This window comes from Lolium perenne, chromosome 3 (genome assembly GCF_019359855.2).
Source record: "Lolium perenne isolate Kyuss_39 chromosome 3, Kyuss_2.0, whole genome shotgun sequence".
NCBI lineage: Eukaryota > Viridiplantae > Streptophyta > Magnoliopsida > Poales > Poaceae > Lolium > Lolium perenne.
In genome coordinates this window covers 280334515-280406603 of record NC_067246.2, presented here as the reverse complement: position 1 = coordinate 280406603, position 72089 = coordinate 280334515, and the positions used below count along the sequence as shown (strand labels likewise).

Sequence of the window (72089 nt, the reverse complement as noted above, 5' to 3'; positions counted from 1 at the left end):
ATAATGAGAGCGATTTTTTGGCAAGTATTTTGGGCGACGTGAGAGACCTGTTTTTGATATCGTGATTACATTGATTATTTGATATCGTGATTACCTTGATTTGATATCATGATACGGTGTATTATTACCTTGATTTTGATTGATTATGTGCGGGGCGTACTAATTTGTCAAGCAACCAGCACAGGCATATTTTGGCACGATGCAAAGTTTGCCTTTCTGCAAACAATGACATGATGCATGCTCTGTTGAAATGCTCCCATGCAAAGAGGTTCTGGGTGGAGGCGAGATCGTGGCTGGATATTAAGATACCAGAGCTCCACTGTAGTTCTTGGATGAAGGACATTTTATGTGATCCGATTATTCTACATGGTGATCGGGCGAAGATTATTACCGTCATGTGGGCAATTTGGATATCACGCAATAATATTACCCATGACAGGTTAGTTTGGATCCGGTTCAGACTATGAATAGAACCCGAGATGATCTTGCTTTGCTTGAGGTTCAACTGAAGCAAGCTCGAGTCTTACCGGGCCATGGATGGCGTCCTCCTGAAGACGGTTGGATTAAGATTAATACCGATGCAGGTATTGCTGTTGATTTCATGAAGGGTGTAGCAGGGGGTGTTGTGAGAAACCCTGCTGGCTTCGTTGGTGCCCGGAGTAAACCATTGTCTGGGATCACTGATCCGCTGATTGCCGAGGCAATGGCACTGCGTGAAGGCGTTGTCTTCGCAAGGCTCCGAGGTTTTACGCGAGTGCTTATGGAAGTTGACTGCTTGGAGATCGTCAACCCATGGGACTCGCGCGCTGGTTCTCGCGCAGTTGTTGCGCCTATAATCCAAGAAATTGAAGGGCTTAGTTCTTTTTTTTTTAGTTCTTTTGTTATTTATCATGTAATAAGATCATCTAATACTCTGGCCATATATATATGTGCTAAGCATGCTTGCACTATAGAAGCTACGAGCTGTTGGATGGAACTGTCACCGCCTTTCCTCGTGTCCAGCCTTCAGGCGGATATCGCAGGTTCCACTGTTGGTTAATAAAGCCCAAAGTTTTCATGCAAAGTAACGTACCAACTTCATATAATAGTATAGATAATAGCACGTGTGAGGAAATTGCATGCATAGCAATGCTAAATGAACCTGGTCCACCACATGCATTTTGTGGCCCTTAGCTGCAAGAATTTTGGATGAAAACTCATTACTTTTCGTTTTTACTCGCTTTGATATTTGCTTGATATGATACCACTTCCTACACTCACTACATATGTTATTGTTATTTCATGTCGTTGACCACGGTACGCGTATGCATGCATCTTTACATACTTCTTGAATGGAACACTAGTGGAAAACAGGCCTTTTGATCCGGGTGGTTAGGGCCTTTTGTCGCGGGCGGCCAGCCGCGACAAGCAAGGCGCGATAAAAGGGTGGCCTTTTATCCCGGGTCACTTACGACCCGCGACATAAGGTCCACCACGTGGCAGCCGCGGGGCGCGCAGGGCACAGGCCCTTTTGTCGCGGGCGGTATTACCACCCGCGACAAAAGGCCTTCTACGTGGCGCGCGCACAACGCTTCTGCTTTAGGGTTTGAGGGGTGCAGCACCCCTCCCCCCCCCGCCACCGACCGCCTGTTATTTCATTTTTTTCGTTCGAAAATAAAAGTTGCATATATTTGTACGCTACTAGAAGTTGTACACATTCATTCATTATATATATATATAGATCGATCAAACAAATATTGGAAGCAGAAGTCGATTCCCCTTACACATATTCGTAGGTTCCCTACATATATACATGGAGCTCACGATCGACAAACGGTACTAACGACCGTCTATTTGGAGGTAGAACAACTATCTGGACTAAACAAGCCTTTGTTGTTTATTACTTCTCTAACCAAAAGTCCCGCCACTTCCTCCGCGATTCCTAGTGCGTGTTCCTTTGGTTGGAGTCTGTCCCGCATGAAGTCGACCTATATACGAAAATGAGATGAGTATGACTATATCAGTCTTGATAACGAAATATTGATGATAATAAATAAAGTTGTGAATGTTATTGCTTACGTCGAATTTATTTCTGTTCTGCTTCTCAGTGGTTAACATGCGAATGGACTCGCAAACGTAGTATCCACATAGATTCGTCCCTTGTGGCTGCTGGGGGCACGCTACAGGAGTAAATGTTAGCTTCTTTGCAAAGGTAATGTCCTTATGAACATTCTTCAAAGCTTGCCAAGCCCTGCCAGGCAAAAGAATGATTGAATGAGTGGATAATTAATTGATATCTCACGAAAGATAAAGCGGCGATGAACGAAATTACACTTGGAGCAACTTCGCAAGTCCCGGAACCCGTCCAGGCCTCTACTCGATGGGTCTCTTACTTCAACTATTCCCTTATCAAGGTTGAATGTCTAGTAGAATCCAGTGGAAGCTGCACATGTTATGCATATATACGTCAGGAATTACACTTAACATCGAGTAAGAAAAATTGAATGTGCATAAAAGATCATTAAGACTCTCACTCGTAGTTGTAAGGAAACAATATTGAATCACAGAAATATTGCTGCCCCAAAAACCTTAGTAGGTTTCCCCCCGTTTCTTCGCGTTTATGCTTCACCGTTTCAACATGTATTTTATCTGGGTCAACAAACCCAACATTGATAATATTATTACTTTTGCACTCACTGATCTTCGCCTGCAAAAGAGAACCCATAAGATATAATGAGTATATATATGCAATGAAAACGAACATGAACTGAATGAAAATGAACTTATATGTAGTTAACAACTTACAAGCAATAGCAACTCATGAGAGATTTGTCGAGGGCTTCTAGATTGAATAACTGCCAGAGTTCATTCATCTCAATATGGATCTCCTCGTTTCGGTAGTAATATTCCCATGGTATACTCGCCACGATGTACATTTTTTTCTCCTTGCATGCATCAAGGTACCACTGATGCAAATTCCGCATATGTGTTGGCAGTTTATGCAGCTGCTCTCTGCTGACCAAGTCGTCACCGTAGACAAATGTAGGAGCTATATCAGCAGTGGGTAGTGCAGCATCTGCGGCACCAAACAATTCGTCCACGGTAACTCCACATTGAGCCGCTAGAGTTGCAGCTTCTTCCATATTGACAGCACCACCATGTTCCTCGTACACCTTGGGAACATTAAACACTTTGAGTGGTGGGATCGATTGTTTGGGCTGAGCACCGAGGAGGGGAACTTCCTTTCTCTTTTTGCCTTTTGTCGTTTGCTTGGCCTTGAGGGGTGCACTTGTTGAACTTGACCTTTTCTCATCTGCACTTCTAGCTGATGATTTGCTCGTGCCAGCAATGTCCTTCTCCTTAGCCTTTTCATCCTTCTTTTGGTCAATAACCTTCGCAAGAGTGCGTGTATAGTCATCCTTCTTCTCGTGTAACTCATACTGCGATGGTGTGTTCAGAAAACTAGTAGCATATTCTATTTGCTTCTCTCGTGTATGGCTCGCGCTGGAGGTTTTGGCTTATGGAAATGATCATAGTTGTGTTTCGCAACAGCGGCCGCATTTTCCTCGACAGTAAGATCCCAAGGACGGGGGGGAGGAACCTTTGGTACTTTTGGGAGGGGCGACCTCTTGGGGACAGGACTCTTGAAACGCTTCCGGCTGGGTGCATTCCGAGTCTTAGTGGGCGGAGGCGGCGGCGCTGGAGATGGAGATGGAGTACCGATGTCGTGGTCGACGTCGTACCCACGGGGTGATGGTGTCGACATGTGATCAGTAGGAGGAGGTGATGGTGGCCTGCGATCACCTGGAGGAGGTGATGGTGACCTGCTGGGACGACCGGTACTAGGTGCTACCCAGCCTGGCAGCCTGATGTTCTTCTTTTCCCAGAGAATGATTTCTCCCAGCACCTCTCTGAGTGTAAGCCCCCATCACCTCCAGGGATATGGAGCTCCAATGTCTCCCACTGCGGGACAACTGAATCCACCCCGACACGAGCATAGCCAGCTGGAATCGGATTGCCATGCCATGTTGCCGGCTCACCTTCAGGTCCAAATGCCGGTAAGACATAGCCGACCGCCACCTTAACAGAAACCTTCCTGAACACCTCATGGAGATCACAAGGTGTTGTCTCCTTGATTCCATCCAAGGGGTCGCCAGGACCGGCATCTATCATCATCCGTGTAGGAGGGGCCTCCGAGTCGGCCACGCTGATGTCTCGTCGCTGAGATATTTCAGCGGTATTATCTGCGGGCGCTGTCCTTTTAGTTCATTTATCTCCCGCTGCTGCTGCTGAAGCTCCCGCTGCTGCTGGTCAAGTCGGCGTTGGAACTCGGCCATCCGGTCATTCTGCACCTCCAGCTGGCGTTGTTTAGCTCTCGCTCGGCTTCTATAAGTCTCCGCGTCGGCCGGAAACCCAAGCGACCACGGAACACTAGGGCCGAAGCCTCTTGTTCGTCCTCCCTTCTCAGGATTACCGAGGACAAGCGTCGACAAGTCTTTCTCTCTATCGGGAGCAAACTTTAGTTTTCCCGCCTTTATATCTGTCGTCACTTCAATCCATTTTTGCCTGGGTACCCTAACCCTGGTGTCACTTTCAACAATGTTCCCTGTCTTCATGTCATACTCACAGCCATGCGCGAGGAACCAATTTCGAGCCCTTATGTCCCATCCTTCTCGCGTGGGTTGGAGTGATCCCGTTCAGCTCCATCTCAGCCTCTTGTGCATCCCACTTAGGCATGGCTCTTCCGTAGCCCCTCGCCCCGTATGATGGTGATATTTCTTCTCGCTTGCATTCTTCTTGTTTTTCGCTGACAGGTTCACAGCCTCCTCTGATTCTTTGTACCTCACAAATTCTTCCCAGTTATGCTCCTGCTTCGCTAGGTAGTTCTCGAATACTGGAGGCTTCTTGTCTTTCTTATAATTTTTCCATAACCGGTTCTTATACGCCCGGAAAAGTTCGCCCATCTTCTTAAGAGCCCATTTCTTCACTAGCTCTCGCTGCTTAGCATTCTCAGACTCCGATCCCAAATCTGGCAAAGTGAAATGTGCCATGAGGTCTCTGAAAAGTGTGTCCTTGTACCTATCGGCAACCTGATTTTCGGACACATTCTTCGTCTTGTTCCATTCTCTGACAGTGATCGGGACACGATCTCTAACCACAACTCCGCACTGATTTTTGAACTTCACTCCGACATTCTCGGGTGCCACCGGTTGGCCTTCCGGTGATATAACTTCAATTGTGAAGTGGTCTTTCTTGGTCAACTTCTTTGCCGGGCCTCGTTTCTCTATCTTATCTTCGGAGGCCTAAGAGAATACATATAGAATTGCATTAATGCCTCTATACTAATGCCTCAATACATATGTACATATAGAATTCCATTAATACCTCGTCACCGGAGCCGTCGTCGGCTTCTCCGTCACCGGAGCCGTCGGCTTCTCCGTCACCGGAGCCGTCGGCTTCTCCATGACCGGAGCCGTCGGGTTCTCCATGACCGGAGCCGTCGGCTTCTCCATCACCGGAGCCGGCTCGGTCGGCTTCTGTACCATCGCGGATCATGTCCTCGAATATGTCTTCCTGTTCCAAGTCCCGTTCGAATTGATCCATTGTTTCTGCAAAAGAATTAAATCGATAAGTAAATGTTCAAACACAAACCAAACCCTAACCCTAATCAAACACAAACCAAACCCTAACCCTAATCGGCGACACGTGTTTGCGAGAGGGAGAGGGGTGTCGGCGACGCGTGTTTGCGAGAGGGAGAGGGTCTCGGCGGCGCGTGTTTGCGAGAGGGAGAGGGGTGTCGGCGCGTGTTTGCGAGATGGAGAGTGCGCGTGTTTGCGAGAGGGAGAGGGGTGTCGGCGCGTGTTTGCGAGCGGGAGAGGGCGCGTGTTTGCGAGAGGGGGAGGGTGTCGGCGACGGGTTTTTGCGAGGGGGGAGGGAGTCGACGTCAGTTGTTTGCGAGAGGGGTCTCGGCGGGTGTTTGCGAGAGGGGTGTGTTTGCGAGAGGGGTGTGTCGGCGGGTGTTTGCGAGAGGGGTGTGTCGGCGGCCGATCCGAATTTGAACTAACTAATCAAATTTAAACTACAAATTTGAACTAACTAATTACATTTAACAAAAATAAACTAACTAATTACAACAAAATACTTACAAAATTTAAACTACAAATTTGAACTAACTAATTACAACAAAAATAAACTAACTAATTACAACAAAATACTTACAAAAATGAACTAACTAATTACATACTAAAATGTCTATATACAAAAATGAACTAACTAATTACATACTAATTATCTAACTAATAACTAATTACTAAAATGTCTATATACAAAAATGAACTAACTAATTACATACTAATTATCTAACTAATAACTAATTACTAAAATGTCTATATACAAAAATAAACTAACTAATAACTAATTACAAAAATGAACTAACTAATTATACAAATTATCTAACTAAGAAAAAAAAAATTAAAAAAAAGAGGGCCGGCCGGGGGCGCCACGGCGCGCGCACATGGCCGGCGGCTTGTACCTGCGGAGGGGCGCGACGCGCGCGGCGGCGGGGCCGGCACGGGCACAGGGCGGCGGCGGGCGGGCGCGCGGCACGGCGGCAATCGACGGCGCGGCGGCAGCGCGGCGGCAATCGACGGCGGCAGAGGGCGCGGGCGGCAGAGGGCACGCGCGGCAGAGGGAGCTCGAGGAGGCCTACGGCGGCGACGGCGCGCGCAGAGGAGATCGACGGCGGCGACGGCGCGGCAGATCGACGGCGGCACGGCAAAATCCGGCAGCTGGCGGCGTGAATTTCGCTAAGTGTTGGCCTCCGTGTGTCGCGGGTGGGGCTCCGCCCGCGGGGTTAGGTATTTATACCTAACCCCTTTTGTCGCGGGTGGTGGCACGACCCGTGATAAAGGCCCCCCTTTATCACGGGTCGTGCCACCACCCGCGACAAAGGGGGTCCTTTTATCGCGGGCCGTGGCTCGACCCGCGACAAAAGGGGGTGGGAGGGGAGGCGGCCGATCCGCGTGAAGCGCATCCAACGGCTCCAGGCCGTTGGATTCAAACGGCCCGGAGCCGTTGGATGCGCTTCACGCGGATCAGGCCTGCAACAGTTTTTGTGTTTCGTTTTTTTCTGTTTTTTGTTTTTCTGTTTTTTTTTAATAAAAACTATTATTTCAATAACTTTTAAATGGTAACTCAAAAAGAAAAGTTTTATATATGAAAATTGATCAGAAAAATCCAATGAACATGAATATGATATCCATATAACTATTTGCATCTCGCATCATATCCACTCGTGTCGCGTCCCCGTGCCACGTGTCGCCACCTCTTCCACGTGCCTCGCCCCGCCGACGCCGGCGTGCGACGTGTAGCCACCGCTGCCACGTGCCTCACCCCGCCGACGCCGGCGTGCGACGTGTAGCCACCGCTAACACGTGCCATGCCCCGCGTGCGCTATATAGAGCGACGAGTGCGGGCGCAACCACACGTCGCCACCGCCTCCGCTCATTCATCTCCGGGATGCCTCCATGTCGTCGAGGGCGTCCGGTTTCCGTGGCGTTCGAGTGCATCCGAGCGGTAGGTTCACCGCCGAGATACGCGCCGGTGGCTTCCGCCTCACCTCGGCACGTACAACACGCCGGAGGAGGCGGCGCGCGCTACGACGCGGCGGCGTGGCGCTTTCGGCGGCCAGGGCACGACATCAACTTTCCGGATGTTGAATCGCTAGAGGAGGCGGAGTTCCTCGCGCCACCGCCGTGCCTCGTCACCGACGAGGACCGTCGCCGGCATCGCCAGTGCAGCGCAGATCGCCATCGCCGAGCGCGACGAGCAGTTGATGCGCCAGTGGAGGGCGCGGTCCCCCGACGCGTTCTTTGCTAACCTTAGGGCACAACGCAGGTCCAACAGGCGCAACCGTCGGGCCGTCGCCGCCTTCGAGCTCGAGAACTCGAATACAACTTGGACCGAACACGACCCTCGGTGGGATGACCTTTGGACGGAGACAACCTCCGACGACGAGTAGAGACTAGACTAGTAATTTATCTATTTTATTGTAATTTCAATAAAGTCGTTGTCGGTTCTATTAGTTTAAATTTAGTTTATAAAGTCGTTGTCGGTTGTTTTTGTTCAATAAAGTGGTTGACACGAAATTTATTACGATTGAACTGAAATTAAAGTACAGAGCTCAACTGAAAAATAAGATACATGGCTAGATTCGAATGTTGGAGCCATTCAATCATAGTCGTGCCTAGTCCTATACACGTCGCCACTGTAGTCATCAAAGTCGCCGACGTCATCGTCGCTAGCATCGGGGTCGCGGTTGTCGAACCTCGGCGGATGACCACGCGTGGGCTGGGATTGAGGGTAGCGCAGCGGGGGCCACGATAGGCCAGGACGCTCTGGAGAGTCCGGCCGCGCCACCACATCCGACGGCCGGCCTCGTTGAAGTTCGAAGGAGGCGGGCCGTCCTCCTCGTACTGGCAACCGCCCTCTCACGCCGATTGATGAAGAAGCTGTCCCAAGTCGGGCTGTAGTCGGGATGCCACTGGGGATTCCTCCGCTGCTCAGGCGTGAGCTCGAAATAGTAGTGGTTCGTGATGGCCATCTCGCGTGGCACACCTACAGGGATAGGAGGGACCGGTACGCCTCCGACGCTCAGCAACCAGCCGGTCGGGACGCGGTAGCCGGGCGGGCAGGGGTAGTTCGAGGCGCAAAGCGCCTCCGCCTCCCGGGGTGTTAGACATACGATGGAAGCCATGGGAGAGAGTGATGAGGTTTGCAGATATGAGAGTCCAAGCCTACATATATATAGTGGAAAATGGCGGGAATGCGGGAAGAAAATAGGCGGGAACGAAGTGGCGCGCGAAACTTTCATCCCGGGTGGAGGCTCAAACCGCGACAAAAGACTGGGGAGGCTTATCTAGGAGGGCCTTTTGTCACGGTTGGTGGCTGCAACCGCGACTAAAGATGTCGGCAGGATAATAAGGATGTGTCGGTAACCTTTTGTCACGGTTGGTGGCTGCAACCGCGACTAAAGCTGTCGGCAGGATAAGGATGTGTCGGTAACCTTTTGTCACGGTTGGTGGCTGCAACCGCGACTAAAGGTGTCGGCAGGATAAGGACGCGTGGGTGGACGCACTGCTCGATGAGATAAAGCATGTAGCGCACGACGGCCTGTCGAAGTAATAAGACAAAGTAGAAGCGGTGCCGTGCCTATAAAAGGAGCATCGATACGCCTTGCCAAGCAGATCAACAAGCCAAGCACAGTTTAATCTTCATTATTACATAAATGTAGAGATTGTCTTGGGAACTATATATGAAGAATACATTATTACATCGCCATCTAGTGTTGTGATCTTCTACGCCGTAGCCATGGAGAATCTTCATCATTTAGCAAGATGCTTGGGTCAATTTTCACCGTGAAGGGCGGAATTTCTTTAAACTTATTATAATCTTCTGACATGTCTGTCTTGTCATCCACTCCCACGATGTTTCTTTTCCCCGAAAGAACTATGTGGCGCTTTGGCTCCTCGATTGATGTATTCTTTTGTTGATTTCTTTTTCTTGATTTGCTAGACATGTCCTTCACGTAGAAAACTTGAGCCACCTCGCTGGCTAGGACAAAAGGCTCGTCCGTGCACGCAAGATTGTTGGGATCCACTGTTATCATACCGTACTTATCGTCAATATGTATAGCGCTGAGCTTCACCCATTTGCACCGAAACAAAGGGACCTTAAAAGTGGGACCATAGTCAAGTTCCCATATCTCCTCTATGTATCCATAATATGTGGTGGTCTGCCCATTCTCGTCTGTTGCATCGAAGCGGACACCGCTGTTTTGGTTGGTGCTCTTCTTATCTTGGTCGATCGTGTAAAATGTATTCCCATTTATCTCGTACCCTTGGAATGTACATATGTTTGAAGATGGTAACCTGGCCAACAAGTACAGCTGCTCCACCGCAGATGGGTCATTAATGAGATGTCTTTGCAACCAACTGCCGAAGGTATTCATGTGTTGACGTGTAATCAAGGACTCGGGCTGGCCCGGGTTTATTTCTCGTAAAACATTCTTATGTTTCTCGATGTACGGAGCCACCAAGCTGGAATTGTATAGAACTGTGTAGTGCGCTTGATTGAAAGAAATCTTGTCCCTCCACACCGTTGCTTTCCTTCCTAGTGTGCCTTTTCCAGTCAGCCTCCCCTCATACCGAGATTAATGAAAACCAATCGGCTTAAGGTCGAAGAAAGTCAACACAAAACTCAATGACCTCCTCAGTTCCGTAGCCCTTTGAGATACTTCCTTCCGGCCTAGCTCGGTTATGAACATATTTCTTTAAGACTCCCATGAACCTCTCGAAGGGGAACATATTGTGTAGAAATACAGGACCGAGAATTCTAATCTCTTCAACTAGGTGAACGAGGAGGTGCGTCATAATATTGAAGAAGGATGGTGGGAACAACAACTCGAAGCTGACAAGACATTGGACCACATCTTCCTGTAATCCTGACAAAGTTTCTGGATCCATTACCTTCTGAGAAATTGCGTTCAGGAATGCACATATCTTCACAATGGCTAGTCGAACATTTTCTGGTAGAAGTCCCCTCAATGCAATCGGAAGCAATTGTGTCATAAGCACGTGATAGTCATGGGACTTCAGGTTCTGGAATTTTTTCTCCTTCATATTTACTATCCCCTTTATATTCGACGAGAAACCAGACGGAACCTTGATACTGAATAGGGCTTCAAAAAGATCTCCTTCTCTTGTTTGGTAAGAGCATACTGGCAGGCCCTACAAACTGCCCTGGATGATTGCCGTTTCGTCCTTTATGAAGTTCCTGGTCCTCCCGTGCTTCGTTGTATCTTTTGTCTTTCCATACACGCCCGTAAAACCTAGAATATTCACACAAAGATTCTTGGTCAGGTGCATCACGTCGATTGCAGAGCGGACTTCCAGGACTTTCCAATATTCTAGCTCCCATAAAATAGATTTCTTCTTCCACCTGGGCGCGTGTCCGTCATCGTCTTTCGGAACAGGTCGACTGCCTGGACCCTTTCCAAAGATAACATTTAAATCCTTGACCATGTCAAATATATCAGCACCACTACGGGGACAAAGCTTCGGACGGCGGTCTGCCTCGCCATCGAAATGCTTGCCTTTTTTCCTTAAGGGATGCTTGCGCGGAAGGAAACGACGATTGAACGGGTACACAACTTTTCTGCTTTTTCCCAAATATTTACTTTCAGTCTCATCTAAACAGTGTGTGCATGCATTGTATCCTTTGTTTGTCTGTCCTGAAATGTTACTGAGAGCAGGCCAATCATTGATGGTTACGAATAGCAACGCTCGTAGGTCAAATTCTTGCTCCGTGTGCTCATCCCACACACGTACACCTGGTTTGGCCCACAACTCCAAAAGTTCATCGACTAATGGCCTTAGGTACACATCAATGTCGTTGCCCGGTTGCTTTGGGCCTTGGATAAGCACTGGCATCATAATGAACTTCCGCTTCATGCACAACCAAGGAGGAAGGTTGTAGATACATAGAGTCACGGGCCAGGTGCTGGATCGCAGCTCTGCTCCCCAAAAGGATTCATGCCATCTCGTACTTAGACCAAAGTATAAGTTCCTTGCCTCACCTGCAAAATCCGGAAACTCTCTCCCGATGTTTCTCCACTGCCGACCATCAGCGGGGTGCCTCAACATCGCGTCTTTCTTACGTTCTTCCATGTGCCATCGCAACAACTTGGCATGCTCTTTGTTTCTGAACAAACGTTTCAACCGTGGTATTATTGGAGCATACCACATCACCTTCGCAGAACCCTCTTCCCGGGTGGCTCGCCCTCAACATCACCAGGGTCATCTTTTCTGATCTTATACCGCAATGCACCACATATCGGGCATTTATTCAAATTCTCGTACTTCTCACCGCGGTAGAGGATACAGTCATTAATGCATGCATGTATCTTCTGCACATCTAATCCTAGAGGGCAGACAAGCTTCTTTGCTTCATATGTACTGACGGGCAATTCATTATTTCTTGGAAACAGCTTCTTTAATATTATCATCAATTTCTCAAATCCCGAGTCAGTCACACCGACCTCTGCCTTCCATTTCAGCAATTCCAATATGCTACCCAGCTTTCTATGCCCATCTTCACAACCTGGGTACAACAATTTGTGGTGGTCCTCTAACATCTTGTCGAACCGCAACCTCTCCTTATCCGTGTCACAGTCTCTTCTTGCATCGTAAATGGCCCGACGAAGATCATCATCAACAGGATCATCTCGATGCCTGTTCTTCACCTCCTTCTTCTTCATTGTCGTCCATTGCGGTATCAAAGCATTCAGAGAACATAGATCGATAATACTTCTCATCATTATCTTCTTCCTCATCGCCGTCTTCCATCATAACCCCTTCTTCTCCGTGCTTGGTCCAAACATTATAACTGGACATGAACCCAAACCGAAGCAGGTGGCTCTTAATATCTCTTGAGCAAGAGTAATCCTTCTCGTTCTTACATTTTAGACATGGACAGCACATAAAACCTTGCTTCGACTTGTTGGCCTCGGCCACAAGCAAGAAAGAATTCACGCCCTCTCTGAAAGCGGGAGCACATCGGTTACCGTACATCCATGGATGACTCATCTGCATCATAAGCACAATTATATATGTATCAGATGCAATCACCTTGCTAAAATTAGTATTGTACGGACTATGCATATATATATAGTCAAGAAAATAGTTGCTAACCTTTTTGGATCAAAAAGAGGAGAAATCTTATCAAATAAACCAAGTGGCATCCCTCTCACAAGCATTCCATCAAACACCTCTTGTGCACATGTAGAAAAAATGAGCTAGCATACACCTCCACCTTCACCACCAAGGAAAAAATGAGGTGGGGGGTGGCTGGCTGCTTCTATATATAGGGCGGGGACATTTTGTCGCGGGCCGTATTACGACCCGCGACAAAAGGGGTGGCCACGTCGCTCCTACCCCTTTTGTCGCGGGTCGTAATACGGCCCGCGACAAAAGGCCGCGACAAAAGCCTCCGCGCGCTCCACATGGTTTCGGGGCGACGTGGCCAGGCCATTTGTCGCGGGTGCAGGCGCGCCCGCGACAAAAGGCTCCCACGGAAGCCCTGTTTTCCACTAGTGGAAGGCAGGCTCTATGTCGCCATGCATCAAGGCAACGATGCAATAGACAACCAATTTTTTGGGTAACGACGTGTATCATCGGGGACTTTCTTTTGTGCCCAAGGACAACAACTACATAACATTTCATGTTTCTCTCGGGAACCTTAACAACTACTCCCTCCGTTTCTTTTGCTTAGGGCGTATAATTTTTTTGCAGTTTTCGTCAAAGCATAAGAGCATCTCCAGCCGCGTCCTCCAAAGCATCCCCAAAAGGCACCGGATCGAGCGTTTGGGGGACGTGTTTCGTTCGTGCAGCGTTTGGTGGACGTCGCTCCCCAGCCGCGTCCCCCAAACGCCCACCCCAAATAAATATAATTGCACGAATATAAAGGTTTTCATTCAAATTTGATTATATATTACAAAGTTTGAATGAACACAGCTAGATTTCATCTAAACCCTAGCCTACTGGCCGCCCGGCGGTGCGTTCGACGGCCCTGCCCCGTCGTCGCCTCCCCTCCGCCGCAGCTCCTGCTGCTCGCGCCGCCTCTCCATGCATAGGGCGGAGGCCAGAAGCCGCTGCTCCAGCAGCGCGTCGTCGCCTGCCCTCCCCTGCTGCGCCGCCTAGAGGGAGAGCTCGACGGCGCGGCGAATCTGCGCATCTTCGCGGGCACGGGCGTCGTCCTGGAGCTTCTTTTCCGACTCGAAGGACTCGACGAACGCTCGTTGCTGATCCGCTATCTCGTCTGGGTGCGGCCCGTCGTCGTCGGACCACTCGAAGTCGTCGTCGTCGTTGTCCTCCTACTCCACCTTGTCCTCCTCCTCCTCCTCCATTTGTGCCTCCAGTTGCACCGCCAACGGGTCGGCCTCCGCCGTCAACACATCCACCCACGCCCCCAGGCCGCCTCTGGTGCCGCCAGCGCCACCTCCCGCTGCTGACGCTCCTCCGCCGCCTGCCGCTGCTGACGCTCCACCGCCTCCCACCGCCGCTGCTCGATCGCCTCCCGCCGTTCACGTGCATCGAGCTCCCCTCCATGTGCTGGCGTTGCCGCTCTGCACACCACCGCTCGGCTATCTCCTCCGTCCGGCGCCACCACGCCTCTTCCGCCATGGCGGCGTCGAACGCCGCAATGGTGTCCGCCAGTGCCGCCTCCTCCCACATCGTGTTCACCTCAGCTTCGGGGTCTCCCGCTGCCGACTCCCGCTGTAGATGCTCCCGCTGCTCGATTGCCTCTCATCGATGCAGCCGCTCTGCACGCCACCGCTACGCCAGACGCCGCCACGACTCTTCCTCTACGGCAGTGTCGATGTCGAATTGCGGTGCTTCCGGTGGTGGAGGTGCTGGCGGGCACGGTGGTGGAGGGAACTGGCCGGCGTCGGGGCGGTTCATCATTGCGCAGTGGTGTTCGAGCGACGAGGGTTGTGCTTGCGCGGAGAAAGGGGTGTCGGCGGCTGTGGTGGCTGCCATTGAGCCGGGGGAGGGGGGCTTTTATAGACGCCGTCGGGAAGATAGCGCGGGAAGAGGCCAGAAGCGGCGGGAAGAAAGTGCGGGAACGCGCGGTGACGTGCGAACACCGACAACGCGTGGAGGTTGCGCATCACCAACGAGACATCTCACCTGCCCCTCCGTCGCCATTAAGGCAAAGCTGCAACGCTTCGTTCGTGTGTCACTGCGCCAATAACTTCCGTCGTGAGGCAGACGACGGTTAGGTTCAAACTTGAATGTGCCGCTGACGCGCCGGTCCCGCCACGCCTCGCTTTTCGTTGTGTCCGGCGTGACCCAAGCGTCCCCTGTGTAGCGGGGACAGGCTCGGGGCGCGGGACAGCGTATTGGGCCGCGCCGGACAAAAAAAGAATTTAGGGCACGCGGCTGGGAACGCTTTTATTGTCCGGCGCAGCCCAAATCCCTTTGGGGACGCTTTGGGGGATGCGGCTGGAGATGCTCTAAGGCGCGGGTGTAGAAGTAGTCTCATACTTGCCAACTTGCCCTTCCGTACTTTACTCCTTCGCATGCAACTAAGAGCATCTCCAGTCGCGTCCCCCAAACCGTCCCCCAAAGCGATTTGGGGCGCGCCGGACAAAAAAAACGTTCCCAGCCGCGCGCCCCAAAGGCCTTTTTTGTCCGGCGCGGCCCGATACGGTGTCCGGCATCCCGAGCCCGTCCCTGTCAGCGGCTCGGACGCTCAACCGCCACATACGTAGCGACGGTGCAGTTGCCAGGAAGCGGAACCGTCGCATTGGCAACCGCGTCGACGGCGCGCCAACCCCGCCGGAATGGAGCGCCGACTCCTCAGAAGAGCAACCGCTGCTCTCTTCGACTTCTGCGCCGCCGTTCATCCGCGCTCAATAAGACCCGTACGTACGCCGTACGTACGCCACCATTCATCCAAGCCTCCATCCGACACCTCCAGCGATGATGAGCTACATCTCCCAGCTCCCGTCCGACACCTCCAGCGAGGGAAAGCCTGCTGGCTGGCGCCATTGGTGGGAGAGAGCCAGGACGCCGAGCAGCGGCGACGATTCCCCGCCGCCAGTTGACAGCGAGGAGGAATGGCTGGGCTGGGACGAGGACGCGGAGGAAGAAGAGAGCGAGGACGCGGCGGCGGCGGTGGCCCGTGCGAAGGCGAAGGCGGCCAAGGCCAAGGCGGCCAAGGCCAAGGCCGCCAAGGCCAAGGCCGCCAAGGCCGCCAAGGCCAAGGCCAAGGCAAAGGCAAAGGCAAAGGCAAAGGCGCAGCCGACGTTCACCGCCGACGACGAGGAGGACTCCGACGCGTCGGGCGCCGACACCGCCTCTTCGGAAGAGGTGGCGAGCAGGAAGCGCCACCGCGATGATGACGACGAGGCGGGGCCATCAGCGAAGAAGAAGAAGTAGATAGTTTATATGTATTTAATTATATTTTTCCGAAGTTTTACATATAATTTGTTTATGTTCAACCGATTTGAATATTAGTAAATAGTTTTTTCTAGCAAAAAAAGTAATTTTAATGTTTGGGGCGGCGTTTGGGGGACGCGGCTGGGGAGCGACGTCCCCCAAACGCGGCACGAACAAAACACGTCCCCCAAACGCTCGATCCGGCGCGCTTTGGGGGACGGTTTGGGGGACGCGACTGGAGATGCTCTAAATCACCCTGCATGCAGGCTTCCATTTCAAAGCAGTGTGCATGCAACTTCAATTGGCTGTGTGCCAGCACGCGGCATTAATTCCAGCAAAATGAGGAGGGCTGGTGTGGGTAGTTAATTCTAAAGTTTTCTCCGGCTATAAACGGCAAGGGAGAAAAATAAGGAGGGAGGTAGAGATTTATGAGGGGTACATTTGGAAACAAATCATCGCGCGTTAACCACCTTAATCGCCGTGCAGAATTTTTTACGCCTTATTCCATGGGAAGGAGGGAGTGCATAACATTTTTGGGTGAAAGTGGCTATTAGATGTGATTCCATGTGGCATTTTAAGGTCTAGTGCGTCACTATTGCATGCGTGAAATCCATGCATCGTCTCGGTGTCGTGGCAGCATGCTAAGGTTCCCGATTGTCTCAAGGTTCCATAGTCATCCCACCCATTTCCGCATGGCTATGGCTCGAGATCGAAGTTTTGGGACCTTTCCCGCCCTCTTTCAACTTTTGGCATCTTTACCGCCTGTTTTTCATTCCGCCAAATCTCCCATCCAATTTTCGGCACGCATATTTCCTGGGTTTTCCCGCCAAACTTTTTCATCGGTAGATTTCATTGGTCTTTGGGAGGCCCACCATTTTTCTGATAGGTTTAATTTGTCGATAGATCTAACTTCCCGAGTGCTTCCGACGCCACCAAAATCACCTAGATCGGAGCATAGAATCTACGATTCTTGGAAAACGTTGTTGACAATACGAAAATTTGGTAGTGGGGCTAACCAAAATTAGGTGTGCTAGCCGTGGCGAAATCCAGCGAGAAAAATATCGGAACAAAAGTTTTTGTTCTGAAAGATATTTACAAGAAAAACGAGCGGGAAACTCCTGAAATAAATAAAAAAACGGTGTGCTATAACAAGACGTGAACCTTGCACCTTGCATTTTAGATGCCCTTAGAGAATCACATTTTTCTTAGGCGGTGTACCCGGTTACGAAGAATAATGGTAGGTCACTGGATGATCGAAAATCTGAGCGATGGCTTTTCATTCAGGTGATCCCTAGGTAGGTCCTGCCATCCAATAGTCGTGAAAAGAGGTTATTGATAGTTTGTCTAATAGAAAGAAATACAAGTAGGAAGTGTTGAGAAATCCAGTAAGGAGAGATGAGATATTGCAACGCCCACATATCACAATTTGATCTAGGGCTTCGTCCCCTCGCCGGCGACGCCGTTGGTCCGCTCCGCCTCCGGTGGCCTTGGCGTCTTGGAGGTGTGACGGACAACGGCCTCTCACCGGCGGAGAGTTTTTGTTCTTTGTTAGGTTGTTTTCAGTGTCTTCTTTGGGATGGTGAGGCGGCGGCTACATCCTAAAATCAGAATAAGATCCTTCTCGCCCTATCCTCTCTCCGGTGCGTCTTGCATCGGCGGAGGGCGCGTCGAGTCGTGTGCCCGGTGGATCTCGTAGGATCCGGTCGGTTTTCGTGTTCGTTTGAGTGGTTTCGGGTCAGTCTCTTCCGATCTACGGTTGTCATTTTTGGCAATGGTTGTTGCTCTGGTGCGCTAGTCCTATGGGTCTTAGCACGACGACTTCCCGTTTGTCTACTACAACAAGCTCTACTACGACAAGCTTTGCCTGACTCCGGTGATGCAAGGGCGAGAACAGCGGCGCGCCTTCGGCTCGCTCGCTCATGTCTGTAGTCGTCGCTAGGTGGTTCAAAGGTCTACTTGTAATTATTATTACTTTAGATCTGCTTGCACTAGTATTGATGGTTATTAATAGATTGGCGAAATTTAGCAAAAAAAAAGGTGTAGAGTTTATCTTTTGATTGATGATAGAGCGTCGTTGCATCGATTCATTCTCCCTTAAACGGTAACAAAACGATTGTGCTTATCTGTATGGGCTTCGAGTATATGTGTAGCATGGTCCTTGTGGCCGGACACGTACGTACCGTTACTCGAATCAGCTAATGGATCCCTAGTTTTCGTAGCATTTGGGCGGGAGAGAACTAGTGCCGTACATGCCGGCTCCCCTTGGACAGTAGTAGCGAGCTACGAGATCGAGTTAGAAGCTAGCCTTACATTGGCTCACGTACGTGCATGTGCAGGTCGATCTGACCGCTACTTCATGCTCTGAGGCTGCTCATAGTGGGGAGTAACTTAGACAAGTAACATATACCATGTTACTAGTCTAGGTTACTACCTTCATAGTGGGTAGTAACTTATATGTGGTGTCATGCATTGTGTCATTTATTATGTTGTAGACTCATTTTGCCTTGGGGTGTGTGATGTTATGGTAACATAGCTAGTTACCACCCCACTCTCTTTCTTCATTTATTCGCATGCCATGTCACCAAAATGCCTTGAGATATGTGATGTTACTAGCTATGTTACTCCCACTATGAGCAGTCTGACGACTAACCTGATCAGTTCTGAATCATTTGGGGAAATTAAAGGTAGCAGTTAATTAGTAATGTTCTTAGAAAATTTTGGCATTACTTGCCTTCTTTTTTGGACGATCACAATTCAAACATTAAACAGCAAGTCTAACCAAATAGACTTTATCGACTCCCAAGTTTGAAATTAATGAACAGCAAATCTGTTCAAAAGTTTCACAAGACCTATTCTCTTCTTTGGACCTTTGGTCCACACAACAATTAGATACATTATACTAACAGCACACACAACACAGCAAATGTGACATCTACATCTAAAATTAAACTCGGACTTGGCAGTTCAATTTAACACGAATGCAAGTTAGCAACGAAAATGTGCACAGGGGAAAGAACAGTTACTACAACTTCGAGTCCGCTCCGAAATTCATCCAACCAGTATTACAAAAGAAGCAGCCAGAAGCACCGGGGGCCGAAGCAGCAGGCCAGTGAGGGAGTTCGTTGTATACCAGGCAGCAATGTCTTACTCAAAGGCAGGCCAATATGTTCGGACCCTCCCCTGCTGCAGCAAACCAAAACGGCAGGACCTGTAGCATCATATAAAACTTGACATTATTATCAACACGTGTTAAGTACTACCTATATTACCATCGGTTGCAAATAAACCATCTTGCTTGATATGCTATATAAGATAGAGCAAGTTCCCAAAGAACCACATGCACAGATGGAGATCTAGTCCTGATCAGCCCCAAAAATTACAACCAGCAACATTATACACAAAACCCTCTTAAATACCAAAAACTGAGAAAGAGGGGGTTGGATCCTGTGTGGGTGGGTTGGATTGCGCATTCAGATTCAGATTCGCCAGCGTTGGAGTGACTTTGGCTCATGCGCGCGATCGCGAGTAAAGCATCCTGGTCCTGGTTCCCGGCCTAGTAGGAGCGGATTGAACTGACTGAGAGCGTGCCGTGCTTCAAAATCGGTCCATCCACGTTTTCGGCCAGCTCGCCAACTCGATCGCTGGATTTTGGAGTCTCAATGTCAATGACGCGAGAGTGAAAAGGCAAGCCACGCCTAGCTGCTCGATACCAGACACTATAAAGAACACGCGCAAGATGCAACACACATCGCCGGGCCGGACGAACTCTGCATGGACTCAGACGTGGCTCTTGATGGCGTCGCTGTAACCCGTGCGGTCGTCGTAGAACTTGGACCACAGCATGACACCACCGTACTTGGGAGAGCCCTTGATCAGCGGCAGAACACGCGAGGTGAGCTCGCGGGCGGGCACGAACCCCGTCCCCGCAGCGTCTTTGGAAGCCGGTAGTCCAAGGAAGATTTTCCCCGCCGGCACCGACTCCCACTTCTTCCATGCGTTAAGGAATGCACTCCGACCTGCGCTAAACTGGCACTCCTCGTTATTATAGAACTGCACCCACACGAAGTCGAACAGCCCGGTGTTGATCGCGCCGCCATCCCACTCGTCGGGGAATGGGCACTGCGGCGCAGCGCTCAGCAGCACCGTCTTGCCCAACTTCTTCAGGTCCGTGGCGAGATTGTTCCAGAACTTGGCGCTGCCGAGCTCGATGTCGAAGTCGATGCCGTCGAGTACGGCGTCGCCCAAAGGGCGAGAGGAAGACGTGCCGCCCAGGTAGTTGTTCCATAGGTACATGGCGACCTGACTGGCGTCGCCAGGGGACGAGAGGCCGTAGCTCCCACTACAGGAATGGAGCTCTACGCCGACGGCCGGCTGCCCTCGGCGTAGCCACGCCTGGCCCTCAGCGTAGGCTACGCCGACGGCAGCCCTCGGCGTACCTCGTCGGCGTCCAGGTCCCTCGGCGTAGCCCGGCCTGCCCTCGGCGTAGAAGCAGCCGTCGGCGTCCTCGCTCTATGCCGACGGTGAAGAAGACCCTCGGCGTCGCTGCCGTCGGCGTCTGGCCACGGCGCGCCGTCGCCGTTAACGGAGGTGATCCAGACGCCGACGGCTTTCCCCTCGGCGTAGCCACGCCATCTGGGGGCCGTGGGGCGACGTGGCGCGTCGCGAGGCTGCCACGTTCGGCGTCCGACGGCCATCCCCTCGGCGTCTGCATGGCCCATGCAGTGGACGCGCAGCACACGCTGGGCGCGGCTGCCAGGCCAGGCCATACGCCGACGGCAAGGCCCTCGGCATAGGCTCGACCATATGGTCATGCCAGGGCCCTATGCCGACGGCATTGCCCTCGGCGTATGCCCTACCATTTGGTTTTTTCGTTTTAAATTGGGTTCCAATTCATCTAAATTCAGTTCAGCAGGTCCAATACATCCAAATACATCGAAATTCATCCAAATTCACCATAATTCACATAAATAGCATGAAATCCACATCGTAGCATACAAATACATCCACATTCATCCATAATTCACATAAATAGCATGAAATCCACATAGTAGCATACATGGTGCATGTAATAGCATACAAGAGGAGAGTGCCATGTCATCCAATACATAGTAGTAGGTAGCAAATGATGGCAAGCAAGAAGCCCGGTGCCGACTAGCGGAGGAAGGACCCGGGCGGGGTGTGTGATGTCTACGTTCCCCCTCCTTTCCTGTAGACAGTGTTGGGCCTCCAAGAGCAGAGGTTTGTAGAACAGCAGCAAGTTTTCCCTTAAGTGGATCACCCAAGGTTTATCGAACTCAGGGAGGAAGAGGTCAAAGATATCCCTCTCATGCAACCCTGCAACCACAAAGCAAGAAGTCTCTTGTGTCCCCAACACACCAAATAGGTGCACTAGTTCGGCGAAGAGATAGTGAAATACAGGTGGTATAAATAAGTATGAGCAGTAGCAACGGTGCCAGAAAATAGCTTGCTGGCGTGTAGTTGATGGTGGTAATATTGCAGCAGTAGTAACGCAAAGAAACAAGTAAACAAGCAGCGATAGCAGTATTTAGGAACAAGGCCTAGGGATTACACTTTCACTAGTGGACACTCTCAACATTGATCACATAACAGAATAGATAAATGCATACTCTACACTTTTGTTGGATGATGAACACATTGCGTAGGATTACACGAACCCTCAATGCCGGAGTTAACAAGCTCCACAATAATGCTCATATTTTAGTAACCTTTAGTGTAAGATAGATCAAAAGACTAAACCAAGTACTAGCATAGCATGCACACTGTCACCTTCATGCATATGTAGGAGGAATAGATCACATCAATATTATCATAGCAATAGTTAACTTCGCAATCTACAAGAGATCATGATCATAGCATAAACCAAGTACTAACACGGTGCACACACTGTCACCTTTACACACGTGCAGGAGGAATAGAACTACTTTAATAACTTTGCTAGAGTAGCACATAGATAGTAGTGATACAAAACTCATATGAATCTCAATCATGTAAAGAAGCTCATGAGATTATTGTATTGAGGTACATGGGAGAGAGATGAACCACATAGCTACAGCGAAGCCCTCAGCCTCGGGGATGGATTACTCCCTCCTCATCATGGAGGCAGCGATGGCGGTGAAGATGGCGGTGAAGACGGCGGTGGAGATGGCTCCGGGGGCAATTCCCCGTCCCGGCAGGGTGCCGAAACAGAGTTCTATCCCCCGAATTGGAGTTTCGCGATGGCGGCGGCGCCCCTGGAGTCTTTCTGGAGTTTCGTCAATTGGTACTGCGTTTTTTAGGTCGAAAGGGGTTTTATAGGCGAAGAGGCGGCGCAGGGGGGCACCTGGGGGCGCCACACCCTAGGCCGGCGCGGCCAGGGTCTGGCCCGCGCCGCCATGTGGTGTGGTGGCCCCCTGGCCCCTCTCCGACTCTTCTTCGGTGTTCTGGAGCCTTCCGGGAAAAATAGGAAGTTTGGCGTTGATTTCGTCCAATTCCGAGAATATTGCCCGAACAGCCTTTCTGGAACCAAAAACAACAGAAAACAGGAACTGGCACTGTGGCATCTCGTTAATAGGTTAGTTCCGGAAAACGCATAAAAACATTATAAAGTGCAAGCAAAACATGTAAGTATTGTCATAAAACAAGCATGGAACGACAGAAATTATGGATACGTCGGGGACGTATCAGCATCCCCAAGCTTAGTTCTGCTCGTCCCGAGCAGGTAAAACGATAACAAAGAATAATTTCTGTAGTGACATGCTACTTACATAACCTTGATCATACTATTTGTAAAGCATATGTAGTGAATGCAGCGATCAAAACAATGTATATGACATGAGTAAACAAGTGAATCATATAGCAAAGACTTTTCATGAATAGCACTTCAAGACAAGCATCAATAAGTCTTGCATAAGAGTTAACTCATAAAGCAATAATTCAAAGTAAAGGCGTTGAAGCAACACAAAAGAAGATTAAGTTTCAGCGGTTGCTTTCAACTTGTAACATGTATATCTCATGGATATTGTCAACATAGAGTAATATAATAAGTGCAATATGCAAATATGTAGGAATCAATGCACAGTTCACACAAGTGTTTGCTTCTTGAGGTGGAGAGAAATAGGTGAACTGACTCAACATAAAAGTAAAAGAATGGCCCTCATAGAGGAAAAGCATCGATTGCTATATTTGTGCTAGAGCTTTGATTTTGAAAACATGAAACAATTTTGTCAACGGTAGTAATAAAGCATATGTATCATGTAAATTATATCTTACAAGTTGCAAGCCTCATGCATAGTGTACTAATAGTGCCCGCACCTTGTCCTAATTAGCTTGGACTACCGGATCATCACAATGCACATGTTTTGACCAAGTGTCACAATGGGGTACCTCTATGCCGCCTGTACAAAGGTCTAAGGAGAAAGCTCGCATTGGATTTCTCGCTATTGATTATTCTTCAACTTAGACATCCATACCGGGACAACATAGACAACAGATAATGGACTCCTCTTTTATGCATAAGCATGTAACAACAATTAATAATTTTCTCATTTGAGATTGAGGATATATGTCCAAAACTGAAACTTCCACCATGGATCATGGCTTTAGTTAGCGGCCCAATGTTCTTCTCTAACAATATGCATGCTTAACCATAAGGTGGTAGATCTCTCTTACTTCAGACAAGACGAACATGCATAGCAACTCACATGAAATTCAACAATGAATAGTTGATGGCGTCCCCAGAAAACATGGTTATCGCACAACAAGCAACTTAATAAGAGATAAAGTGCATAAGTACATATTCAATACCACAATAGTTTTTAAGCTATTTGTCCCATGAGCTATATATTGTAAGGTGAATGATAGAATTTAAAGGTAGCACTCAAGCAATTTACTTTGGAATGGCGGAGAAATACCATGTAGTAGGTAGGTATGGTGGACACAAATGGCATAGTGGTTGGCTCAAGTATTTTGGATGCATGAGAAGTATTCCCTCTCGATACAAGGTTTAGGCTAGCAAGGCTTATTTGAAACAAACACAAGGATGAACCGGTGCAACAAAACTCATATAAAAGACATATTGAAAACATTATAAGACTCCACACCGTCTTCCTTGTTGTTCAAACTCAATACTAGAAATTATCTAGACCTTAGAGAAACCAAATATGCAAACCAAATTATAGCATGCTCTATGTATTTCTTCATTAATGGGTGCAAAGCATATGATGCAAGAGCTTAATCATGAGCACAACAATTGCCAATTATCACATTACCCAAGACTTTTATAGCAATTACTACATGTATCATTTTCCAATTCCAACCATATAACAATTTAACGAAGAAGAAACTTCGCCATGAATACTATGGGTAAAGCCTAAGGACATATTTGTCCATATGCTACAGCGGAGCGTGTCTCTCTCTCCCACACAAGCATGATGTAATCCAATTTATTCAAACACAAACAAAAATAAAAGCATACAGACGCTCCAAGTAAAGTACATAAGATGTGATGGAATAAAAATATAGTTTCAGGGGAGGAACCTGATAATGTTGTCGATGAAGAAGGGGATGCCTTGGGCATCCCCAAGCTTAGACGCTTGAGTCTTCTTAGAATATGCAGGGGTGAACCACCGGGGCATCCCCAAGCTTAGAGCTTTCACTCTTTTTGATCATAGTATATCATCCTCCTCTCTTGACCCTTGAAAACTTCCTCCACACCAAACTCGAAACAAACTCATTAGAGGGTTAGTGCATAATCAAAAACTCACATGTTCAGAGGTGACACAATCATTCTTAACACTTCTGGACATTGCTCAAAGCTACTGGAAGGTAATGGAACAAAGAAATTCATCCAACATAGCAAAAGAGGCAATGCGAAATAAAAGGCAGAATCTGTCAAAACAGAACAGTCCGTAAAGACGAATTTTAAAATGGCACCAGACTTGCTCAGATGAAAATGCCCAAATTGAATGAAAGTTGCGTACATATCTAAGGATCACTCACGTAAATGGACATAATTTTCTGAGTTACCTGCAGAGAATTAGGCCCAGATTCGTGACAGCAAGAAAACAGTTTCTGCGCAGTAATCCAAATCTAGTATTGACTTTACTATCAAAGACTTTACTTGGCACAACAAAACACAAAACTAAGATAAGGAGAGGTTGCTACAGTAGTAAACAACTTCCAAGACACAAATATAAAACAAAGTACTGTAGCAAAATAACACATGGGTTATCTCCCAAGAAGTTCTTTCTTTATAGCCATTAAGATGGGCTCAGCAGTTTTAATAATCCATTCGCGGGAAATAGTATTTGAAGCAAAAGAGAGCTTCAAGAGGCAAATTCAAAACAAATTTAAGTCTAACATGCTTCCTATGAAGAGGAATCTTGTACACAAATGAATTCATGAAGAACAAAGTGACAAGCATAAGAGGATAAAACACGAGTAACTTCAAGATTCTCAACATAAAGAGTGGAAACTTAATATTATTAAGATGCATATAACCATATTTCCCTCTCTCATAATAACTTTCAGTAGCATCATTGATGAAATCCACAATATACCCATCACTTAAAACATTCTTATCATGGTTCATATGCATAGAAGTATCATTAATTTTGGCATAAGGAGAGTTCTTTTCATAAATAGTAATTGGAGCAGGATTATTATCAAGAATTTGAACATGGTAAACAAGTTGCATATTAAGGGAATTGTTTTTGGTAAGCCTATCATAACTATGACAAGTTTCATAAGGATAATTGTAACATGTGTCATATCCATCTCTATAGCGATTATCTAGACCAGAATATGTGATATCATCATTTTCACTAAAAGTAGAGGTCTCAAGTATAGGATCTTCGAGCACAACATCCCCAAGCTTAGAGCTTTCAATATCATCGTTTGAGGGGACATGAATAATGCTATCATCATTACTTTCATAATCAGTACCAAAGAGATTTCCAACATCAAAGTTAGTGTGCTCTTCCAAATCATGATCACTAATATGGGTAAAGGGTATAGGAAGATCATCGTACTCAGATTCATTATCACAATAATCATCAGGAGCAACATACTTACGGTTACCTATCGTTATCTCATATACGCGGGGCTATGCTGTTACCTCTTTCTTTTTATTCCCCTTATTCTTCTTCTTCTTCTTCTTCTTCTTCGTTCCCTTCTTCTTCTTCTCCTCCTCCTTTTCCTCGTTCCCTTCTTTAGGAGGAAGAGGCTTGAAGGGTAGCTTGTCCGCATAACCTGATTTACTTTCAGAAACAATAGAAGAAACTTGGGAGGATCCCTCCTTTTCATTAATTAGTTGAAAACACACAGCGGTCCTATCATATCTTGGCAAGGTGTCATCTTCTAAAATATTTTGTATGTAAGTATTTGTATGGCTATTATCAATGCAATAAGAAAAACACCCATGCAGGACATCATCAATATCAAGATCACTCATAGGTAACAAAGAGATTTTTCTCGACAGTTCTTCACACCCCAAAAATAAAGTAAGTTCATCATGCTGATTAGGAGTAATTTCATCATCACAATACAAATTTGCAGCACTCATTGGGTTCAAATTATCATTGGAGGAGCATTGAAAATTAAAATGACCCACTTCATGGCAAACTTCACAAATAAAAGGATAGAGGGCACAAACTTTTTTACCAAGATCATCTAGAGCCCTAAACCACTTTCTAGTTTTTTCATTAATATGATGGATGCAATATTCATCTTTGACTTGATTAATTCCACAAGGTCTATGCAGTCCACAAAAATTAACATGCTTATAAGAAATAGCATTCTTAGGAGTTTGAGCATGCTTATTGCAATAATTAACAATAATTTGATTCTTCATGCAAGCCTCTGATGCGTGTGGTTGGCACGTCCGTTGGGAACCCCAAGAGGAAGGTGTGATGCGCACAGCGGCAAGTTTCCCTCAGTAAGAAGCCAAGGTTTAATCGGACCAGTAGGAGTCAAGAAGCACGTTGAAGGTTGATGGCGGCGAGATGTAGTGCGGCGCAACACCAGAGATTCCGGCGCCAACGTGGAACCTGCACAACACAACCAAAGTACTTTGCCCCAACGAAACAGTGAGGTTGTCAATCTCACCGGCTTGCTGTAACAAAGGATTAACCGTATTGTGTGGAAGATGATTGTTTGCAGAAAACAGTAGAACAAGTATTGCAGTAGATTGTATTTCAGTAAAGAGAATTGGACCGGGGTCCACAGTTCACTAGAGGTGTCTCTCCCATAAGACAAATAGCATGTTGGGTGAACAAATTACAGTTGGGCAATTGACAAATAAAGAGAGCATGACCATGCACATACATATCATGATGAGTATAGTGAGATTTAATTGGGCATTACGACAAAGTACATAGACCGTCATCCAACTGCATCTATGCCTAAAAAGTCCACCTTCAGGTTATCATCCGAACCCCCTCCAGTATTAAGTTGCTAACAACAGACAATTGCATTAAGTATGGCGCGTAATGTAACTAGTGACTACATCCTTGAACATAGCACTAATGTTTTATCCCAGTGGCAACAGCACAACACAACCTTAGAACTTTCTATCACTGTCCCAGGTGTCAATGCAGGCATGAACCCACTATCGAGCATAAGTACTCCCTCTTGGAGTTACAAGCATCTACTTGGCCAGAGCATCTACTAGTAACGGAAAGCATGCAAGATCATAAACAACACGTAGATATAACTTTGATAATCAACATAACAAGTATTCTCTATTCATCGGATCCCAACAAACGCAACATATAGAATTACAGATAGATGATCTTGATCATGTTAGGCAGCTCACAAGATCCGACAATGATAGCACAATGGGGAGAAGACAACCATCTAGCTACTGCTATGGACCCATAGTCCAGGGGTAGACTACTCACATATCACTCCGGAGGCGACCATGGCGGTGTAGAGTCCTCCGGGAGATGAATCCCCTCTCCGGCAGGGTGCCGGAGGCGATCTCCTGGATCCCCCGAGATGGGATCGGCGGCGGCGGCGTCTCAGTAAGGTTTTCCGTATCGTGGCTCTCGGTACTGGGGGTTTCGTCACGGGGGCTATTTGTAGGCGGAAGGGTGGGTCAAGAGGCGGCACGGGGGCCCCACACCACAGGGCCGCGTGGCCAAGGGGGGGCCGCGCCGCCCTATGGTGTGGCCCCTCCGTGGCCCCTCTTCGTCTCTCCTTCGGACTTCTGGAAGCTTCGTGAGAAAATAGGCCCCTGGGCTTTGATTTCGTCCAATTCCGAGAATATTTCGTTACTAGGATTTCTGAAACCAAAAACAGCAGAAAACAGCAACTGGCACTTCGGCATCTTGTTAATAGGTTAGTTCCAGAAAATGCACGAATATGACATAAAGTGTGCATAAAACATGTAGATAACATCAATAATGTGGCATGGATCATAAGAAATTATCGATACGTTGGAGACGTATCAGCATTCCCCAAGCTTAGTTCTGCTCGTCCCGAGCAGGTAAAACGATAACACAGATAATTTCTGGAGTGACATGCCATCATAATCTTGATCATACTATTTGTAAAGCATATGTAGTGAATGCAGCGATCAAAACAATGTATATGACATGAGTAAACAAGTGAATCATAAAGCAAAGACTTTTCATGAATAGCACTTCAAGACAAGCATCAATAAGTCTTGCATAAGAGTTAACTCATAAAGCAATAATTCAAAGTAAAAGCATTGAAGCAACACAAAAGAAGATTAAGTTTCAGCGGTTGCTTTCAACTTGTAACATGTATATCTCATGGATATTGTCAACATAGAGTAATATAATAAGTGCAATAAGCAAGTATGTAGGAATCAATGCACAGTTCACACAAGTGTTTGCTTCTTGAGGTGGAGAGAAATAGGTGAACTGACTCAACATTGAAAGTAAAAGAATGGTCCTCCATAGAGGAAAAGCATCGATTGCTATATTTGTGCTAGAGCTTTGATTTTGAAAACATGAAACAATTTTGTCAACGGTAGTAATAAAGCATATGCATCATGTAAATTATATCTTATAAGTTGCAAGTCTCATGCATAGTATACTAATAGTGTCCGCACCTTGTCCTAATTAGCTTGGACTACCGGATCATCACAATGCATTGTTTTTACCAAGTGTCACAAAGGGGTACCTCTATGTCGCCTGTACAAAGGTCTAAGGAGAAAGCTCGCATTGGATTTCTCGCTATTGATTATTCTTCAACTTAGACATCCATACCGGGACAACATAGACAACAGATAATGGACTCCTCTTTTATGCATAAGCATGTAACAACAATTAATAATTTTCTCATTTGAGATTTGAGGATTGTTGTCCAAAACTGAAACTTCTACCATGGATCATGGCTTTAGTTAGCGGCCCAATGTTCTTCTCTAACATATGCATGCTCCAACCATAAGGTGGTAGATCGCTCTTACTTCAAACAAGACGGACATGCATAGCAACTCACATGATATTCAACAATGAATAGTTGATGGCGTCCCCAGTAAACATGGTTATCGCACAACAAGCAACTTAATAAGAGATAAAGTGCATAATTACATATTCAATACCACAATAGTTTTTAAGCTATTTGTCCCATGAGCTATATATTGCAAAGGTGAAGAATGGAATTTTAAAGGTAGCACTCAAGCAATTTACTTTGGAATGGCGGAGAAATACCATGTAGTAGGTAGGTATGGTGGACACAAATGGCATAGTGGTTGGCTCAAGTATTTTGGATGCGTGAGAAGTATTCCCTCTCGATACAAGGTTTAGGCTAGCAAGGCTTATTTGAAACAAACACAAGGATGAACCGGTGCAGCAAAACTCACATAAAAGACATATTGAAAACATTATAAGACTCTACACCGTCTTCCTTGTTGTTCAAACTCAATACTAGAAATTATCTAGACCTTAGAGAAACCAAATATGCAAACCAAATTTAAGCATGCTCTATGTATTTCTTCATTAATAGGTGCAAAGCATATGATGCAAGAGCTTAATCATGAGCACAACAATTCCCAAGTATCACATTACCCAAGACATTTACAGCAATTACTACATGTATCATTTTCCAATTCCAACCATATAACAATTTAACGAAGGAGAAACTTCGCCATGAATACTATGAGTAGAAACCAAGGACATACTTGTCCATATGCTACAGCGGAGCGTGTCTCTCTCCCATAAAGTGAATGCTAGGATCCATTTTATTCAAACAAAACAAAAACAAAAACAAACCGACGCTCCAAGAAAAAGCACATAAGATGTGATGGAATAAAAATATAGTTTCAGGGGAGGAACCTGATAATGTTGTCGATGAAGAAGGGGATGCCTTGGGCATCCCCAAGCTTAGACGCTTGAGTCTTCTTGATATATGCAGGGGTGAACCACCGGGGCATCCCCAAGCTTAGAGCTTTCACTCTCCTTGATCATGTTGCATCATACTCCTCTCTTGATCCTTGAAAATTTCCTCCACACCAAACTCGAAACAACTCATTAGAGGGTTAGTGCACAATATAAATTAACATATTCAGAGGTGACACAATCATTCTTAACACTTCTGGACATTGCATAATGCTACTGGACATTAATGGATCAAAGAAATTCATCCAACATAGCGAAAGAGGCAATGCGAAATAAAAGGCAGAATCTGTCAAAACAGAACAGTTCGTATGGACGAATTTTAAAATGGCACCAGACTTGCTCAAATGAAAATGCTCAAATTGAATGAAAGTTGCGTACATATCTGAGGATCACTCACGTAAATTGGCATAATTTTCTGAGTTACCTACAGAGGGATTTGGCCCAGATTCGTGACAGCAAAGAAATCTGGAACTGCGCAGTAATCCAAATCTAGTACTTACTTTTCTATCAACGGCTTAACTTGGCACAACAAAACACAAAACTAAGATAAGGAGAGGTTGCTACAGTAGTAAACAACTTCCAAGACACAAAATAAAAACAAAGTACTGTAGGTAAAAACATGGGTTGTCTCCCATAAGCGCTTTTCTTTAACGCCTTTCAGCTAGGCGCAGAAAGTGTGTATCAAGTATTATCGAGAGATGGTACTTCTACAGCGGGGTGTGGGCTTTTCTCAACCAGGCATAGTATATTAGATACATAAGTTTTAGCATCTTCCTTTTCATTAGTCTTAGGCGTGCTATTCTCATCAAACAAATTTTCAGGAACAAGCCAAGCATAGTTATTTTCTAGTGCATCATTCATAGCTAGGAGCTTACATGGTATTGGTACTTTGATCTCCCCTCCATCATCAATATTATTAGTGTATCTTATTCTATCCATATCCATCTTTTCAAGGAGACTAACAAAATTAGTAGGAGAACCAAGCATATTAAATTTAGCAAACACCTTTCTAGCTTCTCTTGCTAGACCACCAAATTCTCTAAGAAGGGTTTCTAAAACAAAATCTTTCTTTTCCCCTTCTTCCATAACACCAAGTGTAAGAAACATGTGTTGGATTATAGGATTAAGATTAACAAATTTAGTTTCCAACAGGCGAACTAAATGTGCAGCAGCAATTTCATAAGTAGGCGCAAGGTCTACCAAGTGTCTATCTTCAAAATTTTCAATAGTACTAACATGGTTGAAGAATTCTTCTATATTATTTCTCCCAACTATAGACCCACGTCCTACCGGTATGTCTTTTGTGGTAAAATTTAAAGGAAACATGATGAATAAAGTAAAGTAAATGCAAGTAAACTAATTTTTTTTTTGTGTTTTTGACATAGCAAACAAGATAGCAAATAAAGTAAAACTAGCAACTAATTTTTTTGTATTTTGATTTAGTGCAGCAAACAAAGTAGTAAATAAAACTAAGCAAGACAAAAACAAAGTAAAGAGATTGAGAAGTGGAGACTCCCCTTGCAGCGTGTCTTGATCTCCCCGGCAACGGCGCCAGAAATTTGCTTGATGCGTGTGGTTGGCACGTCCGTTGGGAACCCCAAGAGGAAGGTGTGATGCGCACAGCGACAATTTTCCCTCAGTAAGAAACCAAGGTTTAATCGGACCAGTAGGAGTCAAGAAGCACGTTGAAGGTTCATGGCGGCGAGATGTAGTGCGGCGCAACACCAGAGATTCCGGCGCCAACGTGGAACCTGCACAACACAACCAAAGTACTTTGCCCCAACGAAACAGTGAGGTTGTCAATCTCACCGGCTTGCTGTAGCAAAGGATTAACCGTATTGTGTGGAAGATGATTGTTTGCAGAAAACAGTAGAACAAGTATTGCAGTAGATTGTATTTCAGTAAAGAGAATTGGACCGGGGTCCACAGTTCACTAGAGGTGTCTCTCCCATAAGACAAACAGCATGTTGGGTGAACAAATTACAGTTGGGCAATTGACAAATAAAGAGAGCATGACCATGCACATACATATCATGATGAGTATAGTGAGATTTAATTGGGCATTACGACAAAGTACATAGACCGTCATCCAACTGCATCTATGCTTAAAAAGTCCACCTTCAGGTTATCATCCGAACCACCTCCAGTATTAAGTTGCTAACAACAGACAATTGCATTAAGTATGGCGCGTAATGTAACTAGTGACTACATCCTTGAACATAGCACTAATGTTTTATCCCTAGTGGCAACAGCACAACACAACCTTAGAACTTTCTGTCACTGTCCCAGGTGTCAATGCAGGCATGAACCCACTATCGAGCATAAGTACTCCCTCTTGGAGTTACAAGCATCTACTTGGCCAGAGCATCTACTAGTAACGGAAAGCATGCAAGATCATAAACAACACGTAGATATAACTTTGATAATCAACATAACAAGTATTCTCTATTCATCGGATCCCAACAAACGCAACATATAGAATTACAGATAGATGATCTTGATCATGTTAGGCATCTCACAAGATCCGACAATGATAGCACAATGGGGAGAAGACAACCATCTAGCTACTGCTATGGACCCATAGTCCAGGGGTAGACTACTCACACATCACTCCGGAGGCGACCATGGCGGTGTAGAGTCCTCCGGGAGATGAATCCCCTCTCCGGCAGGGTGCCGGAGGCGATCTCCTGGATCCCCCGAGATGGGATCGGCGGCGGCGGCGTCTCAGTAAGGTTTTCCGTATCGTGGCTCTCGGTACTGGGGGTTTCGTCACGGGGGCTATTTGTAGGCGGAAGGGTAGGTCAAGAGGCGGCACGGGGGCCCCACACCACAGGGCCGCGCGGCCAAGGGGGGGGCCGCGCCGCCCTATGGTGTGGCCCCTCCGTGGCCCCTCTTCGTCTCTCCTTCGGACTTCTGGAAGCTTCGTGAGAAAATAGGCCCCTGGGCTTTGATTTCGTCCAATTCCGAGAATATTTCGTTACTAGGATTTCTGAAACCAAAAACAGCAGAAAACAGCAACTGGCACTTCGGCATCTTGTTAATAGGTTAGTTCCAGAAAATGCACGAATATGACATAAAGTGTGCATAAAACATGTAGATAACATCAATAATGTGGCATGGAACATAAGAAATTATCGATACGTTGGAGACGTATCAGCCTCTTTAAAAGGTTCATGATACTTATCAAAATTCTTTTTAGGCAATTCAAAATGAGAAGCAAAGGCTTTATAAAGATTTACAGCAACTTGAGAGTCAAGACCATAAGTAGCACTCATATTTCGAAATTTATCGGTATCCATAAAAGCTTCAATGCATTCATAATCATAATTTATACCTGACTCTTTACCTTCATTGTTCTCCCATCCTTCAGCGTTCTCCTTAATCCGATCAAGAAGATCCCACCTAGCTTCAACCTCCTTGCTTGTGAAAGATCCCTCCGAACACGCGTCCAGATAGTCCTTGTGTTGTCCTGAAAGTCTCGCATAAAAATTATTAACAATAACATTACGGGGGAGCTCATGAATGGGACATTTGAGCATTAGTGATTTCAATCTCCCCCACGCTTGAGAAATACTCTCTCCATCACGAGGATAAAAGTTATAAATATAATTCCTATCAATATGCACTTCATGAGGAGGATAAAATTTAGAATAAAAGAGAGATGCAATTTCCTCCCAACCAAGAGAATGTCTATTCTCCAACAATTTATACCAATGCGCCGCTTTACCGGACAATAAACAGAGAATAGCTTCTTCCTCACTTCATCCATAGAGATACCTGCACACTTGAATAACCCGCATAATTCGTGCAAAAACAGTAAATGATCTCTAGGATGGACAGTTCCATCCCCTTTATAGTGGTTGTCCATAACACGTTCAATAATTTTCATAGGTATTTTATACGGAATACTTTCGGCGGGTGGATTTAAAATATCAGAAGCATCATTAGAGTTATTGCATATGGGAGAAAAAGCATTATCAGAGCAAAATATTTCTTCCAAAGCTGAGGAGCAAAAAAGATTATTCTTATATAAACTAGCTTCCCCAAGCTTAGACTTATCCATAGTATTAGCAGTAATTGCATTCATACTAATAACATCACTACTAGCATGCAAATAAGGTTCCATAGGTTTTTTAATTTTCGCATCAAACAATTCTAAATCAGGAAAAAGATTAAAAAGCTCACCAATTTTGTTGTTGTTTTCCATTATGCCTAACTAGTGTAAAACAAGAAACAAAAAGTTGCAATTGCAGGATCTAAAGGAAATAGCTTCGAGCACACACACAATGGCGCCAGAAAAGTACTTAACCTGGGACCGAAGTATGAGTGCCTTTTACCTTTCCTCCCCGGCAACGGCGCCAGAAAAGTGCTTGATGTCTACGTTCCCCCTCCTTTCAGAGGCAGTGTTGGGCCTCCAAGAGCAGAGGTTTGTAGAACAGCAGCAAGTTTTCCCTTAAGTGGATCACCCAAGGTTTATCGAACTCAGGGAGGAAGAGGTCAAAGATATCCCTCTCATGCAACCCTGCAACCACAAAGCAAGAAGTCTCTTGTGTCCCCAACACACCAAATAGGTGCACTAGTTCGGTGAAGAGATAGTGAAATACAGGTGGTATAAATAAGTATGAGCAGTAGCAACAGTGCCAGAAAATAGCTTGCTGGCGTGTAGTTGATGGTGGTAATATTGCAGCAGTAGTAACGCAGTAAAACAGTAAACAAGCAGCGATAGCAGTATTTAGGAACAAGGCCTAGGGATTACACTTTCACTAGTGGACACTCTCAACATTGATCACATAACAGAATAGATAAATGCATACTCTACACTTTTGTTGGATGATGAACACATTGCGTAGGATTACACGAACCCTCAATGCCGGAGTTAACAAGCTCCACAATAATGCTCATATTTTAGTAACCTTTAGTGTAAGATAGATCAAAAGACTAAACCAAGTACTAGCATAGCATGCACACTGTCACCTTCATGCATATGTAGGAGGAATAGATCACATCAATATTATCATAGCAATAGTTAACTTCGCAATCTACAAGAGATCATGATCATAGCATAAACCAAGTACTAACACGGTGCACACACTGTCACCTTTACACACGTGCAGGAGGAATAGAACTACTTTAATAACTTTGCTAGAGTAGCACATAGATAGTAGTGATACAAAACTCATATGAATCTCAATCATGTAAAGAAGCTCATGAGATTATTGTATTGAGGTACATGGGAGAGAGATGAACCACATAGCTACAGCGAAGCCCTCAGCCTCGGGGATGGATTACTCCCTCCTCATCATGGAGGCAGCGATGGCGGTGAAGATGGCGGTGAAGACGGCGGTGGAGATGGCTCCGGGGGCAATTCCCCGTCCCGGCAGGGTGCCGAAATAGAGTTCTGTCCCCCGAATTGGAGTTTCGCGATGGCGGCGGTGCCCCTGGAGTCTTTCTGGAGTTTCGTCAATTGGTACTGCGTTTTTAGGTCGAAAGGGGTTTTATAGGCGAAGAGGCAGCGCAGGGGGGCACCTGGGGGCGCCACACCCTAGGCCGGCGCGGCCAGGGTCTGGCCCGCGCCGCCATGTGGTGTGGTGGCCCCCTGGCCCCTCTCCGACTCTTCTTCGGTGTTCTGGAGCCTTCCGGGAAAAATAGGAAGTTTGGCGTTGATTTCGTCCAATTCCGAGAATATTGCCCGAACAGCCTTTCTGGAACCAAAAACAACAGAAAACAGGAACTGGCACTGTGGCATCTCGTTAATAGGTTAGTTCCGGAAAACGCATAAAAACATTATAAAGTGCAAGCAAAACATGTAAGTATTGTCATAAAACAAGCATGGAACGACAGAAATTATGGATACGTCGGGGACGTATCAATGTGTCCGCCCACATCGTTGGCGAAACGAGCAGCCCGGGGGTGCGCTCCGGTAGAAGCTGCAGAAGAACCACCTGGAGAAGGACCGGTAGCACGCCCAGGAGAAGTCGACGGAGAGGCACCGGGAGTAGTCCCAGGAGTAGTCGACGGAGAGGCACCAGCAGAACGCCCAGGAGACCGACCACCTTCATGAACCGGTGTGACCTCGCGCCCACCCGGCGATGCCTGGTTCCCGGACCATCCCGTTCCCTACGTGTTCCCTACATGTTAGCAACTTGCGAGGCAAAGGAAAGTGGTAACTACCGGTTTGGCAAAGAACTTACCTCTGGTGTGGATCCGTAGTAAGTCGCAGCGAAAGCTGCCTTCGATGGCATGATAGGCATGTCCCCCGCCACGGTAACTCGAGCCGGTGGCGGTGTACCAGTAGACATAGAGATCATCATTTCCTGCAAGATAGGTTACAAGTTAGGCTTTGCAGAAATAAAGCATCAAACTGAGACTTGTCATCTACTTGCGCGAGAAGAAAGATTCAGACTTACTGATATATACGACATATAGGCCGTATTCTGCCTATTCCACTGGGCAGCGGCCTGCTGATACGCTTCATTGCAGGCTTCGAAGGCCGCCTTGAAGTCAGGCTACAATTTCAGAAACAATGAATCTCGTAAACACTTAGCCATGTAGGAAGGAAAACCGGAAAGAGGATGAAAATGAGGAAAACTTACATTGTAGGCGGGTGGACGAGCAGGCCGTGGACGAGGCTGGGGGCTGTCGGCGGTGAGGGTATGCTTGAGACGCGTGTAGCTCGTGGAGTGGGTAGGCTTGACCGCCTTATTCAGAAAGGGGAAACGGCCATGCGGACGCCCGTGCCCCGATAGGACCAACGACTCCTCGTCGACCGGAATGCTCAAGGGGTCATCCACCTCGGGGTGACGAGACTTGACCATGTCGCAGTAGTCCTCCTTGGCGGCCTTGGCATTGCCGTAGTACTGTGGCTGAGGCAATGCGGGATTGGGCTTCTGCTTCGTCCGCATCATGTCATATATCTGGGCATCATGAAGCACCACCCCAGGTGGTGCCTCGGCCACCTGCATCGCGAAAAGAAAAGTTAAGCGTACCACAAATGAGACATGGCGGGAAATGAATGAAGGTCGTTCCATGTATATACATACCTTTTCCCCTTGAAGCGGGTGTAGTCGCGGTTTCCCGCGCAGTGGGTGCCACCGGTGCCTCGGTTCTCCATGTTACGCCTCGACACGGCTGCAAACTCCTCGTCCTGCCTGAGCCACCTCGCCCTAATCAGCTCCTCCCATGCCTCCCTATGCTGCTCGGCCCACTTGGGGCAAACCTGAAAACGCAATACTCAGCTCAAGATAATTCAATGAAAACTTAGCAGCAATGTAGAATCTCATTGACATTTTACTCACCGACATGTACTCCTCAATGGTCATTGCCCATTCCTCCGTAGGCTCGTTACCAACATAGTACTCCTTCTTGACCCTCTTACCCTTATTAGCCCAGAAGGCACTAGCGCTGGTGAACTTTTGGTTGTACCACTGCTGCGGTGTCAACCTCTCGCAAGCGCCACGCAAAGTGAGACGCGCCTGCGTGTCATGCTCCGGGTCCACACGATAGAAGCACTTCAATCATGCATAAATCAGTTGTGAAAGTCATGAGTTAGCACATTAGGGTCATCAACTATGAACGGTGCTCGAGAAATATATGCCTTACCCAGAACTTGGTGGTCACAGCCTCAGCAGCTGTCGCGAAGCCTACGGCAGGGGCATCCTCATAGTCCGCCCAAGTAGTGGCTAGCTTCGTCGGGCCACCGGGGACCGTGCTAAGGGGAGTGTATCTGCCGGGCCAGAACTTCTTAATCAGAGCCCCAAGCAAGCTGTTAGGCATGCGGGGGGGCTTGGCATCCCATGTCCAGTTGCTGCAAATAAATCACACATTAGTACACATGCCAAATTGTTTATTATGCCCAAGATGAAAATACATGTTCGAAATTTCTGAAGTAGTACACTTACTCATCGCTCGAAGGAATGATAAGGGCCTTGTCATCATGGGTCTTCGGCTCCTTCCTCGCATCGGGGACTCTAGCTTCTCCACGAAGCTTCAAGGGCTTCGGCGCACCTTCACCCTCCCCGGGTAATGAGGGCCTGGAATGATCAGCGACAGAAACATGGTCTTCCTCGACATTAGGACTCCGGGAGGGAGATTGAGAGGAATAACAAACACGGGCCAGCAACTGTAATTGGCATTGGACATACCATATGGATTGAAGCCATCTGTTGCTATCGCAATTCTGACATTCCGAGCCTCGACTGCCTTAAGCGGGTGTTTTGTATCGAAGTTCTTCCATGCCGTACCATCGGATGGATGTCCCATCTTCAACTTCTTGTTTTCGTCCACGAATCTCTTCCCATACTTGTGCCACGTCATCTGTTTGGCTGTCTCCTCATGCATGTAAAGCCGCTGGATTCTTTTTATGAATGGGAGATATCGAAGAATCGACTTTGCGGTGCTTGACTGCCTCACCTGACCATCCTTTCCCGTTACCTCTTCATACCTAGACTGCTTACAGATGGGACAGTACTTGTCCTTCGCATACTGTCTCCAAAATAGAACACAGCCTTTCGGACAACAGTCTATCCTTTGATAATCCATGTTGAGGTCCTTCATCATTCTCCTCGTCGCGTGCAGGCTTTGAGGCAGACAATGATCTTTGGGCAAGATGTTACCAGTTGTTTTCAGACTTGCTTCAAAGCCCTCACGGGTGGTGTTGTACCGGGTCTTGTCGGCTAGACATTGGGAGATGGCATCGAGCTGAGAAATCGCGGCGCCCTCGTACAGAGGCCTCTTAGCCGAGGCAATCATATCATAGAAGGCCTTCGCGGTTGGCTCTGGTTCCTCCGGTTCTGGCGGCGCCTCCGGTTCTGGCGGCGCCTCCGGTTCTGGAGGTGGCGAATCCGGGACATCGGCATGGACGAGATCATCTAGAATGTCTCTAATTCCATCGTACGCATTGCCATTGAGCCGCTGCCGCATCACCTCACCTCTGTCACGTTCGCGCTCATCAAAGTCGATTTCCGTGACGTACCCATGCATATACCCATATTGCAGAAGGTGTCTATACATTTCATCCTTCCCACGACGTTGACGCTTCACGCAGCGAACACAGGGGCAAAGTGCCCGAACCAGCCCCTTTGTACCACGCGCTAACTCATTCACTAGAAAATGGGTCTTCCTTGTCCACTCATCTGTTTTCTCAGTCGCACTAACACGCTCATTGTACATCCATCCATTATCAGCCATCCTCTGCTTTATTGGGAGCCAAACCACAGACATAGCATTTATATCAAATAGGAAATTAAATGCATCATATTTTTATTTATTTTACCAGGCGAAACGCATGCATCAACCTACATCTCTACTAGGTGGGCTCCTAGCAGCCGCCGGATCCGTAGTTGGCTACGTTCTCCATGCTCTACCCCGGTCCAAGTCAGAATTTCGGCAGCACCTCCCCGCTGCTCTCCCGATACACGTCTCGGCAAAAAACCGAGAGGATGTGCATCCGGAGAACAACGGGGAGGCGCCGCCGAAATCCTGACTCGGACCGGAGTAGAACATGGAAAACGTAGACAACTACGCATCCGCCGACTGTCCCGTAAATGCCGCAAGCGTTACGGTTCAAAATATGCGGACCACTAATGCATATTTATCCGCGTAACGCTCGCGGACGGGAAGTGACACCTAGGTTACGCAACTGGACTTGGAAAATGAATCTAGTGACATAAGAAAATGCGGAGAAGGGGAGGCGATGTTTTAGCTCACCCTTGGCGGTAGAGGCCGTAGTCGACGAGGCGGTCACGACGGTGTGGACACGACGATCACGACTGCGCGGATACGACGGTCCCGACGGCGCGGACATGACGACACGGACACGACGATCACGACGGCGCGGACATGACGACACGGCGGTCACGACGGCACCTATTTCCATTGAATAAAACATCAAATTATTATCCATTTCACATTTCCATGTTTATTTACATTTTCAACTCCATTCCTATGAACAAATTCTAATATCTGTATTTGTATTTCTAAATACTCTACATTAATAGAAATAGAAGTTAAAAAATGGAAAAAAAAAATTACCGGAGAGGCAGGGCGGCGCGGGTGGGGGGAGGCAGAGGGCTGCTGCGGTTGGCGGAGGAGGCAGGGCGGCGAACGGCGAGCGGCGGGTGGGGAAGGCTGCTGCGGGTGGCGGAGGAGGCAGGGGGCGGCTGCTGCGGGGAGGCAGGGCGGCGCGGGTGGGGGGAGGAGGCTCGGGCGCGGGTGGGGGAAGGAGGTGAGGGCGCGTGGTGGACCAGGGCGGCGCACGGCAGGGGAGGCCGGGGCGGCGCGAGCAGGGACGACGACGGCGGGCGAGCAAGGGGCGGCGGGGAGGCAGGTGGCGGCGCGTGGGCGGCGGGGCGACAGGTGGCGGCGCGTGGGCGGCGGGGCGGCAGTGGCGGCGCGTGGGCGGCGGGGCGGCAGTGTGGCGGCGCATGGGCGGCGGGGCGGCAGGTGGCGGCGCGTGGGCGGCGGGGCGGCTCGGGCAGATTGGGGGAAGGAGAAAGGGGCTCGGGGGAAGGAGAAAGGGGTGGTCCGGCTCGACCACGCCCTAACCCTATGCCGCCCCCCTATGCCGAGGGCCACGGCTATGCCGACGGCCGCCCTCGGCATAGGCCCTTTTTTTATTTTTTCAATTTATTTTATTTTTAAATTTTCTTAATGTCAATTATATTTATTAAATTATATATGGCCATGCAAATTTGTTTTAATCTTCTACATTCCCAAACTATGCGCATAATTTTTTAACTTAATATTCCCTCCGGTAGACGAAACCCTAATTCGGGAGACCCGCAGATCTACCCCTTTGACCGGCCTCCGATAACAGTTGAACCATGGACTTTACTCTTACTTTGTGTTGTGTTAGGTCATCAGAACATGTAGTACCAATAATTACCCTATCTTACATCACTATTCCCTCCGGTAGACGAAACCCTAATCCGGGAGCCCCGCAGATCTACCCCTTTGACCGGCCTCCGATAACAGTTGAACCATGGACTTTTCTCTTACTTTGTGTTGTGTTAGGTCATCGAAACATGTAGTACCAATAATTACCCTATCTTACCTCAATATTCCCTCTAGTAGAAGAAACCCTAATCTGGGAGCCCCGCAGATCTACCCCTTTGACTGCATCCCATCGGGGGTCCCCCGGTGGGCATATGCCTCCATTTGAGCTTGGTTAGGTCATAGGTACATGTGGAAACAAGGATCATCCCATATGATCCCAAGTTTCTCTCCGGTTCAACTCCGAGGGAGTTCCCCCCTATACATGCAGAATCTGCCTAAGTGTAGGAACCCCCTGTCCGAGAAGCCGGACACACCTGGGGGGGTAGCCTTCGATATAGAACCATCTCAAATCACTTTTGTGCATTCCATGTGGACACACACAAGTTTTGGGGCCATTCCCTAGATCCGATGCTCGATTTCCGATGAAACCCTAGTTCTGTTGACCGCGCGGTCTACCCCTTTGACTGCATCCCATCGGGGGTCCCCCGGTGGGCATATGCCTCCATTTGAGCTTGGTTAGGTCATAAGTACATGTGGAAACAAGGATCATCCCATATGATCCCAAGTTTCACTCCGGTTCAACTCCGAGGGAGTTCCCCCCTATACATGCAGAATCTGCCTAAGTGTAGGAACCCCCTGTCCGAGAAGCCGGACACACCTGGGGGGGGTAGCCTTGGATATAGAACCATCTCAAATCACTTTTGTGCATTCCATGTGGACACACACAAGTTTTGGGGCCATTCCCTAGATCCGATGCTCGATTTCCGATGAAACCCTAGTTCTGTTGACCGCGCAGTCTACCCCTTTGACTGCATCCCATCGGGGCTCCCCCGGTGGGCATATGCCTCCATTTGAGCTTGGTTAGGTCATAGGTACATGTGGAAACAAGGATCATCCCATATGATCTCAAGTTTCTCTCCGGTTCAACTCCGAGGGAGTTCCCCCCTATACATGCAGAATCTGCCTAAGTGTAGGAACCCCCTGTCCGAGAAGCCGGAAACACCTGGGGGGTAGCCTTGGATATAAAACCATCTCAAATCACTTTTGTGCATTCCATGTGGACACACACAAGTTTTGGGTCCATTCCCTACATCTGATGCTCGATTTCCGACGAAACCCTAGTTCTATTGACCGCGCGGTCTACCCCTTTGACTGCATCCCATCGGGGCTCCCCCGGTGGGCATATGCCTCCATTTGAGCTTGGTTAGGTCATAGGTACATGTGGAAACAAGGATCATCCCATATGATCTCAAGTTTCTCTCCGGTTCAACTCCGAGGGAGTTCCCCCCTATACATGCAGAATCTGCCTAAGTGTAGGAACCCCCTGTCCGAGAAGCCGGACACACCTGGGGGGGTAGCCTTGGATATAAAACCATCTCAAATCACTTTTGTGCATTCCATGTGGACACACACAAGTTTTGGGGCCATTCCCTACATCTGATGCTCGATTTCCGACGAAACCCTAGTTCTGTTGACCGCGCGGTCTACCCCTTTGACTGCATCCCATCGGGGCTCCCCCGGTGGGCATATGCCTCCATTTGAGCTTGGTTAGGTCATAGGTACATGTGGAAACAAGGATCATCCCATATGATCTCAAGTTTCTCTCCGGTTCAACTCCGAGGGAGTTCCCCCCTATACATGCAGAATCTGCCTAAGTGTAGGAACCCCCTGTCCGAGAAGCCGGAAACACCTGGGGGGTAGCCTTGGATATAAAACCATCTCAAATCACTTTTGTGCATTCCATGTGGACACACACAAGTTTTGGGGCCATTCCCTAGATCTGATGCTCGATTTCCGATGAAACCCTAGTTCTGTTGACGGCGCGGTCTACCCCTTTGACTGCATCCCATCGGGGCTCCCCCGGTGGGCATATGCCTCCATTTGAGCTTGGTTAGGTCATAGGTACATGTGGAAACAAGGATCATCCCATATGATCTCAAGTTTCTCTCCGGTTCAACTCCGAGGGAGTTCCCCCCTATACATGCAGAATCTGCCTAAGTGTAGGAACCCCCTGTCCGAGAAGCCGGAAACACCTGGGGGGGTAGCCTTGGATATAAAACCATCTCAAATCACTTTTGTGCATTCCATGTGGACACACACAAGTTTTGGGGCCATTCCCTACATCTGATGCTCGATTTCCGACGAAACCCTAGTTCTGTTGACCGCGCGGTCTACCCCTTTGACTGCATCCCATCGGGGGTCCCCCGGTGGGCATATGCCTCCATTTGAGCTTGGTTAGGTCATAGGTACATGTGGAAACAATGATCATCCCATATGATCTCAAGTTTCTCTACGGTTCAACTCCGAGGGAGTTCCCCCCTATACATGCAGAATCTGCCTAAGTGTAGGAACCCCCTGTCCGAGAAGCCGGAAACACCTGGGGGGGTAGCCTTGGATATAAAACCATATCAAATCACTTTTGTGCATTCCATGTGGACACACACAAGTTTTGGGGCCATTCCCTAGATCCGATGCTCGATTTCCGATGAAACCCTAGTTCTGTTGACTGCGCGGTCTACCCCTTTGACTGCATCCCATCGGGGCTCCCCCGGTGGGCATATGCCTCCATTTGAGCTTGGTTAGGTCATAGGTACATGTGGAAACAAGGATCATCCCATATGATCTCAAGTTTCTCTCCGGTTCAACTCCGAGGGAGTTCCCCCCTATACATGCGAGACCGCCTAAGTGTAGGAACCCCCCGTCCGAGAAGCCGGAAACACCTGGGGGGGTAGCCTTGGATATAAAACCATCTCAAATCACTTTTGTGCATTCCATGTGGACACACACAAGTTTTGGGGCCATTCCCTCCGCCCTGCTACTTCTCTCCCGCCCTTTTTTCCCGCTCACCCTTTCCCGCTGCTTCTCCCCCGCCCTTTTTTCCCGCCATGATTTCCCGCCAAGTTTTCCCGCCCACCCTTTCCCGCTCATTCTCTCCCGCCAAGTTTTCCCGCCCACCCTTTCCCGCCCATTCTCTCCCGCCAAGTTTTCCCGCCGTTTCAGCCCCTCGTCGGCCTATATATAGCCATGTCTTCTCCACTAACAGCACCAGCAACATTTCTCCCCTCATCACTTCTCTCATCCAACAGCACCACAAAATCCTCTGAGCTGAGCTGCCGCTGAGATGGCTCCTCGTCGCCGTAGCAACACGGGCTTCATCGGCGTTCGCCTGCGGCCTGCGGGACATTTCGCGGCTGAAATCACCGCCGGTGGTACGCGTGTGTGGCTCGGCACCTTCTACACGAAGGAGGCTGCTGCCCGCGCATACGACGTTGCGGCTTGGAGGTTTGGCCGGCCGCGCCACGAAATGAACTTCCCGGAGGTCAGGTCTCTGACGGAAGCTCAGAGTCTCTCTACTGAGCCGCTACTTCGCTCACAGGGTGAAGCGCGGCGGTACAGGTCTGGCCAGCGGCGGATTGATACCACCGAGGCGGACGAGCAGTTCATGGCACAGTGGCGCAGAGACCATCCCGGAGCCGTCGAGGCAGAGCGCGCATTCTTTAAGTGTTTTGGTTCCTGTGTGGGTGTAGTTCTTTAAGTGTGTTGGTTCCTGTGTGTGGGTGTAGTTCTTTAAGTGTTTCAGTTCGTGTGTGGGTCTAGTACTTTAAGCGCTTTGGTATGTGTGTGGGTCTAGTTATTTAAGTGTTTTGTATCGTGTCTGGGTCTTAAGTTCTTAAATGTATCACTTTTCTCTCCAGTTCACCTCCGAGGGAGTTCCCCCCTATACATCCAGAATCTGCCTAAGTGTAGGAACCCCCTGTCCGAGAAGCCGGACACACCTTGGGGGGTATCCTTGGATATAAAACCATCTTAAATCACTTTTGTGCATGCCATGTGGGCACACACAAGTTTTCCAGCGATTCCGACCCTCCGGTGATCTGTAACTTGGAAAACCCTAGGGCGGGGACCCCGCACATCTACCCCTATAGCTTTCTCCGTGCGAGGGTTTACCAGTGGACTTTTTTTATTTATTTTGCTTTGTTTAGGACATATGTACATGGAAACCATAGGTTGGGCATACTTTACCATAAAATAGGCTCCGTTCGAGCCATGGCGGGGGTTTCCACATACAGATCCTGGATTTTACCAACTGGTAGCCCATTATGCGGAAATCGTCAACGCCGGGTACATCCAAGGTTAGCCAAACCTTACATCACACTTGTACATGTATGTTAGGGGCAGAAGCAAGTTTTCCAACAATTCTGACGCTCCGGTGATCTGTTTCTTGGGAAACCCTAGGGCGGGACCCCTAGGGTTAGGGTTTTACCAAGTGATCTGTTAGGGTTATAGTTAGGGTTAGCAATGTATGTGGAAACCCTAGGGTTAGGGTTAGAGTTAGGATTAGGGTTAGGGTTAGAGTTAGCAATGTATGTGGAAACCCTAGGGTTAGGGTTAGGGCTAGAGTTAGGGTTACGGTTAGGGTTAGAGTTAGGGTTAGAGTTAGGGTTACAGTTATGGTTAGGGTTAGGGTTCGGGAAACCGTAGGGCGGGGACCCCGCGGATCTAACCATATGTACATCGATAGCAAATGTTGGGCCTAGTGGCTCCGGTTGACCCGTCTGCGAAGAGCGTCACCCATGGGACCTACATATGCCATCTACGAATTCTTAAAAAATAGAACCATTTTTTACATAATTCATACTAGTAAATAAATAATAGAAACATATTATAAAGTAATATGAGAGAGGGAAAAAAATAAAAAAAATCCTATATGCCGAGGGTGGCCGTCGGCATAGGGTGTCCATGCCCTATGCCGAGGGTGGCCGTCGGCGTCTGACTGACGCCGTGAGCGGGCGACGACGGCGCGGACTGGGCCAGAGGCGATGCCGGTGCTACGCCGAGGGCCAAGGTGACGCCGACGGCTGCCCTCGGCGTAGCCTCCTCTACGCCGACGGTATGTGTACGCCGACGGTCGGCTTCCTGAGCTGCCCCGGCGAGGCCGTACGCCGACGGCCCCGATAAAAAGCCGTCGGCGTACAGTTTGGCCGTCGGCGTCTAGCACCATTCTTGTAGTGTCCCGTCGCCGCCGCCGATGGAGAGCAGGACCTTGACGCCGCTGCGCTGGCACGACTGGATATCTTTGCTCTGGCTTCTGCAGCCACCTGACGAGGGGTCGCAGTGGCTGGCAAGGTTTAGCTCCGGCGTCTGGCCCTTGCCGAACTTGGGAAGGAAAGCAAGGATGACAAACTCGTAGTTTCCGGACGCGCACGTCTCGGCCAGCGACGCCTCGCCGTCGTTCTGGCCCCAGTAGACGGCTATGCTGCCGGCCTGGCATGTGGCGAGGAAAGCCACGACGAGGGAGCCAGCGAGCAAGAATGGGGTGAGAGCTTGGCTTTTCATGGCTGCCCTGGGATAAACTACCGGAGCTTGCCGAGCTAGAACAGGAAAGAGTGTAGAGAGGCTACTGAGAGACAGTGAGCTGTGCTTTGTGTTTTGAGTTGTGATGTGGCTATTGCATACATCTGGTGTTTTTATAGTGGCTTGATGAAGCGCCTCAGCTCGTGCCGTACGTCACGGATGCTTTTTTAAAGTAGCTTTCGATCGACCTTTCGTGGCATCGCACGTCCGCTCCTGCGTCTGAATTTACCGAGACATAGTGGTTGCGGTCAAGTAAAGCATGCACACTACTTAACCATCCGTGAATGCTTAACCACGGCAGAAACTACCCATGCTTAATTTACTCGGACTGATAACGGTTCATCAAAGATTATTGAAACAGAGCGTGCGTTCAAAACACGAACAAACCACCGTAATAAACTAGAACACCAACAATATGTGCGACAAACCAAAATTATAACGTAACAAATTTTGTTTATACAATTTATACATTAATTACATAAAATAATTAGCTATGTTACATTAGGGCATGTACAATGGGGTGATGTCAGCATTTCCTTACGTTTGCCACGTTGAATTTTTGTTTAGTTGGAGGAGAGAGAAGGAAGAAAGATAAGGTTGTCTTCCCTTAGCTAAGGTATGATCTCTTATGAAATAAGAGAAGGCTATTTTTCTCATTGTACCACTTGTCTTCCCTTAACCGCATAATTTTCTACAAAAAATAATTAATTATCATTTATTGCAAGAGATAGCAATAAGAGCTAATGCATTGTATCGTTTATATTTATCGTCTTCTCTTGATGACGTGGATTATTGAGAGAAGGCACACATTCCCTACCATTGTACATGCCCTAATACACAACATCTGCTAGGTGATCATTGAATTGTAAACTTTGAATTCTCGTTTGATTAATAAAAGGCTGTGTGCATCAACCGATGCAGAGGCCGGGGATCACCCCATTTCGAAAAAAAACAACATCTGCTACAATACTCTAACCTTCCTTAAAGGTGTTGTTACACTATATCCTATCACTATAGCGCTCGCACTTACCTCCTCGACGTGAGAGGACCCAGATCCATCATTATTGTGTGTATATTCACGTTGTAGGACCAAAACCTTGAGTTTGCTTCGGTGAGATAATATTTAGCAAAACCTTGAGGTCCTTCGATCTGATAAGTGCACGCATGACACGACCCGTTGTGTACTTCAAGAATAATTAGAAACCAATATTGTGCACATGTGAAATGGCGGGACTATCAAGGAGTTATTAGTAGCCTCAACCGACCATAAAAACATTTGCGTGCTTTTGTCGGTAAATTTGACTTTAACCAATCTTTACTTTTCTTGAAGTTCCTTTAAAGATAGGTTTTAGAAGAGATCTAACTGATAAAGAGTGGGTGGCATGGTTGCAAGATCAATTAAAAAATATCATATGTTTCCTAAAATACTCGTGGAAACTAAATGTTAAGATATTCACGTGGTTCCTTCGTAGAAAAGTTGTACTCGTCAAGGATAACCTTCCTATACGTAAATGAAATGGGTGTAATACATAATGTTTTTGTGATTCAGAAACATTGAGCATTTTAATGACATGGAATTGGTTTTACACACATGGCAACACACTCCACAAAAGTATGGAAAAAATAGAGAATTAGAATAAATAGATTCAAACAAATAAAAATAAAAACTCGAACTAAATGAATAGAATGAACCAAATAAGTGAAAATAAAGAAATTTAAGAACACAAATTTAAGTAAGAACTACAAATCCTAAAAAAATCCGGATACGTTAAAAGTAAATGAGAGAATGTTATAAACGTAAAACTTATAAACTAGGGGAAGATATGAAATAATTTAACTATTCCATAAAAACAAGAAAATCATAGACTTTTCGCATATAATACATGTTCTTTGTGGATCCCCTAAAGTTATTTCATTTTATTTAATTTCTTCAATTTAAGTTTTTTCCATAATATTATTCAGTACCATGTTCCGCTTATTTTTAAAATTACATTTTTATTACTGGTATTCATCTTTTTCGAGGTGCATCACTCGTCCTTGAAGGGAATCCTGACAATTGGTTGCTACAAGCCAAATAATGTTTTCATTAATTAGTAATGTAAGGGTGATTTTTTTGTTATAAATGCTTAACTTTTGAAAATAAGATAAAGGAACACTTGAGGAGATATCAAATGAAATGAGGTATTGGATGCATCAACCCTTCGGTGTTTGAACTCGTAAAAGCAGGTAGATAAACAAATGTTTAGGAGAAGGATTTCATCAAAGAAGATCACCGTTGCCAATCACAACACTCGTCTATAGCTAAAATGTTATCGATAGTTCAACATGGACTACATATAGACTGAAATTAGTTAAGATGCACACTAAAACTCATATAGATGCATAAAACTCGGAGAAAAATATGGAACATTTTATAATTTGGAATAGATTGATACCAAAGAACTCGACGAGGTTGAATGAACAAAACACGATTATTGTAGTTATGGTGGTCAATTCCGCACAATATTAATAGAGCCTTAACAATTAAGGATTTTACATAACACCAACAATAATTATATATCCGGGGCAAAAAAATGTCAACATAATAGAACTTAGCTTCAAAATATCAATTGTGTACCTTTTTATTCATAATTACACATACATGCATATCTCTAGAACACTGTTATGCTAACTACCAATATATATGATCTCGTCTCAAGGAATTTACACACTATAATATGATAAAGAACATGGTAGGCACACGACACTGAAATGTTGGACATGTGTAATACCGCGGACAAAGTGCCTTCCACAACGGAGAAAATCACACATAACTCTTGATGGAGGAACTGTATCCGCTCTGATCATCATAGTACTTAGACCACAACATGACGCCGCCGTACTTGGTCGAGCCCTTGATGAGCGGTAACACACGAGATGTGAGCTCATTGGCAGGAATGAATCCCGTGCCTGCCGCATCCTTTGAGCTGGAAGCTGGCAGTCCCAGAAAGATCTTACCTGCCGGCACCGAGACCCACTTATTCCACGCATCCATGAACGCAGCGCGCCCTGCGTCGAACTGACACTCCTGATTGTTATAGAACTGCACCCACACATAATCGAACAACCCTGTGCTGATTGCGCCGCCATCCCACTCATCTGGGAAAGGGCACTGCGGTGCCGCGCTCAACAACACTGTCTTCCCGCCATTGTTCCCCAATTTCTTGAGGTCTGTGGCGAGGTTGTTCCAGAACTTAGCACCGCCGAGCTCGATGTCGAAGTCGATGCCATCGAGTACAGCGGCGCCGAGAGGGCGGGAGGAGGAAGTGCCGCCCAAGAAGTTGTTCCACAGATACATGGCAACCTGACTGGCATCACCGGGAGACGTGAGGCCATAGTTTCCATCGGCACCGCCGATGGAAAGGAGAACTTTCACGCCACGGCTCTGGCACGAGCTGATGTCCTTGCTTTGGCTTTTGCATCCGCCAGAGGAAGGATCGCAATGGCTTGCAAGGTCTAGCTGTGGTGTCTGGCCTTTGCCGAACTTGGGAAGGAACGCCAGAATGACGAACTCATAGTTCCCTGATGCGCATGTTTCGGCAAGCGAAGCCTCGCCGTCATTCTGGCCCCAGTAGATGGCGATGCTGCCTGCGTGGCACGTCGCAAGGAGCGCCAAAAAGAATAATGTGATGAGCTGAAAGGGAGTAAGAGCTCGGCTTGCCATGTCTGGGCTTGCGATGAGTCGGACTGTCGGAGCGAGCCTAGCTGCCAGATGCTCACTTGAGAAATAATACCCAGCCACTAAGGTGTGCTCTGTGCCTCTGTATTTGAGTTGTGATATGGCTACTGCGTACGTCTGGGTTTTTATAGTGGCTTGATGAAGCATCCCAGCGTCGTAGAGTCACGGATGCATTTTAGCAGCTACTCCGTAGCTTTCATGCCGTGGCTCCTCCGCTCTTGCATCTGAATTTACCGATAGCTGCAGCGCCAAAACGTTCCGTTGCGGTTGGCATGTTTCCGTGGTCATCTTACTCGGACTGGTCACGGTTCATCAAAGATTAGTGAAGCAGCAGACTGCGTTCAAATCACACACTTTTTTTTTCCTTTTTCGATGAAAATCAAAAACACCCCACCTTATTAAACTGGAACACCAACAATACGGGCGATAAAAAATTGGGCCTTCTTCTCCGTTCGCTGTCTCAGCGGAGTGCCTGGCAAGATGCATAAAAGTCTTACACAGTTGGTGATAGTTTACTGCGGTACATAGTGCCGATAGTTTAATTATTTGCATCTTGAAGTAAACTCCACGATGGTTAATGCTTAAATGGAGCGAGCATATTTGCAATGGCCCTGAATAGAGGAATATGAAATATTCCTAATAAATTTGGTTTTTTTACTACTCATCCAAATTAGCAACTTCACAGAAATTATAAATTGAATACACCAGCAAATGTAAGAACGGGACGGCGCCGGTCCGCTCCGCCCCCGGTGGCCTTGGGGCCTTGGAGGTGTGGCCGACCACTGCCTCTCGCCGGGTTTTCGTTCTTTGTTGGGTTATTTTCAGCGTCTTCTTCGGATGGTGAGGCGGCGGCTAAGTTAGAATAAGGTCCTTCCCGCTCTATCTTTGCTTCGGTGATGTGTCTAGCATCAATTGAGGGCGCATGGAGTCGTGTGCTCGGCAAACCTCCTAGGATCTGGTCGGTTTTCGTGTTTGTTGAAGTGGTTTCAGATCATTCTCTTCCGATATACGATTGTCATCTACAGTGACGGTTGCTGCCCTAGTGCGCTGATCCTTTGGAGAGTTAGCAAGACGACTTTCCGTTTGCTACTATAACAAGCTCTACTACCACAAGCTTTGCCTGGCTCCGATGATGGAGGGGCGAGAACGACGGCGCGCCTTCGGCTTGGGTTACTGTTTTTTAATTGTCGCTAGGTGGTCAAAAGTTCTACTTGTACCTTTTATTACTTTTGGTTTTGTTTGTACTATTATTGATGATTATTAATAGATGAGCGGAATTTTCGCCACAAAAAAGACGGGATCTTTTTCGTAGTTCTGCCATTTAAACATGTGGAATATTAGTTCATGAATGAATAGTCTTGAAGCACATGATGTGAGATAGCTGAATAATTGACATAAAACCTGCTCCTCCTGATCGCTCCCCAGAGGCGACCAAAACCCTAGGAAACCACCTCCCCAGTGCCCCCCAGCTGCCGCCGCTGACAGGCCAGCAGCGCCCGGCAATCAAAGACGGATGGTGCGAGTAGACACACCCTGGGCTCCTCGTCTTCGCACGAATATGGGTGCGTGTGGGCTATGAAAGGTGGGGCTGCGGTGGTGCACAGTTGTAATATCCAAGGTTTAGAGGCTATAAAATGAGAGAACATCAAAGTGTGCATTGCATTCATGCATATAAAATCCGGGGAATTTTCGCGCTTTCAAATAAAACTTACCACAGTAACTGAAGTTTCACTTGACTTGCTGGAATTGAAGTAGATCATCAAGTCAATCGCTATAAACTTCACTGTGATCTTTGCTAGATTTACATCAACAACACCTTAAGTAAGGGTCTACTACAAGATCTTATAAAAGATCTCAACATGACATTCCTTACAACAACACATGAATAATTATTCAACCATAAATTTAAGAACACAAATAATCAAGAAACCATTCTTTACTTATCGTTTCCATGTCTTTTACTAAATAAATATTCATACCATGATTCGCATGGTATATCCTTTCAACTACAATACTCGAATCCATGTCAAGAACATTCATACCAATTCCTTATTAAACCTTGACCATTCCAATCTTGTTTCTCCAAACTCATCTCCAATAAACTTCTGAGAAAGGAGAGGACCATCCATGTGTTTATATTTTCCATTGAGTATAACCCTAGGTTAATATTCAAATCCTATTCTAGTGAGATAAGTCCTTGATAATAACTAATGCTATAAGAAGTACAAATCAAGTATTAAATCCTACTTTAACAAGTCAACACTTGATGGTAAGTAAGAACCTCTTTTACTAGTGATCCAAGAGAGACAAGTGTTGGGATCATTACACCTTGGTAATGATCATAAACCCTAGAGGAACCCTACTTATCCCAGAGAGCTCAAGCTACATGTGTATACTCAAGTATATTGACCAATACTTGATCTTGGAGAGGAGAACCATGTTTCACTAATGAATCATTATAGTCCAATGCATTGATCATTATAAATTGGGTAATGATCATAAACCCTAAGAATCTAAGTGAGTGTGATGAGAGGAATAATAAAGAGAGATTAGTGAGGAATAAGTTGATCATGTCCAATGCATAATCATGCTTTGTAGAATTAGATGAGAAAACAAACTTATGTGATCATCAGAGATCATCCACCACATAAAATGATAGATCCCTAGCAATTAAACCTAAACCATTTCTCATGCCTTGAGTAGAGGAGTTGTGGCATTACCCTAAACCTTATTTATCCAAACACTAGAGACAACCCTAACATTGTTTTGATATATGAATCCTAACAAAGTGACGAGGAATAACCCTAGCCAATAAAACATGACCAAAGCTTATGCCATATCTTAATTTTAGTTGTGTATCACTTGTGTGATCATCACTAAAACCCTAGACCACATTTGAATTTTAATTCAAATACCACTTAGGATCATAAGTAGAACACTGCCATACCTCATGCCTATGTATACTTCAATTTAGTGAATCTTATGCAAAACCCTAAACCATTTTATATACGATCCACTCCACATAAAATATTACGTCCTAACTTGTGTATCATAGATCACAAGTATAAACCAAGCTAGTTATACCTAAGCTTAAATGCTATTTAAGTGAGTAGAGTGGAACCAATATCCAACTCTATTTTTGCCTTCCAAGTAACTTGTTTAGCTGACCAAATAAAGTAGTGTTCTATAAAATAGAATCACCGTATAAGCAATTGAATTAACCATGAGGAATATAGGATCTATCCTAAATAATTTAAGCTAAACCTTGTTAGTGAAGATTGGTGATTATAGAGTTTATCTCACCACTTTTCTTAAACCCTTAGAAACAATTATCCACATAAAATCATGATCCAACCCATCCTCATTACCACTATTTAAAAACTCTAGCTATAATTAAAATACTTGTAAACAATGAATATGGTTAAGCACTCTAGCTAAACCTAATAATATGTTTACCATGAAAAATGGTATAAACTTCAAATCACCTAAACATATCTGGTTCCTAGATTAAAAAGGAATTGAGATAAATATTTTAACCCATATCTATTTTATTTTTACCTCACTAAAACACAAATTTAATCAAATATTAAATATCTTTTTAAACAACACAACTATACAGTAAGCATTGTTATCGAGTTATGTTGACATTCAAATAATTTAGAACCTGCAAAATAAAACAGAAATCAATTTGAATACCAAATTCAAAAGAGAAAATAAAAACAGAAAATAGAAAAGGGAGAAAAAGAAAAGGAGGCTTACCTGGCTTACCTGGCCGTGCAGCCCAGCAGCCCAGGACCAGCGCCACCTCAACGGCCCAGTTTCAGCCCACCGAGTCCGCGTACCGCTTCGCGATTAAAACGAAGGACCGCGTCGTCATCTTCTTCTCCCGAGACGGCTGCGCATAGGAGGAGCCCGACCACGTCGTCGTTGGCGATAGGGACGCTGCAGAAGTTTCTAGAACTCCACCCCATACCTCTCACATCCGACTCTATCCGAAGACATCAAGATTCGCGCCCACACTCAGCTCACCATCGCCAGTGCATCTCGGCCAGTGCCGCCGGTGAGCCGACGAACCAGACCTCGCCTCGCCCTATAAATGTGTCTAGAGCACCGCCAGGAAACCCTAGCACCTCGCCACCCCTCTATTCCCCCTCAGAACCTCTCTATTTCTCAACTTCGTCCTTGACTGGTCGCCGGTGTCGAGCACGATGTTGTCGATTGAGGGCATCCCGGAGCCCATAGCTTAGCTCAATCGACGCGTCTGGCCTCATAGGTCATCTTGGTGGAGTATTGCATCGAGGGAAAGCCTGAGTGAAGTGAATTCGGAGGATTTCTTCCGCAGCAGATCGCCGGTAATGGCGAATTACTTGCCGTCTCCGTCGACAATCGCCGGAGCCGACCAGACCTTGAGCTTCAGGGTGATCTTGCACCTATTAGTTCCAAGTTTCGCATCCCGTAGCCTCCGATTCGATTCTCGCCGAAGGAAACCGCCGCAGATGGGTGCCGCCGGAGATGCTCCGGTGATCATCTGTCGGAGATACCCCTACCATCGTGCTGAGCATGTTGTGGGGATGCTGGCGCACTCATCTGCGCATCCCAGGGGGCTCAGTAGCGCTAGCGCCGTCGTGATTTGGTCGCCAGCGTTTAACCGACGTCAACGCCAACGTGGCGGTGGGGTCCCGTGTGCGTGTTGATTGGTTGTTGCCATCGTGCAACTGACCTAGTCAACGACCCCACCAGTCAGTGTCTAGGGCTAGGTATGAACCGGTACATTTAGTGTTTTAGATTTAATTCAAAAATCAGAAAATCACTGAAACTTTTCCCAAATAAATAAAATTCATTTTAGCTGAGGAAAATATAAATAAGATATAAAAATTCTCACAAAAATTAAATCTACTCAATAAAAATATAATATAAAAATGTTTGTCAAAATAAAAAATTCAATTATTTAACCTTTATTAATTATTCCCTTTTTTTATCCTTAATTCAAATGAAAGTTATTCATTAGTTTAATTTCAAAATTAAATATTAGCTATTCAGTAACTAAGTAAAATACTAAGATTAATTTTCTTGGTCATATGATCTTTAACTTAAATATTAGTAGTATTTTTATAAACCCTAAAGTGAAAATTACCATTTACCATTTTCTTTAAATAATAATAAAGCAAGAAAATACTAAAAGATAATATTATTTTGATAGCTTAAAAATAGTTTACTTAAACATTTTTAGTTAACAAATTATTATTTTAAAACCTAACAATAAATATAAAACCCTAGTTTCTAATTAAACCCTAAGTAGTATGTATCTTAATTATTAAATCATTTAAAATTAATAAAATGTTAAATCCATTATTAATTATATTTCAAAGTAGTTAATAAATTTAACTTGATTACCAATTATCATTTTAAAAATGATATCACAAATTTAGAAACCCTAGTTCTAATATAAACAAGAACCTTGATCTCATTATTTTATGTGATCACCCTAAATTAGTTTCAATCCTAAAACCCTAGGGGTTTATCCCATGTGATCATTTGAACTTCACCTTTACCTTTAGAACCTTAATATGCAACCAATAAATGCATGCACATGATCTACTAACATAAAACAAAACCACTTCACATGAAGTCATCATTCCATATCTTCATTCTTGAATAAACCTTTTATGATTCACTAGTGCCACTTAAGTGTGCAAACCCTAGCTTGCTCATCTCATATTGACACCATTGATCACCATTCCTAAATACCACCTAACTGGAATCAACCTCAACCATCATACCCTAGTAGAACCATGGTGATCAACCATGATACAAACTTGTGTAGTAATTCACATCACATGCTCCTATTCCACTAAACCCTATTTAGGAAACAATAAATCATCTAGCTTTGGAACACATTATTAATTACTTAGTGCTGCTTGCGTGAGGCAGCTCCTTGTGACGGTGCTGGCGTGTAGTTGACGTGGGAGATAGAAATCTTTGTGGTGTAACTTTTCTTCAGGTCCCCGGCAACGGCGCCAGAAAAAATGCTTGATGGCGTGTACAGCACACGTCCGTTGGGAACCCCAAGAGGAAGGTGTGATGCAGGCAGTAGCAAGTTTTCCCTCAGAAAGAAACCAAGGTTTTTCGAACCAGGAGGAGCCAAGAAGCACGTTGAAGGTTGATGGCGGCGGGATGTAGTGCGGCGCAACACCAGGGATTCCGGCGCCAACGTGGAACCTGCACAACACAACCAAAGTACTTTGCCCCAACGAAACAGTGAGGTTGTCAATCTCACCGGCTTGCTGTAACAAAGGATTAGATGTATAGTGTGGATGATGATTGTTTGCAGAAAATAGTAAAACAAGTATTGCAGTAGATTGTATTCGATGTAAAAGAATAGGACCGGGGTCCACAGTTCACTAGAGGTATCTCTCTCATAAGATAAATAGCATGTTGGGTGAACAAATTATAGTCGGGCAATTGACAAATAGAGAGGGCATGACAATGCACATACATGATACGATGAGTATTGTGAGATTTAATTGGGCATTACGATAAAGTACATAGACCGCTATCCAGCATGCATCTATGCCTAAAAAGTCCACCTTCAGGTTATCATCCGAACCCTTTCCAGTATTAAGTTGCAAACAACAGACAATTGCATTAAGTATGGTGCGTAATGTAATCAATAACTACATCCTCAGACATAGCATCAATGTTTTATCCCTAGTGGCAACAGCACATCCACAACCTTAGAACTTTCTGTCACTGTCCCACATTTAATGGAGGCATGAACCCACTATCGAGCATAAATACTCCCTCTTGGAGTTAAGTGTAAAAACTTGGCCAGCGCCTCTACTAATAACAGAGAGCATGCAAGATCATAAACAACACATAGGTAATAGATTGATAATCAACATAACATAGTATTCTCTATCCATCGGATCCCGACAAACACAACATATAGAATTACAGATAGATGATCTTGATCATGTTAGGCAGCTCACAAGATCCGACAATGAAGCACATGAGGAGAAGACAACCATCTAGCTACTGCTATGGACCCATAGTCCAGGGGTGAACTACTCACTCATCACTCCGGAGGCGACCATGGCGGTGAAGAGTCCTCCGGGAGATGATTCCCCTCTCCGGCAGGGTGCCGGAGGCGATCTCCAGAATCCCCCGAGATGGGATTGGGGGCGGCGGCGTCTCAGTAAGGTTTTTCGTATCGTGGCTCTCGGTACTGGGGGTTTCGCGACGAAGGCTTTAAGTAGGCGGAAGGGCAACGCGGGGGGCCACACGAGGGCCCCACACACCAGGGCCGCGCGGCCAAGACCTGGGCCGCGCCGCCCTGTTGTGGCGGCCCCTCGTGGCCCCACTTCCTTTCCCCCTCGGTCTTCTGGAAGCTTCGTGCAAAAATAGGACCCTGGGCGTTGATTTCGTCCAATTCCGAGAATATTTCCTTTGTAGGATTTCTGAAACCAAAAACAGCAGAAAACAGCAACTGGCTCTTCGGCATCTCGTTAATAGGTTAGTGCCGGAAAATGCATAAATACGACATATAATGTGTATAAAACATGTAGATACCATCAATAATGTGGCATGGAACATAATAAATTATCGATACGTCGGAGACGTATCAGCATCCCCAAGCTTAGTTCCTGCTCGTCCCGAGCAGGTAAACGATAACAAAGATAATTTCTGGAGTGACATGCCATCATAACCTTGATCATACTATTGTAAGCATATGTAATGAATGCAGCGATCAAAACAATGGTAATGACATGAGTAAACAAATGAATCATAAAGCAAAGACTTTTCATGAATAGTACTTCAAGACAAGCATCAATAAGTCTTGCATAAGAGTTAACTCATAAAGCAATAAATCAAAGTAAAGGTATTGAAGCAACACAAAGGAAGATTAAGTTTCAGCGGTTGCTTTCAACTTGTAACATGTATATCTCATGGATATTGTCAATATAGAGTAATATAACAAGTGCAATATGCAAGTATGTAGGAATCAATGCACAGTTCACACAAGTGTTTGCTTCTTGAGGTGGAGAGAGATAGGTGAACTGACTCAACATAAAAGTAAAAGAAAGGTCCTTCAAAGAGGAAAGCATCGATTGCTATATTTGTGCTAGAGCTTTTATTTTGAAAACATGAAACAATTTTGTCAACGGTAGTAATAAAGCATATGTATCATGTAAATTATATCTTACAAGTTGCAAGCCTCATGCATAGTATACTAATAGTGCCCGCACCTTGTCCTAATTAGCTTGGGTTAACACTGATCATCATTGCATAACATATGTTTCAACCAAGTGTCACAATGGGGTACCTCTATGCCGCCTGTACAAGGGTCTAAGGAGAAAGTTCGCATTGGATTTCTCGCTTTTGATCATTCTTCAACTTAGACACCCATACCGGGACAACATAGACAACAGATAATGGACTCCTCTTTTAATGCTTAAGCATTCAACAACAGTTAATATTCTCATAAGAGATTGAGGTTTTATGTCCAAACTGAAACTTCCACCATGATTCATGGCTTTAGTTAGCGGCCCAATGTTCTTCTCTAATAGTATGCATACTCAAACCATTTGATTGTGAAAACCGCCCTTACTTCAGATAAGACGAACATGCATAGCAACTCACATGATGTTCAACAAAGAGTTGATGGCGTCCCCAGAAAACATGGTTATCGCACAACAAGCAACTTAATAAGAGATAAAGTGCATAAGTACATATTCAATACCACAATAGTTTTTAAGGCTATTTTGTCCCATGAGCTATATATTGCAAAGGCGAATGATGGAAATTTAAAGGTAGCACTCAAGCAATTTACTTTGGAATGGTGGAGAAATACCATGTAGTAGGTAGGTATGGTGGACACAAATGGCATAGTGGTTGGCTCAAGGATTTTGGATGCATGAGAAGTATTCCCTCTCGATACAAGGTTTAGGCTAGCAAGGTTATTTGAAACAAACACAAGGATGAACCGGTGCTGCAAAACTCACATAAAAGACACATTGTAAACATTATAAGACTCTACACCGTCTTCCTTGTTGTTCAAAACTCAATACTAGAAATTAACTAGACTTTAGAGAGACCAAATATGCAAACCAAATTTTAGCAAGCTCTATGTATTTCTTCATTAATGGGTGCGAAGTATATGATGCAAGAGCTTAAACATGAGCACAACAATTGCCAAGTATCAAATTATTCAAGACATTTTAGAATTACTACATGTAGCATTTCCCGATTCCAACCATATAACAATTTAACGAAGAAGATTCAACCTTCGCCATGAATACTATGAGTAAAGCCTAAGGACATATTTGTCCATATGCAACAGCGGAGTGTGTCTCTCTCCCACACAATGAATGCTAGGATCCATTTTATTCAAACAAAAACAAAAACAAAAACAAACAGACGCTCCAAGCAAAGCACATAAGATGTGACTGAATAAAAATATAGTTTCAGGGGAGGAACCTAATGATGTTGTCGATGAAGAAGGGGATGCCTTGGGCATCCCTAAGCTTAGACGCTTGAGTCTTCTTAAAATATGCAGGGGTGAACCACCGGGGCATCTCCAAGCTTAGAGCTTTCACTCCTCTTGATCATAATATATCATACTCCTCTCTTGACCCTTGAAAACTTCCTTCACACCAAACTTCAAGCAAACTCATTAGAGGGTTAGTGCACAATCAAAAATTCATATGTTCAGAGGTGACACAATCATTCTTAACACTTCTGGACATTGCACAAATCTACTGGACATTAATGGATCAAAGAAATTCATCCAACATAGCAAAAGAGGCAATGCGAAATAAAAGGCAGAATCTGTCAAAAATAGAACAGTCCGTAAAGACGAACCTAGAAGGGGCACTTAACTTGCTAAAACGGAAAAACTCAAAACTAATGAAAGTTGCGTACATATCTGAGGATCACGCACGTAAATTTGCAGATTTTTTTGATTTTTTTTTACAAAGACTTCTGCGCGAATTCGTGACAGACAGCAATGCTGTTTCTGTGCAGCAATCCAAATCTAGCATCAACTTTACCATAGAGACTTTACTTGGCACAACAATGCACAAAACTAAGATAAGGAGAGGTTGCTACAGTAGTAAACAACTTCCAAGACTCAAATATAAAACAAAATACTGTAGTAAAAACATGGGTTGTCTCCCATAAGCGCTTTTCTTTAACGCCTTTCAGCTAGGCGCAGAAAGTGTAAATCAAGTATTATCAAGAGATGAAGCATCGACATCATAATTTGTTCTAATAATAGAATCAAAAGGTAACTTCATTCTCTTTCTAGGGAAGTGTTCCATACCTTTCTTGAGAGGAAATTGATATTTAATATTACCTTCCTTCATATCAATGGTGGTACCAACAGTTCGAAGAAAAGGTCTTCCCAATATAATGGGACAAGATGCATTACATTCAATATCCAAGACAACAAAATCAACGGGGACAAGGTTATTGTTAACCATAATACGAACATTATCAACTCTCCCCAAAGGTTTCTTTTTAGCATTATCAGCGAGATTAACATCCAAATAACAATTTTTCAATGGTGGCAAGTCAAGCATATCATAGACTTTCTTAGGCATAACGGAAATACTTGCACCAAGATCACATAAAGCATTACAATCAAAGTCATTGACCTTCATCTTAATGATGGGCTCCCAACCATCTTCTAACTTTCTAGGAATAGAGGTTTCAAGTTTTAGTTTCTCTTCTCTAGCTTTTATGAGAGCATTTGTAATATGTTTTGTAAAGACCAAATTTATAGCACTAGCACTAGGACTCTTAGCAAGTTTTTGTAAGAACTTTATAACTTCAGAGATGTGGCAATCATCAAAATCCAAACCATTATAATCTACAGCAATGGGATCATCATCCCCAATATTGGAAAAAATTTCAGCAGTTTTATCACAAGCAGTTTCAGCAGTTTTAACAATTTCAGGCAGTTTTGTAGGCTTTGCATTAGAAGTGGAAACATTGCCAACACCAATTCTTTCACCATTATTAGTAAGAGGTGCAGAAACATGTGGAACATTAGCATTGCTAGTGGTGGTAATAGTCCAAACTTTAGCTACATTATTCTCTTTAGCTAGTTTTTCATTTTCTTCTCTTTCCCACCTAGCATGCAATTCGGCCATTAATCTCATATTCTCATTAATTCTAACTTGGATGGCATTTGCTGTAGTAACAATTTTATTTTCAATATCCTTATTAGGCATAATTTTCAATTTTAAAAGATCAATATCAGAGGCAAGACTATCAACCTTAGAAGCAAGAATATCAATTTTATTGAGCTTTTCTTCAACAGATTTGTTAAAAGCAGTTTGTGTACTAATAAATTCTTTAAGCATAGCTTCAAGTCCAGGGGGTGTGTTCCTATTATTGTGGTAAGAATTCCCATAAGAATTACCATAACCATTACCATTATTGTAAGGATATGGCCTATAGTTATTACTAGAATTGTTCCGATAAGCATTGTTGTTGAAATTATTATTTTTAATGAAGTTTACATCAACATGTTCTTCTTGGGCAACCAATGAAGCTAACGGAACATTATTAGGATCAACATTAGTCCTATCATTCACAAGCATAAACATAATAGCATCAATCTTATCACTCAAGGAAGAGGTTTCTTCGACAGAATTTACCTTCTTACCTTGTGGAGCTCTTTCCGTGTGCCATTCAGAGTAATTAATCATCATATTATCAAGGAGCTTTGTTGCTTCACCAAGAGTGATGAACATAAAGGTACCTCCAGCAGCTGAATCCAATAGGTTCCGCGAAGAAAAGTTCAGTCCTGCATAAAAGGTTTGGATGATCATCCAAGTAGTCAGTCCATGGGTTGGGCAATTTTTAACCAAAGATTTCATTCTTTCCCATGCTTGTCCAACATGCTCATTATCCAATTGTTTAAAATTCGTTATGCTACTCCTCAAAGATATAATTTTAGCGGGAGGATAATATCTACCAATAAAAGCGTCCTTACATTTAGTCCATGAATCAATACTATTCTTAGGCAAAGATAGCAACCAATCTTTAGCTCTTGCTCTTAATGAGAAAGGAAACAATTTTAATTTTATAATGTCACCATCTACATCTTTATACTTTTGCATTTCACACAATTCAACAAAATTATTGAGATGGGCAGCAGCATCATCAGAACTAACACAAGAAAATTGCTCTCTCATAACAAGATTCAGTAAAGCAGGTTTAATTTCAAAGAATTCTGCTGTAGTAGCAGGTGGAGCAATAGGTGTGCATAAGAAATCATTATTATTTGTGCTTGTGAAGTCACACAACTTAGTATTTTCAGGGGTATTCATTTTAACAGTAGTAAATAAAGCAAACTAGATAAAGTAAATGCAAGTAACTATTTTTTTTTGTGTTTTTGACATAGAGAACAATATAGTAAATAAAGTAAAACTAGCAACTAATTTTTGTGTGTTTTGATTTAGTGCAGCAAACAAAGTAGTAAATAAAATAAAGCAAGACAAAAACAAAGTAAAGAGATTGGATTGTGGAGACTCCCCTTGCAGCGTGTCTTGATCTCCCCGGCAACGGCGCCAGAAAAAATGCTGCTGCTTGCGTGAGGCAGCTCCTTGTGACGGTGCTGGCGTGTAGTTGACGTGGGAGATAGAAATCTTTGTGGTGTAACTTTTCTTCAGGTCCCCGGCAACGGCGCCAGAAAAGATGCTTGATGGCGTGTACAGCACACGTCCGTTGGGAACCCCAAGAGGAAGGTGTGATGCAGACAGTAGCAAGTTTTCCCTCAGAAAGAAACCAAGGTTTATCGAACCAGGAGGAGCCAAGAAGCACGTTGAAGGTTGATGGCGGCGGGATGTAGTGCGGCGCAACACCAGGGATTCCGGCGCCAACGTGGAACCTGCACAACACAACCAAAGTACTTTGCCCCAACGAAACAGTGAGCTTGTCAATCTCACCGGCTTGCTGTAACAAAGGATTAGATGTATAGTGTGGATGATGATTGTTTGCAGAAAACAGTAAAACAAGTATTGCAGTAGATTGTATTCGATGTAAAAGAATAGGACCGGGGTCCACAGTTCACTAGAGGTGTCTCTCTCATAAGATAAATAGCATGTTGGGTGAACAAATTACAGTCGGGCAATTGATAAATAGAGAGGGCATGACAACGCACATACATGATACGATGAGTATTGTGAGATTTAATTGGGCATTACGACAAAGTACATAGACCGCTATCCAGCATGCATCTATGCCTAAAAAGTCCACCTTCAGGTTATCATCCGAACCCCTTCCAGTATTAAGTTGCAAACAACAGACAATTGCATTAAGTATGGTGCGTAATGTAATCAATAACTACATCCTCGGACATAGCATCAATGTTTTATCCCTAGTGGCAACAGCACATCCACAACCTTAGAACTTTCTGTCACTGTCCCAGATTTAATGGAGGCATGAACCCACTATCGAGCATAAATACTCCCTCTTGGAGTTAAGAGTAAAAACTTGGCCAGAGCCTCTACTAATAACGGAGAGCATGCAAGATCATAAACAACACATAGGTAATAGATTGATAATCAACATAACATAGTATTCTCTATCCATCGGATCCCGACAAACACAACATATAGAATTACAGATAGATGATCTTGATCATGTTAGGCAGCTCACAAGATCCGACAATGAAGCACATGACAACTATCTAGCTACTGCTATGGACCCATAGTCCAGGGGTGAACTACTCACTCATCACTCCGGAGGCGACCATGGCGGTGAAGAGTCCTCCGGGAGATGATTCCCCTCTCCGACAGGGTGCCGGAGGCGATCTCCAGAATCCCCCGAGATGGGATTGGGGGCGGCGGCGTCTCAGTAAGGTTTTCCGTATCGTAGCTCTCGGTACTGGGGGTTTCGCGACGAAGGCTTTAAGTAGGCGGAAGGGCAACGCGGGGGGCCACACGAGGGCCCCACACACCAGGGCTGCGCGGCCAAGACATGGGCCGCGCCGCCCTGTTGTGGCGGCGCCTCGTGGCCCCACTTCCTTTCCCCCTCGGTCTTCTGGAAGCTTCGTGCAAAAATAGGACCATGGGCGTTGATTTCGTCCAACTCCGAGAATATTTCCTTTGTAGGATTTCTGAAACCAAAAACAGCAGAAAACAGCAACTGGCTCTTCGGCATCTCGTTAATAGGTTAGTGCCGGAAAATGCATAAATACGACATATAATGTGTATAAAACATGTAGATATCATCAATAATGTGGCATGGAACATAAGAAATTATCGATACGTCGGAGACGTATCACTTAGTGAAACAAATGAGAGGTCATAGTAAACCCTAATATTTAAATCATGAAACTACCTTGTTAACCATCCTTTAAGATAATACCTATGATCAATCATAGTAATAAACCTGCAAATACTTGCTGCATATAGACCCGTTTTACTTAAGAACCAACTAGTCCCTAATAATAAACCCAATAGTAAACCCTAGAAGCACTTAGTTCCTATTTATAGTAGTTCTTATTCTTATTTAACATGTTCTTCAAAAGTTATTATTTTGAAGTAAATCTCAAGAAAACCATAGAAGCAAATAGATCCCTCTTGAAATACTTATTATTTCTTAATTAACATGTTCTTCAAAAGTTATTCTTTTGAAGTATAATATAAGTAATCATCAACCATGTCCTATAGAACTTAAAACTGACAACTACTCTTGACTTGTTATGCAACCACCATTTCTTTGTGTGTATACTTGCTATGATGCATTATATTACTTGTTTATGCTATTCATATCACCAAACCCTAATAATAACCTTGTTTGAGAACCATTCTAAAAGTGCAACACACCCTAAAGAAATCTCTACAACCCATCCATCTTAAATCATCAGGGTTAGGTTACGCTCGGGGCGATTGCATCTCATATTATGCATTATAGCATCTTTGCTAGTTCTTTAAACATTGTACTTACCGGACAATGATGGTATTTCAGAATTTGAAGATTTTGCCTGCATAATCTTGCAGTCAAGAAAGGCAAGTTCATCACTTGTTCATGTCATTTGATTATTTTTATCAAACTATATGCAAAGTATTATACTTATCACTCCTGCATTGAAAAGCAAAATATTATTTTACAATTGTGAATATGAATATGTGGTGGGCAATGGAACCATGGTATGTGTTGATTGGTGGAGGTTCCATTGCAAGGGTACTACTCATCTAGGACTAACCACCAATGTCGTCTAGTGATTCTAGCGCCGTACATATCGCGTTAACCATAAGATCTATAATGGCTCTGGGGAAGTCAGCTGTATCTTTTCCCTCTTGCATATCAACGAACTTGATAGAGCCTGGCTGTGTGTTGGGATAACACCGCAGTAGCTTGGTAAATCCTTTTAAATCCCCATCCGTGTGGATGAGAGGCTCTACCGTCTATGAGGAATTGTCCATAGTACATCGATGGTAAAGCCGTATGATCGGGAGAAGTCTACCGGGAATGTACGAATGGAGAAAAGGGTGGGTATGCAGGGTCGCGGAGAAGGCAGTGATTGGCTTGGTTCTTATACTGGGCCTCACACCAAAGGAAGTGTGGACGGGGATATACTCCTGGTTGGCAACAAGGATAAGTTCTCTTATGGGAAAAGTAACGCACCTTTGCAGAGTGTATCAAATTGTGGCTGTCACTCTCTGTTCCGGGAAAGTAACTATGAACGCGGCAGGAAAGGAACTCCATGAAGTTCTGGTCAATCTGTGAAGACTAACGGGCATAGTTTTCAGAATAAAATAAACCTTTTGAAGAAATGTTTATGAAAACTTGCATTCTCCTATGACTTTATGGTCTATGGTTGTAGCTAGTGCATGATGCACCTATTTCCTATAATGAACTTGCTGAGTACACTCGTACTCATTCCCTCCCATTTGATCAAAGTCACCGGAGGAGAAACTACCGTGGAACTCGAAGACAAAGGAGTCAACTGCAACAAGATGGAGAACTCAATCAATGAAGTCAATGGACTCAACTTCTGCATCAGTTAGAATGGAAAACCTAGACTAGTGATAGAAGGGAACCTTTCCTTAATCCTAGCACCTAAGTAGCTAGAGTTCTATAGCAAGCCAAGTAGCTCTAGAGCTAGAGTTAGCAATAAGTTAGACTACGAGTTGCTCTTCTGGAGCTTTATTTGAAGTTTTACCTCACTGTAAAGTAGGAGGCGATGTTGATCTTCTGTAAACAGTTCGTGTATCTTTCTATAAACATGTCTTGGGCTCGCATATGTTTCTGTTGTACCACTCTGAGGGATGTAATATCAGTGGAACGGTGTTTCACTTGTGTTATATCAACGACTTGTGTACTACACCATGCAGTGGTATGCTGAGTCACTGCAATAGTGGTGCGGCCCTGTGAGCTTGGTGCGGCGACGTGCGCAACATAGACGCTTGGCCTCTAATGCGGTGATGCTGTTGCCTTGTGGCGGTAGTGGCATGGCCCGATCTGGGCCACCCGCTGACGTCCGGAGCGATGGGAGATGCGGGTGCGATGTCGTAGGTGCTGAAGGGTGGGTGGTTGTTGCGAGAGTGGCTCTGTAAGGTCTACTAGCCCAATCTAGGTCTGCCCAGGGACGCAACGGCAACCATGCCTTGGCGCACGGTGTTTGCCTTTCCCGGTGCATGTGTTGTTCTTGTCCCAGTGCGGGATGTGGAAGTTGGGCCGACAACGATCGAGGGTTGTCCGGGGTGCAGCTGGAGGTGGTCACCGTGCCCCTCGCAGGTGGCAAGTGTTGGCCTTTCGTTGGCGGTGGCCGGCTATTGGTTTCATTGTAGCCTTTGCAGACCACAGGACTGGAGGAAGGGTCGGGAGAAATCCCTATGCTACTTCTGGATGACGGTGACACCAGCGGATGCTATCACCTTCTTGGAGGCATCGGCTAGGCCCTTCCATCATGCCTCCTCCGGAGCAATGGGGGAAACCGTAGATCCAGTTCTCTGGTGCAGGCAGCGGCGGCGCTATGGCGGCATCCTCTTTTTGGAGGCGCTCTCCGGGTTGCTCTTGGAGTCCTATGTCGGCTACCGGAGTCAGGGCCGTTCGTTGCTTTGAGCGTGGGCATCTTGGGTGCAATATACACTGACATCGATGATACGTCTCCGACGTATTGATAATTTCTTGTGTTCCATGCCACATTATTGATGTTATCTACATGTTTTATGCACACTTTATGTCATATTCGTGCATTTTCTGGAACTAACCTATTAACAAGATGCCGAAGTGCCAGTTCCTGTTTTCTGCTGTTTTTGGTTTCAGAAATCCTAGTAACGAAATATTCTCGGAATCGGACGAAATCAACGCCCAGGTTCCTATTTTACCCGGAAGCATCCAGAACACACGAGAACCGCCAGAGAAGGGTGGCAGGGCCACCACACCACACCCCGGCGCGGCCTAGGGGGGGCGCGCCCCCCTAGGGTGTGGGCCCCCCTTCGACCTTCCTGCGCCGCCTCTTCGCCTATAAGAAGCCCCTGGATCAGAAAACCCTACACGATTGACGAAAACCACAGAAACCTTCCAGAGCCGCCGCCATCGCGAGGCCAAGATCTGGGGGACAGGAGTCTCTGTTCCGGCACGCCGCCGGAGCGGGGAAGTGCCCCCGGAAGGCTTCTCCATCGACACCGCTGCCATCTCCACCGCCATCTTCATCACCGCTGCTGCTCCCATGAGGAGGGAGTAGTTCTCCATCGAGGCTCGGGGCTGTACCGGTAGCTATGTGGTTAATCTCTCTACTATGTACTTCAATACAATGATCTCATGAGCTGCTTTACATGATTGAGATTCATCTGAGTTTTGTATCACAATTCATCTATGTGCTACTCTAGCGATGTGTTATTAAAGTAGTTCTATTCCTCCTGCACGTGTGTAATGGTGACAGTGTGTGCACCGTGTTAGTACTTGGTTTGTGCTATGATCATGATCTCTTGTAGATTATGGAGTTAACTATTGCTATGATAATATTGATGTGATCTATTCCTCCTACATATGCATGAAGGTGACAGTGTGCATGCTATGCTAGTACTTGGTTTAGTAGCGTTGATCTATCTTACACTAAAGGTTACTTAAACATGAGCATTATTGTGGAGCTTGTTAACTCCGGCATTGAGGGTTCGTGTAATCCTACGCAATGTGTTCATCATCCAACAAAAGTGTAGAGTATGCATTTATCTATTCTGTTATGTGATCAATATTGAGAGTGTCCACTAGTGAAAGTGTAATCCCTAGGCCTTGTTCCTAAATACTGCTGAGTTACTACTGCTTGTTTACTGTTTTACTGTGTTACTACTGCTGCAATACCACCACCATCAACTACGCGCCAAGCACTTTTCTGGCACCGTTGCTACTGCTCATATATATTCATACCACCTGTATTTCACTATCTCTTCGCCGAACTAGTGCACCTATTAGGTGTGTTGGGGACACAAGAGACTTCTTGCTTTGTGGTTGCAGGGTTGCATGAGAGGGATATCTTTGACCTCTTCCTCCCTGAGTTCGATAAACCTTGGGTATCCACTTAAGGGAAAACTTGCTGTTGTTCTACAAACCTCTGCTCTTGGAGGCCCAACACTGTCTACAGGAAAGGAGGGGGAAAGTAGGCATCAAGCACTTTTCTGGCGCCGTTGCCGGGGAGGAAAGGTAAAAGGCACTCATACTACGGTCTCAGGTAAAGTATTTTTCTGGCGCCGTCGTGTGTGTGCTCGAAGCTATTTCCTTTAGATCCTGCAATTGCATCTTGTTGTTTCTTGTTTACACTAGTTGGCATAATGTACAAGAGTGAGCTTCTTGTTCTATTTCCTGATTTAAAACATGGATTGTTTGATGCAAAAATTAAAAAACCTATGAAATCTTCTTTGCATGCTGGTAGTAATATTAGTATGAACGCTTTGAACACCATTGTTGACAATAATATAGAAAGTTCTAAGCTTGGGGAAGTTGGTTTTCATGATATTTTTAGTCCCCCAAGCATTGAGGAGAAAATTTTCTTTGATGATACTTTGCCTCCTATTTATGATGATAATGATAGTGGTCTTTTGGTGCCACCTACTATGGAGAGTGAATTTGATTATGATTACAATATGCCTCCTATATTTGATGATGAGAATAATAATGATAGCTACTTTGTTGAATTTGCTCCCACTACAACTAATAAAATTGATTATGCTTATGTTGGGAGTAGTAATAATTTTATGCATGAGACTCATGATAAGAATGCTTCATTTGATAGTTATATTGTTGAGTTTGCTCATGATGCTACTGAAAGTTATTATGAGAGAGGAAAATATGGTTGTAGAAATTTTCATGTTACTAAAATGCCTCTCTATGTGCTGAAATTTTTGAAGCTACACTTGTTTTATCTTCCTATGCTTGTTACTTTGATCTTCATGAACTTGTTTATTTACAAGATTCCTATGCATAGGAAGCATGTTAGGCTTAAATGTGTTTTGTATTTGCCTCTTGATGCTCTCTTTTGCTTCGAATACTATTTCTTGCGAGTGCATCATTAAAACTGCTGAGCCCATCTTAATGGCTATAAAGAAAGAACTTCTTGGGAGATAACCCATGTGTTATTTTGCTATAGTACTTTGTTTTATATTTGTGTCTTGGAAGTTGTTTACTACTGTAGCAACCTCTCCTTATCTTAGTTTTGTGTTTTGTTGTGCCAAGTTAAGCCGTTGATAGAAAAGTAAGTACTAGATTTGGATTACTGCGCAGTTCCAGATTTCTTTGCTGTCACGAATCTGGGTCCACCTCCCTGTAGGTAACTCAGAAAATTAAGCCAATTTACGTGCATGATCCTCAGATATGTACGCAACTTTCATTCAATTTGAGCATTTTCATTTGAGCAAGTCTGGTGCCATTTTAAAATTCGTCAATACGAACTGTTCTGTTTTGACAGATTCTGCCTTTTATTTCGCATTGTCTCTTTTGTTATGTTGGATGAATTTCTTTGATCCACTAATGTCCAGTAGCATTATGCAATGTCCAGAAGAGTTAAGAATGATTGTGTCACCTCTGAATATGTTAATTTTTATTGTGCACTAACCCTCTAATGAGTTGTTTCGAGTTTGGTGTGGAGGAAGTTTTCAAGGGTCAAGAGAGGAGGATGATATACTATGATCAAGAAGAGTGAAAGCTCTAAGCTTGGGGATACACCCGGTGGTTCACCCCTGCATATATCAAGAAGACTCAAGCGTCTAAGCTTGGGGATGCCCAAGGCATCCCCTTCTTCATCGACAACATTATCAGGTTCCTCCCCTGAAACTATATTTTTATTCCATCACATCTTATGTGCTTTTTCTTGGAGCGTCGGTTTGTTTTTGTTTTTTGTTTTGTTTGAATAAAATGGATCCTAGCATTCACTTTATGGGAAAGATACACGCTCCGCTGTAGCATATGGACAAGTATGTCCTTGGTTTCTACTCATAGTATTCATGGCGAAGTTTCTCCTTCGTTAAATTGTTATATGGTTGGAATTGGAAAATGATACATGTAGTAATTGCTATAAATGTCTTGGGTAATGTGATACTTGGCAATTGTTGTGCTCATGTTTAAGCTCTTGCATCATATGCTTTGCACCCATTAATGAAGAAATACATAGAGCATGCTATAATTTGGTTTGCATATTTGGTTTCTCTAAGGTCTAGATAATTTCTAGTATTGAGTTTGAACAACAAGGAAGACGGTGTAGAGTCTTATAATGTTTTCAATATGTCTTTTATGTGAGTTTTGCTGCACCGGTTCATCCTTGTGTTTGTTTCAAATAAGCCTTGCTAGCCTAAACCATTGTATCGAGAGGGAATACTTCTCATGCATCCAAAATACTTGAGCCAACCACTATGCCATTTGTGTCCACCATACCTACCTACTACATGGTATTTTTCCGCCATTCCAAAGTAAATTGCTTGAGTGCTACCTTTAAAATTCCATCATTCACCTTTGCAATATATAGCTCATGGGACAAATAGCTTAAAAACTATTGTGGTATTGAATATGTAATTATGCACTTTATCTCTTATTAAGTTGCTTGTTGTGCGATAACCATGTTTACTGGGGAACGCCATCAACTCATTGTTGAATTTCATGTGAGTTGCTATGCATGTTCGTCTTGTCTGAAGTAAGGGCGATCTACACTGAGTTGAATGGTTTGAGCATGCATATTGTGAGAGAAGAACATTGGGCCGCTAACTAAAGCCATGCTCCATGGTGGAAGTTTCAGTTTTGGACAAACATCCTCAAATCTCTAATGAGAAAAGAATTAATTGTTGTTGAATGCTTAAAGCATTAAAAGAGGAGTCCATTATCTGTTGTCTATGTTGTCCCGGTATGGATGTCTAAGTTGAGAATAATCAAAAGCGAGAAATCCAAATGCGAGCTTTCTCCTTAGACCTTTGTACAGGCGGCATAGAGGTACCCCTTTGTGATACTTGGTTAAAGCATATGTATTGCGGTGATAATCCAGGTAGTCCAAGCTAATTAGGACAAGGTGCGGGCACTATTAGTACACTATGCATGAGGCTTGCAACTTATAAGATATAATTTACATGATGCATATGCTTTATTACTACCGTTGACGAAATTGTTTCATGTTTTCAAAATCAAAGCTCTAGCACAAATATAGCAATCGATGCTTTTCCTCTATGGAGGACCATTCTT

General features: G+C 45.4%; 3 protein-coding genes across 3 annotated transcripts; all 3 read right to left on the bottom strand.

Moving 5' to 3' along the window:
• Nucleotides 1-19757: 19757 nt before the first annotated feature.
• LOC127340007 (acidic endochitinase-like) lies at nt 19758-46672 on the bottom strand. Its single transcript, XM_051365791.2, has 2 exons — nt 46335-46672; nt 19758-20319 (listed from the first exon to the last, which is right to left on the bottom strand). The coding sequence occupies exons 1-2, from the start codon at nt 46670-46672 to the stop codon at nt 19758-19760; spliced, it is 900 nt and encodes a 299-aa protein (XP_051221751.2).
• LOC139838690 (uncharacterized) lies at nt 37531-40766 on the bottom strand. The gene is made up of 5 exons (XM_071828810.1): nt 40373-40766; nt 40268-40283; nt 38242-38373; nt 37943-38147; nt 37531-37851 (listed from the first exon to the last, which is right to left on the bottom strand). The coding sequence occupies exons 1-5, from the start codon at nt 40764-40766 to the stop codon at nt 37531-37533; spliced, it is 1068 nt and encodes a 355-aa protein (XP_071684911.1).
• A 2821-nt stretch (nt 46673-49493) lies between the features above and the next one.
• On the bottom strand, nt 49494-50393 carry LOC127338682 (acidic endochitinase SE2-like). The gene has a single exon (XM_051364707.1). The coding sequence runs from the start codon at nt 50391-50393 to the stop codon at nt 49494-49496; it is 900 nt and encodes a 299-aa protein (XP_051220667.1).
• Nucleotides 50394-72089: the final 21696 nt, after the last annotated feature.

What these genes read in the sequence shown, in the direction of transcription:
- LOC139838690 (XM_071828810.1), bottom strand. Translation starts at nt 40,766, where the DNA reads ATGCGCCGCCACACTGCCGCCCCGCCGCCCACGCGCCGCCACTGCCGC. An exon ending in ATCATTCCTTCGAGCGATGA is followed by an intron (nt 38,148 to 38,241) that starts GTAAGTGTACTA and finishes ATTTATTTGCAG; the next exon opens with CAACTGGACATGGGATGCCA. An exon ending in CTGTGACCACCAAGTTCTGG is followed by an intron (nt 37,852 to 37,942) that starts GTAAGGCATATA and finishes GCATGATTGAAG; the next exon opens with TGCTTCTATCGTGTGGACCC.
- LOC127340007 (XM_051365791.2), bottom strand. Translation starts at nt 46,672, where the DNA reads ATGAAAAGCCAAGCTCTCACCCCATTCTTGCTCGCTGGCTCCCTCGTC. An exon ending in GACGGGACACTACAAGAATG is followed by an intron (nt 20,320 to 46,334) that starts GTGCTAGACGCC and finishes CCATTCCTGTAG; the next exon opens with TGGGAGCTACGGCCTCTCGT.
- LOC127338682 (XM_051364707.1), bottom strand. Translation starts at nt 50,393, where the DNA reads ATGGCAAGCCGAGCTCTTACTCCCTTTCAGCTCATCACATTATTCTTT.